This window comes from Helianthus annuus, chromosome 9 (assembly GCF_002127325.2).
Source record: "Helianthus annuus cultivar XRQ/B chromosome 9, HanXRQr2.0-SUNRISE, whole genome shotgun sequence".
Lineage (NCBI taxonomy): Eukaryota > Viridiplantae > Streptophyta > Magnoliopsida > Asterales > Asteraceae > Helianthus > Helianthus annuus.
Window position 1 is genome coordinate 80,721,635 of NC_035441.2, and position 72,089 is coordinate 80,793,723.

Consider the following 72,089-nt stretch of genomic DNA (forward strand, 5'->3'; position numbering starts at 1 on the left):
CGTTCGGGTAAAGAACCTCTCGAAGTTCAAGGCGACAAGAGTGGTGCTGTGGTTGGCATCATCTCTTTCCTGAAGGCTCATAAATGTTTACGAAAGGGTCACACTGCCATTTTGACACTTGTTACAGACGCATCAAAGAAAGAGAAGATATTAGAGGATATTCCAGTTGTACGCGACTTTCCTCAAGTGTTTCCTGAAGACTTACCTGGTCTACCGCCTCATCGCCAGGTCGAATTTCAGATTGAATTAGCTCCTGGAGCAGCACCAATAGCTCGCGCACCGTATCGATTAGCTCCAACCGAACTGGAAGAACTGTCTAAGGAATTGCAAGAGCTCTTGGATAAGGGCTTTATTCGTCCTAGCTCTTCGCCTTGGGGAGCTCCAGTGTTATTCGTGAGAAAGAAGGATGGTGCCTTCAGGATGTGCATAGATTACCGCGAACTCAACAAGGTGACAGTGAAGAACCGTTACCCTCTGCCACGTATTGATGACTTATTCGACCAGTTGCAAGGGTCGAGCTACTACTCCAAGATTGACCTGAGGTCAGGTTACCATCAGTTGAGAGTCCGGGATGAGGACGTCTCTAAGACATCATTCAGAACTCGCTACGGCCACTACGAGTTTCTAGTCATGCCGTTCGGGCTAACGAACGCACCTGCAGTTTTCATGGATCTTATGAACAGAGTGTGCAAGCCTTATCTAGACAAGTTTGTAATTGTTTTCATCAACGGCATCCTGATCTACTCCAAGAGTCAGGAGGAACACGAGCAGCACTTACGGCTTATCTTGGAACTTATTCGAAAGGAGCAACTGTACGCCAAGTTTTCAAAATGCGACTTCTGGCTTCGTGAAGTTCACTTTTTGGGACCTGTGGTAAACAAGGATGGGATTCATGTTGATCCATCCAAGGTAGATTCGATCAGGAACTGGCCTGCACCGCGTACACCAACGGAAATACGCCAATTCTTGGGTTTGGCGGGTTATTATAGACGGTTCATCAAAGACTTCTCAAAGATCGCACAGCCGCTCACATTACTGACACAGAAAGGTGTTACCTATCGTTGGGGTAATACACAGGAAACGGCTTTTCAACACTTAAAGGATAGACTCTGCAGCGCACCTATTCTCTCACTACCAGAGGGCACAGACGATTTTGTGGTCTACTACAATGCGTCGATTCAGGGTCTTGGTTATGTATTGATGCAAAGGGATAAAGTCATTGCTTACGCCTCGCGCCAACTTAAAGTTCACGAGCGGAACTACACTACGCATGATTTAGAACTTGGAGCTGTTGTTTTCGCGCTTAAGATATGGCGACACTACCTGTACGGTACCAAGTGCACTATCTACACCGATCACAGGAGTCTCGAGCATATTTTCAAGCAGAAGGAATTGAACATGTGACAACGTCGATGGGTCGAGCTATTTAATGATTACGAATGCGCTATCAAATACCATCCAGGAAAAGCCAATGTTGTGGCTGACGCCCTCAGATACGAGATGCGAGCATTACAACTTACTATTCAGTCTAATCTTCCTGCACATATACGAGATGCTCAGGTAGAAGCATTGAAACCAGAAAACGTCAGGGCTGAAGCCTTACGCGGCTCACGGCAACGGTTAGAACAAAAAGAAAACGGCGCCTATTACGTAACAGGACGCATTAGGGTTCCACATTATGGCAACTTACGCGAACTGGTAATGGATGAAGCTCATAAGTCTCACTACTCGGTACATCCAGGTTCGGACAAAATGTACCACGATCTCAGAACTACATATTGGTGGCCTAGCATGAAGGCCCACATAGCAACTTACGTCGGCAAGTGTTTGACCTGCGCGAGGGTCAAGACGGAATACCAGAAACCATCAGGCCTACTTCAGCAACCAAAGATACCACAATGGAAATGGGAGGAAATTTCCATGGATTTTGTTACTGGCCTGCCTAGATCCCAGCGTGGGAACGATACTATTTGGGTGATCGTGGATTGACTCAAAAGTCTGCTCACTTTTAGGCTATCAAGGAAACTGACAAGTTCTCTACATTAGCAGACATTTACTTGAAAGAAGTTGTTTCGAGGCATGGAGTGCCAACCTCTATTATCTCAGATCGTGATGCACGATTTACTTCAGAACTATGGCAAGCAATGCACAAATCTTTTGGCTCCCGGTTAGACATGAGCACAGCTTACCACCCTCAGACGGATGGGCAGTCTGAGCGCACTATCCAAACGCTAGAAGACATGCTTCGGGCGTGTGTTATCGATTTCGGCAGCAGCTGGGAAAAACATCTCCCGTTAGTGGAGTTTTCGTACAACAACAGTTACCACACGAGCATACAAGCCGCTCCATTCGAGGCATTATACGAACGTAAATGCCGATCACCTCTTTGTTGGGCAGAGGTGGGTGATAGTCAGATCACAGGTCCAGAAATGGTAGTTGATGCTACTAAACGGATTGCACAGATACGACAACGCATGGCAGCAGCTCGTGACCGTCAGAAAAGCTACGCTGATAAACGCAGAAAACCGCTCGAGTTCCAAGTTGGGGATCGGGTGCTACTCAAAGTCTCACCTTGGAAGGGTGTGGTTCGTTTTGGTAAACGAGGCAAGCTCAATCCGCGGTATGTTGGACCGTTCGAAATCATTGAAAGAATAGGCAAGGTGGCCTACAAACTGAACCTACCAGCAGAACTCGGTGCAGTTCATAACGTTTTCCACGTGTCGAATCTGAAGAAGTGTCTGTCAGATAAGACCCTCATAGTTCCTTTGAAGGAACTCACTATCGACGAACAGTTACATTTCGTCGAGGAGCCTGTTGAAATCACGGACCGGGACGTTAAGGTCCTCAAGAACACTAGAATACCTCTTGTACGAGTTCGTTGGAACTCCCGTCGTGGCCCAGAGTTCACCTGGGAACGAGAAGACCAAATGAAACTCAAGTATCCTCAATTATTCGGAAACCGTGCAACCACTACTGAGGCTGAAGCTACTACAGAATTTCAAGACGAAATTCCAAATCAACGGGGGGATGATGTGACACCGCAGGGAAACTAGTAAACGATACAACCTAACTAGCTTCCTCAGTAACCGCATGCTAAATTTCGGGACGAAATTTCTTTCAAGTTGGGGATAATGTGACAACCCGTAACTTCAGGTTAATGCTTTAACTTAACACAATTAAGTTGGTCACACAATCTTTAGTATTGCATGGAACTATGCATTACTTTATGCATTATTTGACTTACATGAGAACTTTGTGCCTTGACTGTAAATTATATGTGGTGTGTGTGTTTTATGTAAAAGATGATACTTAGGGGTGAGTAGAGTAGTTAGTGAAACCTTAATAACTCCTAACCCTAAAACCTTCCTCACAAATCATTCTACGGCAGTTCAAATCATTCTCTCTACAACCATTTCTCTCATCATTCTTGGCTACACAAGTTCTCTCGCATCAATCTTGATTTCCCAATCCATCTAGAATCAATCTAAGGTAAACGTTTAATGATTATTTGTTGTTAATCATTGGTTATTTGATTCATGCAAACCCTACTTCTCCAAACAATGGTTCTGTGTTTATTGATCACCCTGATTATTGTGAAATGGTTTGTGAATAGTTGTGTAATCACTTATCTGACATTAAGATGCCTGATATGTTAGAGGTGTTTGATTGTTGATTAGATTACAGCATTGCCAATGTATGAAAATTAGGGTTTTTGATCGTAACCTGCAATGTAACTGTTCCATTGAAAAATGTAAATTGGTTTTGGAAATCACGCATGTTGTTAACTCGGAGTTAAGTGTCAGGGTTTTGTGAAGTCACAAGTCCGAATTTTGTAAAGGAAACAAGGTCCGACTTTATTATAAGGACTCCTTGAGTCCGAGTTTTGTAAAAGAAACACATGGTCCGAGTTTTATGGGTGAACACATGGTCCGAGTTTTATGGGTGCACACATGGTCCGAATTTTGATATTTGCTTATAAGGTCCGAGTTTCACTTAGGATGTTTGGTCCGAGTTTTTGATTGTTGTATGGTCCGAGTTTTGTTTGGTTGTTTGGTCCGAGTTTCACCTAAGATGCATGGTCCGAGCTTTTTGATTGATATAAGGTCCGAGTTTCACCCAAGGACTAGATGTCCGAGTTTGATATGTGTGTGTAGTCCGAGTTTGATGTAAATATAAGTGCCCGAGTTTATTGTAAACACAAGTATTAGAGCTTAATGTTAACACTAAGGATCCGAGTTTACTTGTAATGCTAAGTTCAAAACCCTTTTAGTGTTGTATGAAGAACACCTTGCATGCCACTGTGTGTTACTGCATGTATGTGCAGTCTATGTCATGTCAATATGTAAACAATTTTCACATGGAACACAGTTGTTTGGACACCAAGGAATTGTAAACCTTATTTGAACGTAAACACTTACATTGAGTTTATGTGCAATGTACCTTAGGTCGCGTGTAACGGACCTAACCATTAATTAACACTAGAAGCACAATAACAAACCGAGCAAACCAAGGTGAGTTCACACTCTTACTAAGGCATGGGATTCCCGGGGTAGGGAATGGGATTGACTGACTGATTGTACTTACATTGTCATGGGAATTACGCACTACTGACCTCATTTGGGAAAGGTCACTTATAAATACTACTAGACTAGTGATACATGGGGAAGCCCCCACTACTCTTCGCACACATGCCTGTAATGGCCGCGATACTGATACTGATCTTCGCACACATGCCTGTAATGGCCGCGATACTGATACTGATCTTCGCACACATGCCTGGAATGGCCGCGATACTGATACTAATCTTCGCAAACATGCCTGGAGGGCCGCGATGTAATTATAAACGATACATGGGTTACTAAACAAACAAACGTTTTACGATATGAACACTATTACTAAACAACCCACTGTGAACTCGCTTAACTAGTTGTTGACTCTCTGATACATGCCTTGCAGGTCGTTAGGTATACATGGAGCTTGCACTGGGAGGCGCGGTCGTTGTGGACAAGGATCGTGAATGCTTTGATTAAACATTTTGACATTACATATTCATACTTATGTTGGGTTTATTTTTATGCTTCCGCTAAACATTGATATTGCACTTATGTTTTGAACACCTTTCATATTGGTTTGGTTGAATTACATTTACTTTTACTTATTACTTACATGTTCAATCTGATTGGTGGCTTGATCCTGGTCATGTCACGCCTCCAAGCGGTGATACTCCGCGAGTGGATTTGGGGGTGTGACATCGGCGATCTTCGTCAAATACTCAGCCGTCATTTCTTGATTAACGTCAATGATCTCTTCAACATGTTTCTTCTCAGGTTCCTCATTCTTTGAATTACAAGTAGTCGGGAATTTACCTGCATAAGAAGATTTAGGGGTTTTTTTTTAGTAGGATCAACAAGAGGATTCATATTTACATCTAAATAACAACCCCTCTTAACATCATATCTTATAGCATTTTGTGCTTCAACAAAGGCTCTGACTCTTTTCCAACTTTCATGTTCCTCAAGAATTTCTTCTTCACTTAGCTCTTTTTTTTTTTTACTTCAGCCATGCTCTGTATCTCCGGTACTAAACCCTTGATGTAGAGCTCAATGCACTTATAAGCAGGATAGCCATGTTGGGACAAAGTGCTGCCAGGTCATTCGATCTCTTCGTGTAAGCTTCTATCTCAGATCCTAACATCTTCAAATTATAGAACTCCATCTCAAGCTTGTGAATATTGTCTCTGTGGCAATATTCCTCTTTGATTAGATCTTTGAAATCGTTCCAAGGAGTGGCGTTAGCAGCTGCCAATCCTAGCATTTGCACCTGTGCGTTCCACCAGGAGAGCGCACTTCCTTCAAGCGTTCCAGTTGCAAACTTCACCCTATTGTTGACAGGGCATTCACACATCTCAAAGACAGACTCGATCTTCTCAAACCAGTGGAGAAGACCTATGGCTCCTTCAGTACCGCTGAAAGAACTAGGTCGACAATCCATAAAAGTCTTGAACATGCATGCTCGAGGCTGAGCAGGTTGACCCGTCGCGTAGAAAGGAAAGGGGTAAGGTTAGGAATAACGGAATGACACAAGAGTAGGATCTAGACATCCTAGGATGGTTCAGTAAGGTAGGTTTACCTCCTGGTTGGGCTGCTAAAGCTTCCACAACCTGTGCGTTAATCAGGGCCGTCAACTGGTCCTGAGTCATGTTAATACCACCACCACGTCCTCCGCTGCGTCCACTCATGATCTTCACATCCATAAAACACAAAGTGAGGATGATGACACAAGAGTGTGAAAAGAATAACAAAAGAGAGTTTAGACCTAAGCACATAAGGTTTTCAAGTAAATAGTTGGGTGTCAAAAGAGCGTGTTATGGTTGATAGATATCTTGCAACTAAAACCTTAAGAACTAAGCATACCATAATCAACACACCAAGTAACCAACAAGTAGGCATTTAAACATAAATCATACCACCTAAAGTGTTGAGCCTTGCACGTGGAGCGAAGTGTCGTGGTGGATCATTGAGTACTGAGCAGGTTATAGTCTGGTTTTCTCAAAAGATTTTCCCTTTTTAAAACCGAGTTCACTATAACCAATGGCTCTGATACCAACCTGTCACACCCTCAAAATCCACATGCGAAGTATTATCGTGAGGCGTGTGACTGACCAGGATCATGCCACCAATCATATTGAACAATAAGTAAAAGTAAATAAAGTCCATCACAATCAATACGATTAGTGTTTACGAAAACAAATATCCAAAACCAGGTTTAAGTGTCAGCGGAAGCATAAAGTTCAAAATCTAAATCAACAGTTTAAGTTCAAAATGTTCAATAGGAACCAAACAATGGTTTCCTGCCACAACTCCTCCTCCTCCATGCAAGCTCCAGCAAAAGTACCTAACGACCTGCAAAGCATGTAGCAATGTATCAACAAAATGTTGGCGAGTTCACAGTTTATTAGTGTTGTTCCAAAAACGTAGGTTTGTTAAATTACTCTGTTTTTATAAACATGTCATGGGGAGCTACCCCACCTTTTTAAGCTATTAAACCCGTTGCCACACCGAAACTAACTGTGGTTATGTTTAGTGCCCCACGTCAATGTCTATCATCATTGACTAGTGCCCAGGAACACTAGTTCACGCCTGTCCTCTACGGCACAGTGTGAGGTTTGTTAAACCTAATAGCGCTATTCAACTAATATCCCGTTCGCCATTGGCCCGACGATTAATCGGTATAAAATGTGTAGGGACTTTCAGATAGAGTTTCCTTCTAGTTCGCTTAAGACATGTAGTATAAATAGTAGTTTAACATGTTGTCTCACACAAGGAGACAAGGTTACCCATATCCTACCCAAGGAGAATACGTAGTTGTATCCCACACAAGGAGATAGTTGTTGTTTATTCCATTCCCAATTAACCGGGAATACATGCTTTTATAAGAAGTATGAACTCACCTTAGTTTAGCTCGGCAGATAAAAGTCACTTGAGCTAATGTGGTCAACCACGTCCTATTATGTCTACCATACAAGTCAGATTCATATTCATGTAATACACGTGTTATCCTACACGTATTGTAACAAGTTGTAAGCAAACAATGATCATGTCATAACACGTGTTGCATAACAGTCGACACATAAGTTCACGTTGAAGCCCTAACGGTGTACAGTTTAAGTGTACGACCCACTGAAGAGGCCCATTATAAGTGTGAGACCCTTGTTTGAGTGTACGAGCCCAACCGATGAGCGGCCCAAGTTTCTGGCCCACGACTGAGGGTGTCCTACCACCTCTCGGGTGTGCGGCTCACATCCGAATGTGCGACCTCGTGAGAGTGTGGCCCACATCAATGTGTGGCCCTGTTTCAACGATTGGGCCAAAGTGCAACCCATGTCATCTAATAAATCCAATAAAAATGTGCGATCATGCTTTAACAGTTTGTACGACATGCAGTCTAAACATGTACTCTATTGAAGTCACTACGTGAAAAATAGCCTACGGCCACACTTTTTCCAAAACCGGCCTGCCACAGATTTGAAAAAATGTGTGGCTAAAAGTAATTTATTATATTTTAAAACACCTATAGCCACATATTTTATTATTAATGTGACCATTGTATACAATTCAATACTTTTAGCCATACTTTTTGAAAAAATGTACCATTTACTAGCCAATCTAGTCACAACTTGAAAAATGTGGCCAAATGTGACTTACTACCACGGTATTTGTGTAATTTTTTTAATTGATATGATGAAAACACATCTTTTTGAAATCTTTAGTTACATTTTCAATAAAAAATTGTGACAATCACTAGCTACAGTAAAGAGTAAAGAAAAGTGTGACCAAATATTACTAACTACCATAGTAGGTTTTTAATGATATGACCAAAATATAATACATTTGGTCACTTACGAATTTATGTGACAAAAAGCAGTTTTTGTTGGTCACTTGTAAGTTTTTATACGTGGCTAAAAGTCACCAATGGTCTTGATAAAATAAAACATATGACTATTACTCGCATATGGTCACAACTTAATTGCTTCATGTGAGTGATGTGACCATCCACCCTCCACCTCCGTATTGGAACCCTAATCCATATCTGCTGCCATATGTTCCACATATCCAACTTTGAGGATTTTGATAATATCCGATTTCCACAGTTCATCAACATCCATTGAAGGTCGTCTTGGTCTGGTAGGTGATTCACACCAAAATTTTGAGAAAATTAGGTTATAGAAATCTTATAACCGAAATTCCTGGTTATGTATTTATTCTGTTCGTATGTTGGTTTTTCTGAATTTAGTTTGGCCTGGTCGAATTACTTTGAGGTTTGAAAATTAGGGCTTGATTTGGCTCACTGTTGATATGATGTTATTTGTTTAAGTCTGCTGAAAGTTTTTTATTCTATATATACCATGTTGTTTATTAATACTGCCCCTTAAGCCGTTTATGCCATCATTCTCCATTGAGGTGCTCAAGCAGCTTTCCTTTCCCCTTCAACTTTTTCTCTCTGATGAAAATTGAGATATAAAGAAGGCTAAAAGACCATGGGATCGAGATGGTACCTGCTACGTAATTGGGACCCCCTATGCCTTTATTTAAAGAACCGGTATGTAAAACAAATGCCTATTTTGATAATTACATGTGCCATAGTGAGAATTATGCACCTCGGTTACTGTTCTTGTGTGCGTGTGCTATCTTTGTGATGTGCAGAAAGATGAAGAGGTGGAATTCTTTAGGGCAAAGTTTGCTGGCAGTCAAGCTGACCGAGCTATCAAGGCAGAAGCCGAAGCAAATAAAATTGCTGAACAAATGAAGAACTCAAAAGGTGCAAGTTGATGTTTTTCTCTTTGGCAATTTGGCTCCTTTTCATTTGTGTGTGTGTTTGTTGTTTTTACTGGTTCCACTCAGGTTTCGTTTCCTTCATGTGCCCTTCTTCTTGTGCACACTCACTTCAGAAAACAAGCCAATTATTACTGTGTATTCAATATGGGTTCTATGCTTTTATATAAAATCTGAAGCAACTCATATCAGCTAAATTAAACCCTAGTTTATTAAATTTTCAATTTCGTTGTTACCTATGCTATATAAAATCTGAATACTATTATTGTGTTGTGTTTTATTTTCATGCAATCTGAGGATCTTGTTAGACCGACGTCTATGCTTTTGGAGGGATTTGATGGTAAACAACTTACTTTGTAGATAGAGGGATTTTCGGGTGGTTGGTGGCGTGTTGGGTAACAAATCTAAACGGGTCCAGTATAGTATTATACGAGCAATTATTTGATTCAGGACAATCGGTTAGGGCGAGTTGATCCAAAACACTTCTTTTAGGATACTGTATATATAGGTCACTTAAGTATAAGTTTTTTTTTTTTCATCAAGGTCACCAAACTATTATGATTTTTTAGAGGCCATCCAAGTATCAATTTGTTTTCGTTTATTTTACTTTCTATTGCCAAGAAATTATAATTAGACAAAATGTTGTTAGTTAAAGCTTTTGACACATGTAGAGTTCTATAACTGACAAAAATGCTCATGATTGTACTTAAAAGGGTCAAGTTTACATGAATTGACAACGTATATTTCAATAGATTTAGGGACACAACATGTAAGAGATCACCAAGAAAATGAAAAAAAATGCTCATACCGTTACACCTTGTTGGCATGTATATATTTGTCTGGTCTGTATCATAAATATCATTGCTATAAAATATTTTTTTTACTACAAAGGGAAGGATCTGCTTTAGATGTTCACATAACTTATTATATTGCTGAAAACTCGTATGTTTTATATGGTTTTGCAGCTCTTCTCAGATACTGTTCCCAAGACCGTAGTACGGGTAAGATCAGGCCTAGTACGGGTAAGATCAGGCCTGGCCCAAGGGAAGGGCGAGGTGGGCGATCGCTGAAGGCCCACTCTTCCGAGGGGCCGAGATGTTGTAAACAATTTATATATTTTTATATAGTTTATTTAATTCATACATCCGCATACCATACAATAAAATGTTTGTAGTCTAGTTGGAAATACCATCTCGAAACACTGCATAGGTCTTTGCTTCGAGACCCAGCAGTTGCATTTTTAATATTTTATGCATGGTAGATTCCTTATTAAGTGAGGATAGATTCACTAAGATTTGGCCCATAAGTGTAAACTGAAGCATAAAAATATATACATATTCATTATTGGTATGGCCTCTTTTTTTAACTTTATTTAGCATCATGTGTATATATATAATCAATCGCTTTATTTCCTAAAATTTGTTTTTAATGTCTTTCACACTCTATAAATAATAGTTTCATGTCTTATTTCAAGTTCAAATTTGTTGACGAGCCATGCTCTAATTGGCTCGGTTGTGATTAGAGGCCCGTTTTTTTACTCGCCCTAGGCCCGAAAAATTTAAAGATTCTCAGGGACGGCCTTGGGTGAGATGTACACCATAATTGGTACTTATGTGTGGCTGGACATTGTTTATATTATGAACTTATAATACTGGATGCTTGTTTAAACTTTAGGAGAAAAAGGGAATAGTCCAAAACTGGAAGACCACTACACTACAAGGGATCTTTTTTCAATCGCATAATCAAAGGATCTTTGGCTCAGGTATGTTTTTTCAATTACTTCAATAAATTATACATACTTACTTTATTTTCTACCTTGTTTCCAATGGTTAGGTTCAGACACAAACCGTAAACACCCCTAGTGGGTATATGGTCAGTTGTATTTTGTTGCAGGTTGAATGTGCTAATAGGTTGCTAATTGGGGCTGCTATGGGGAGAATAGAGGTCAAGACTACTAGGATGCTGAAGAGAAGATTAATGTCTTGTTTTTATGAGTTCAGTTTATTTTTTATTATTGTTTCTTTGTTTGGTTGCTTACTTGCTTTTAAGAGGTTAATGGTTCAGTTCCACCCCTCTTGTAAGGTGGAAAGAATGTAGCAAATCGACCAATTTTTTATGAATGGGTCGGTTTGGGTTGTTTTTTCCCTAACGGGTCAAATGTATTCTTTGTGTAGCGTGTATTATTTTAAGATCTTAATCAATTCAAAAGGTGTACAACAGTCCAGTTAGTTTTAAAAAGTCAAGAATATTATAACTTTGACAAACTTTGGTGTTACCAGTGTTTAGTGTTGTGATCTGCTCATAATGTTTGTATAAATTTGGTGGTTGGTATCAATTTATAGGTTTATTGACTTTATTAAAAGTCAAATATAATAATTTTGAATATGAAATCAAACATGATATAAGTTAATGATGTTAGATGTCCGCACATGAATTTTCAATCTGTACTAGTTGGGTCAACAGGCTAGAGTAAGGTTGTTTAAAAACCTCAGGCTCGGGGCTTGCTTGAAGTTCGCTCGAAAAAAGCTTGATATTAACACGATTTTAAATGATCTGAACGACTTGGCTCAGTTTGTAAACAAGTCGAGCCCAAGTCAAGGTAAGTTTGGTTCGCGGCTCGCTTGTTTGGCTCGTTTAAAGTAAATCCCATAAAACTCTAATATGCTAATAAGCACCGGTGTTTAATTAGTATTATGGTTATTTTTTTAATCGAATAAAATAGATTGTCAAGCTATAATTTTAATTTGTAATAATCACTTAGAAAAATATAAATTAAGGTCACGTGCTTTCTTCTCTTGATCGTCTTCTTAGTTTGCCCAAAATTAGTTTTCTATCACCTTAAATACTATACCATTAATTGGTTTTAGGTTTTATGTTTATCGTGTGTAAGATAATATAAAAAACATAATTTATTATTAAATAAACGAGCCGGCTTGATGTGCCATGCCCCGCTCAAGCTTTTGTCGAGTCGAGCCCGAGCCCATAAAAAAGCCAGCTCGGATTGAAACGATTATTAAATGAGCCGAGCCTTAGTCCACTCTGATTTGGTTCGATTGGCTGGTCTCTTTTACAGCTCTAAGCCAATGGAGCATATTGGGCCTTAATGGATCAGAATGGCCAATGGTAGATTACACATATGTTAGTAGATCATGTTGGTCCTTGATGGATCACAGTAGACAGTAGTAGATCTTATATTTCTTAGTGAACCATATTTAGTCTTAATGGATCACTATGACCAATAGTAGACCATACATGTCTTAATATGTACCATATTGGGTCTTAATGGGTCACAATGAGCAATAATAGATCATACATGTCTTAATGGATCATGTTGGGCCTTAATGGATCATAATGGACATTAGTATAGCATACATGTCTTAATGAATCACAATGAACAATAGTTGATCAAATATGTCTTGATGAACGATATTGGGCCTTAATGGTTCATAATGGACAATAGTTGGTCATATATGTCTTAATGGACCATATTGAGCCTTAATGGATCACAATGGACAATAGTTGATCATATATGTCTTAATGGACAATATTGTGTCTTAACGAGTCACAATCACCAGTGGTGGATCATACATGTCTTGATGGACCATATTGAGCCTTAATGGATCACAATAGACGCTGGTATATCTTATATCTTACCGAATTTTACTTTCATATAGCGTTGCGGCACGAGTACTGTACAGTACCATACCAAACACTTTTGGTACCGGTACATGTACCCATATTTGATGATTTCTGGTATCGGTATTTTCGGTACCAGTATGTTCGGTACCAGTACTGGTACCGAACTCATCTCTAATCATATAAGTGTTAATAGATCATATTGGGCTTTACTGGGTCACGATGGCCAATAGTGGTCATAGATAAGTTAATGAACCATATTGGGCCTTAATGGATTACAATGGACAATAGTAGATCACACATGTCTTAATGGACTATATTGGAAGAACTTATAACTTATTGACTTATAAAAGTTAATAAGTTATTTTTATAGTGTTTGGGTTAGCTTATTTAAATTCTTTTTGTGTGTTGAGAAGATAAAAATGATAAATTAATATTTGTAACTTATAATTTATGACTTATATAAGTTAATAAGTTGTTTTTTTACATGAAATCCAAAACACTATATTAGTTTTCACATTACCTCCTACCTAAATATTAGATTTTCAAACCCCCACCAAATTCACCCGCCCAATCTTCCCTCTTCCTAAAACCCTTAAATTCTCAAATCTTCCCTTTTCCTAAGAATTCACAAATTCTGTAACTCACTCACACCTTCCTTATCGTTCACATTCCACACCCTTTCTGACCCAACCAATTTCTAGGGTTTTTATGTTTCTGAATTTTTGGGTACCTTGGTCGGCTAATCGGAGACGAATGTACCACCACCGCCGGTGAAGTTGGCTAACTCTCCCTCTCTCTCTCTCTCTCATGTGCAGTTTGGCCATGTTGGATTTGACTCATTTGTGAGATTCGATGGTTACAAGAGGATGATTGGTGGCCATTTTTGCTATAGGGAGAACAAGGGGGCTAGGGTTTGGGCAAAAGTAATATATCTTAAGTATCGAAGTCAGCTCTACAGACCTTGTCATAGCGGTAAGCCCCCTGACCCTCTCACAAACACAAACATAACCATTTGATTTTGGATCTTTCAGTCTATATTAATTGACTCGATTGGAGGTGATACATCGTTATAAATTTGGGGATTTTGTGCAGCAATATTAGTGTATAGATGATTATCGGGGTTAAGAAAGAGAAAGAAAGGGGTGCTTTTTTTGATTGCAAGGGCTGTGGCTAATTTCTACAGCTTGCACTCAGGTACATTTGAGCATGTTAGGGCACCAATTTTGGTGTTTACATGTTTGTATAACAGTTCAATCCTCCATTGTTTGTATATTAGTGTTTACATGTTTGGTATAGCTGTATTGTTCATATGAGGTATACATATACCATCTTAAAAATGTATACCTTTATAACATCATGTGCATGACAGTAAAAGCATATTTGATGTGTATTCCTCAACCTATTAGAGCTTGAACTGATCTAGGATTTTTTTCATTTATTAGGCAGCTGAAGGTTTTTGTCGTAGAAATTATGTACCAGTGGACTCATTGTATAGGAGAACATAAGGTAATACCTTTGTATCTATGGAACGTTTTTATCACTGAACCAATTTCCGAAGTTAACGAAGTTGTAACTTTTTTCTTATTGTTATAGGTAAGACAGAGTATGTCTATGCCCGTGTGATGTAGTCGGCACAACTTGCTGTGGAGGTACAATGGCTATATATATGTGTGTATGTGTTGCATCTCAACTTTTATTAAATGAATTACTATACATTTTTACTGGTAAATATGTTTAAGAAAGAATATAGCTAAAATGATGTTTAGGGTGGATTTTAAAAGAAAATAAGTGATAAAATTTAATTACAGACCCCTTTAATGATTTGATTTATGCTATTATATAGTGTTGATATTGGGCAATGGCAGAGATGAGAGATATAACAACAATAAACGAAACACACTTTGTTTTTAGGATCATGCAATTCTGGACTGCACGAATTCTTATTATTGTTAGTGATGGTTTTCTTCATTCATATTATGATTGTTTATATCAATTTGTAATTTGGTGTTATATATATATTTTTTTTGGGTAAAGGGTTACCCCGGTGATTCTATATATTCACAACCAAAAAAGAACAAGTGGTGTAGAAAGCCTACACCAGTTCAATCATGAGACATGCCCCATGAAAGTAAAGCCAGTAAAACAAAACCAAAAGAAACCGAACGCAACAACCGGACATAAACACCTAGACACTCATCTAGACAGAAACGAAACTACAAATAAACTAACTAATTAGCCTCCGTCATCTTTCGTTTCAGTTGCAACATCCCAATCCCCAAGCAGCTTCCGCACCCTAGCGTTGATCTTCAGCTTAGCTCCCATCAGCTTGTATCTCACAGTTTTCAGAATAGCATCCTTCACCATTTCAGGTGGACGTAATTGGTTTCTGAATAGTCTAGCATTCCGCTCTTGCCAAATCGTATACGCAGCAGCCGCAACTAGAAGCTTCGCGACATAAATCTCCACTTTCTTTGACCGAATGCGAGCACATAGCCACTCGGTGATATCCGCCCATCTCGAACACACAGCCTCCATACCCACTTTACCCCGAATCATATTCCAGACTTCGTCCGAAAATTTGCATTCAAAGAATAAATGCTGATGAGAATCAAAGTTCTCATAGCACAATAGACAGCACATCATATTCATGTTTTTCCGCCTTGAGAAATCCCACTGCAGAATCTTGTCTTGAGTAAGGAGCTTTCTCTTCATAATCAGCCACATCATAAACGCGTGCCTAGGGATACATTGAGCAAACCAAACAATACCACTCCAATCAACCTCTGATTCTCTATGACGAACCGAGTGCCATACGGCTGACGAAGAGAAATCCTGACATTCGTTCCCATCTTTCCATAGCAATCGGTCAGATTTTGACGGGTCTAAACGAAAGTGATCCAGCTGAATAAGAACAGGGAAAAGATCCCTCCATGCGACAGGCCAATTCCAAGTATCGTTAGAGAAAATATTGAAAACAGTGTCATCTAACCGAAAATCAGCATCCGTAATAGTCCTTGGTGACAGAAAATCACCAAGAGGGCCTAAATCACTCCAAAAGTCAAACCAAGCTGATGTATCACGACCATTACCCACATCGGACCAAACATATTTCCGAATAACATGCCTCAACTGAATGATTTTTCTCCATGACCAAGTAGAATTTGAAGTAGCTTTGCAAACCCAGAAATTCTTTCCTTTAAGCCGATAAGAGTGAACCCACTTGACCCAAAGGGAATCCCGCTTCATCACAATACTCCAAATATGAGACGCCATCAGGGCTTTATTCATATCCCCAATCCGTCTAATGCCTAAACCACCTTCATACTTAGGAGTACAAACCACTTTCCACGAAACTTTAGCTTTACCTCTATTGAACGACACATCTTGAGACCATAAGAAAATTCTCATTCTAGCTTCAAGTTCCTTAACAACCCGCACAGGAAGCAAAAACACAGAGGACCAATAAATATGCATTGAAGAGAGAACTGAGATAATCAGTTGAAGCCGCCCCGCAAACGATAACAATTTATTCTTCCAGTGCATAATACGTTTCTCTAATTTTTCCACGAGCACACGGCAATCACTGTACCTAAGCGTAGAGGAAATAAGAGGGACACCCAAATACTTGACCGGTAACGTACCTTCCACAAAAGGCATAATGTCCAGAATCTCCTGTTTAACATGATCTTTCACATTGCAAAAGAAGACTGTACTTTTCTGGTTGTTAGGCACTAGGCCCGACATCTTAGAAAATTTTGAAAGAGAGGTCATAATACAATTGGCCGAGTTCACTTCCCCTCTAGCAAAAAGGAACAGATCATCCGCAAAGCAAAGATTTATAATCTGCTGTTTTTCACATCTGTTATGATATTTGAAGGAGGAATCTATCCGAACAGAGTGCTGAAGAATACCCGTCAACACCTCCATGACAAGAGTGAAAAGATAAGGAGAGATAGGATCCCCTTGCCTTAATCCCCGTTTACCTCTGAAAAACCCATGAACCATGCCGTTAACACAAACCGAAAATGAGGTAGAGGAAACACACATCATGATCCACCTCACCATATTATCGTTAAACCCAAACCCACGAAGCACACTTTTCAGAAACCTCCAGTCCACCGTGTCGTACGCTTTCTGAATATCAACCTTAAATGCACATCTTGGAGGCCCCACATTTCGATGATAGTTGTGCATTAACTCTTGCGTTAATAAGATGTTGTCTGAAATTTTCCTGCCCGGGACAAATGCCGATTGATTAATGCTAACAATCTCATTCAAACCTCCCTTTATCCTATCAGCAATTATCTTGCTGATACACTTGTATAGAACGTTACAACAAGCAATCGGGCGAAAATCAGTAACAACCATAGGCGTTGGCACTTTAGGAATAAGAACTATAAGCGTATGATTCAGCTCCCGAAGCAAATTACCAGTATCAAAAAAATCTTTAATGGCATTAACAATATCATTACCAATTAGCGGCCAAGCATTCTTGAAAAACGCAGCCGTAAAACCATCCGGACCCGGAGCTTTATCATTGCCAATGGAGAACATCGCCTTTTTAACTTCCTCCTCCGTAACCGGCCGCACCATACTCGTAGCAATATTGTGGGGTAAAACTTTCGGAAATAAATCTGGAGTAGGTTGTAAGGAGATATCATCTTTGTTGCCAAAAAATTTCTCATAATGTTGGACAAATGCTTTAAACACATTATCACCTTCATAGAGATTCCCTTGAGTATCTTTAATGATATCGATCCTACTACAATGATTGCGAATTTTCAAAGAGGAATGGAAAAATGCCGTATTCATGTCGCCCGCACTCAGCCAATCTACCTTAGCTTTTTGTTTCAGAAAACACTCTTCATCCAACATAGCAACTTGAAGATCACGGCTAGCCGCATCTTCCTCATTCCGCAAATCAGCATTATGCGGCTCTAAGTCAATCTTTTGCTGAATATCATCTAATTTCAAACGGATAGTTTCAACTTTCTTGTGGAGATTACCCTGTTTAAACAGCAACGACCGAAGCGGGTGTTTAATCGACTTTAACTTCTTGACAACTCGAAATTGGTGAACCCCATCAACATTAATTATCCAATGTTTATTAACAATCTCCAAAAATTCTGGTTTAAAAACCAGAAAATTAGCAAACTTAAACGGCCTTGGTTTGAGTTTCAACGCTTCCGGAATAGACAAGATACACGGGCAATGGTCCGAAAGTCTATATGGCTTGAACATGGCAACCGAGTTCGGGTATTCAGTAAGAAACGGAGTGTTTCCCATTACCCGATCGATTTTCTTTAGTAATCCCACACCGTTTTTAGGTTTTTGGCTCCACGTAAAATGCATACCTGAACGATTAATATCCACAACTTCAATGTCATCAACACATTCCTGAAAATCCCTCATACCAATCGAAATTGATGAAGAACCCATCGAATTATCTTCTATGTTAAGAGCCGAGTTAAAATCACCCATAATACACCATGGCCGATCCGCGACAAAAACCTTATGCATAGACAGAAGATGCCATAACTCCCTCCGCGTAACATAATAATTATCGGCATAAACAATGGAACAAAAAAGCACTCTCTTATCCAATTTAAACACAAGCTGTAAATGCATAACCTGAGGGGATTGAGCAACGATGATAACATCAAAAATAGCTGGGTTCCACCCAATGATTATCCTTGTACCTTTGTTACAGCACCCGCCATTTGAAGTCCAATCCCAAGAACGAAACACAGCTTTACACACATTGCCCAACTTACCGACATCCACATGAGACTCTAGAATAGCACACAAGCTCAAATTGAAATCCTTGACTGCCTGCCGAACCTCTATTTGTTTGAGAGGGCGGTTCAACCCCCTTATGTTCCATGCAGCGATACTAACCATTGGTAACTTTCGGAGAAGGAGTGCTTGCCCCTTTGTGATTCTTTATATTCCGGGTACCATCCATTATAAACCCATCCATTTCATCATAAATTTCCTCCACATCGTCATCATCCGAGTCCCCATCATTCAAGTCCGTTTGCCTTTTACTAGGCCCTGGTTCGTCCTCCACCTCATTAAGAACATCAAACGGATTGGCTGACCGAAAAGAATTATTATTTGAAGTACCATCCATCCCGTTCTGAGACTTAGGTTTAGTAGAATCTCCTTTTGACTTTTGTCCCACCGGACGATATTCAAATTTAGGCTTCTGTGTATTCACGGGTATCCCAGTTTTCTTGGCCGCTTTCTTCCCATACACACCTGTATATCCCTCCTGATCCACAACAGGAGACTTTTTACCTTTCGGGTTCTTTGGACCATTCCGATTTTGCAACTGATGCAAGTTATTAGTCTTTCTCACAGGAAGTTTTGGACAAGTCTCGGACGTGTGGCTAAAGACACAACATGAAGCACATCGATGCGGGTTCCATTCATACTCCACATACATCGTTTCTTTTGTAAAACCCTCTCCATCAAGTTCAGGTATCACCATTGTAATTTCCTCTCGCAATTCTCTATCGGCTGAAACTTCAATCAACGCTCTAGCGTAGCTACTACGTCCCCAAGAGTCCATACACATTGACGTGGTAAACGAGTCCAACATCTTTGGTTCGCCAATAGTTGTTGCAATCAAGCTGAGGCCATCCTCCGTGTATGCCGCAATAGGAACTTCGTGAATTTTAACCCACACTTGCACTTTCGTTACCTCTTTCTTTTCGAGTTTAGTAGTTGGGGTCCAATGATTAAGAAACAAAGGCTGAGAACGTATAATCCATGGCCCATCCTGAAGAACATTCGATATACCAGCCTCATCTCTAAACTTGAAAAAGAAAAAACCATTAGCGTTCATCATAGTCTTTTGTAACCCATATTTCTTCCAATTCATCCGAACAAAGTAGTCAACCACTGGGAAGGCAACTCGATCCCCCAAAAAGTACCCATAAAGGGTGTTAGCCAACTTATCCTGGACCATACGTACTGATTCTCTCGGTAACACAACATCACAACCCTCCTGATTAACAGAACTAGCAAGCGACCGAAAATTCACTTTTTTGCCATTAATTGCATTTACCGACTCAGCATATGACATGGGCTTGACAACAGCCCCAGTAACCTTATTAGCCATCGTGGACGGTTCACCATTGGAGAAATTTTCAACCGGTTTTGAAATATTCATCAGCCCGTCCAAGACCGATACATTAGATGTAGAGAACATACCTCTTCTCGGAATTAAGGGATTGCCTTCAATGTTAGTAACTCTTAACCCGATCCCACGAATAGGTGCTGTTCCAGGTGTCGGCAACTCCTCACCAACAGGTTCATTCATACTATCAGCTCCCTCTACGTTGGTCGGTTTATTAGCAAAAGAAACAAGCGGGTCAGGCGGCTTACCACGATCATGCAGAACACTAGCAGTAGCGTCACCAAACTTAGACTGAACATCCATAACAAATCAATCAACTCTCACGTGAAACAAGAACCTTAAACAACCATGCACTCGATACCCCAAAACCCTAACGCCGCAACAAACGAAAACAGGAACAAGAACGATAAACCCTAATTCCTGGTGTTATATATATTTCCTATAGGCTTTATCAAAGGAGTTTCCTGGTGCAATTGCTAAAGTGTCGTTACCAAAGTCCATGTGTTGGAATTCTGAGGTGCGTCCTGATTCTTGAATATATACAACACTTAATAAACCTAATTATAACTATTTCTCGAATTACAACTTTGTTGATTCAAGTGACAGTTCTTTTAAGTAGTTATCTGCTGTATCAGGGGCGGATCTACAGGTATCCTAGGGGTTGCCTGGGATACCCCTCAACTTTCTTTGCGAAGTGCAAGTTCTTTCTTCTCTGTTTTAGGTTTATGTATCGAATACACTTAAACAAATATTAGGATACCCCTAAACTGTTGAAGATAAGAGTAGACTAGAGATGAAACATAAAAAAAATTCCCACCAGCAGTGGTGGTGGCGGCAATGGTGGCGGCGGCTGCTCTGTTATCAAATTGCAGTAGGGTTTTTTGAGAAGATGAATAGCCAAAAAGATAGAATATTTATTTCCGGTTGATTGAACCATATATAAGTTAAACCAAATATTTAAAAGCCCACCTTAATAAAAAAACTTTTGTGTTTATTTGGGCCTTATCTAACTTATTCGAAACCTACTATTATTATACTTTGTATTATTGTCATTAGATCTGTTTGTTTTTTACGGCATATTGATTTGTTTTTTAATTTAGATATCAATTAATTCAATCTAATAATTAAATATTTTATTTAACTATTTCTCATTCCAATGTGTTAAAAACTAAAAACGCTTGAAATCGATATAAAAATGACATGATGAAAGGTAAACTATTGAATGTGAAATTCTTAGTTGTTTGTCTTTGTTTAAACCAATTAATATTTATCTTATTAATATATCAAAGCAAGTAAGATGACAATAACCCCCTTTGTGTTAAGCATGGAATTAATATCACTACTAATATATGCAAAATATTATATTAGATCACTCTAGCAAAAAAAAAAAAAAAAAAAAAAACTCTTAGTTTCTTCACTTATATTTAGGGGCTCATCTTTTATACTCGCACAGGGTCTCGAAGCCCCACAAATTCTATGGGACAGCCCTGCACAAAAAGGTGTTCTAGCACAAAAAGAACCAAGTAGGATTTGAGTTTAGGGTTTAATTACTAATTATAGTTGTTATTGTGTATTTGATTGTACGAATGTACAGTAAAACTAAATTACAATGTATGAATGTATGGTAAAAAAAAAGTTTGAGATACCCCTGGTTTTTTCTTTTAGATCCGCTGGTTTTTTCTTTTAGATCCGCCACTGTGCTGTATCGAACTTTACACTTTTTAACATGTGAATAATCAGATAATTCTTGTATCATCTAGGTCATCTTTAGCAGACTATTTGTTGGATTTTGGCACTCCATGGGGATGCAGTTGTTCCTTTTGCATTTGCTGGCGTATATTAAGGCAAGCGGTCACTTCATGCATTTCCTTACTTTATATTATTTTATAAATTTCTTTATGAGTCTATTTCAATAAACCTAGTGTATGGTCACATAGCATTATCTTATTTTTTATATCACTCGTCACATCCTTTTTTACTGCAGTGGTAACGTTTCTCACGGTCTACGGAATACAGCATTGGCTACAACCTTGGTATGTGTGATATATTAACTTTACCTAATTCAAAAATAATTGTTTTCATTTCTAATATATGTGGAATTTCATGCAGATCGATAGCGCAGAGTCTTACGCTAATGTAATGCAACAAGCCGGAATTTCTGTCGACACTGAGGTGACTTAAGTGCATATCTTTTCTATTATCAATCACGCGTAAAAAGCTGCATGCTAAAATAACTTTCTTATTGCAGCAACGGAAGAAAATAATTGTAGAACGAGCCAATTATTTAGCAAAAGGTGTTGATGGATGTCTTGTGATGCAAAGTAACTTACTTGATGAGGTAACTAGTTATAGTAAGTTAGTATTATCTTCCTCAATTTTAATTTTTTTTCAATAATGTAACTGATTGTTTGTGGTAATGAACTTAGGTTGTAAACCTTGTCGAAGCACATGTTCCCGTGCTCGGAAAATTCTCAGAGTCGTTCCTAGTGCTCCCGAAAGATCTGTTAGTAATGGTATCGTGTTCCTTTAAACATATATTAGAAATTTGTTACAATCTATTATCTACTATAAAGACGATTATTGTATCTATTGTTGAGTTAAGTTTATCCTGCAGAGTATTATCTTCCTCAATTTTAATTTTTTTTCAATAATGTAACTGATTGTTTGTGGTAATGAACTTAGGTTGTAAACCTTGTCGAAGCACATGTTCTCGTGCTCGGAAAATTCTCAGAGTCGTTCCTAGTGCTCCCGAAAGATCTGTTAGTAATGGTATCGTGTTCCTTTAAACATATATTAGAAATTTGTTACAATCTATTATCTACTATAAAGACGATTATTGTATCTATTGTTGAGTTAAGTTTATCCTGCAGGTTATGCAGAAGCATCAGAAGTACTTTGCGTTGACGGACACGAACGGAAGTTTGTTGACGTATTTCATTGCTGTAAGATATATTATCAGCTCTAAACCGCAATTACTAAATTTGGAGTTATATTTTTTTAACACTGTTAATTTCTTCTCAGGTTGCAAATGGAGCGATTAATGAATCGGTTGTTAAGAAAGGAAATGAAGTTGTACCCAGGTTTGCATTGTCACTTTTCTTTGTTTCGGTTTCTTATCTTTGTGTAGTATAAATGTATAGTTAACTGAAATAGTCGAGTAATTTTCTTTATCATAGAGCTCGTGTAACACCCCAACCCGGAAGGGCTGACGTGTCACAATAACGGTAACATAAACAAAAGTCATAATTCCATTTATTTGATAATGATACAACCACACGACCATTAAAATTAAGATTAATATACAAGCGGAGACATTCATCTTAATTAACTAACATCTTCAGATTTATTCCTAGGCTTTATTCTTCTCTCTTTTCCCCTCCCAAAGTAACCTGTGGACCTGTATATACAAAAAGTTTACGGAATGAGCCGAATGCTCAGTACAGAATTTTAGGCTCAAATAACAAATAATGCTTTATATGAAATCTTATCCGGATGGAACCTTATGCGAAAATGATACGATGCAAGAACATAATTTCATAATCATATCTTACGGATGTACCCATGAGCAAACTTAAAACGTGACAATACACAGGTAGCTACTCCTGCATAATTATCACATGAGATGGCGAATTGGCATACCCGTTATCCACCTCCTTATACTTAAATCCTAGGATCGATCCACACGCCTCCTAATAGCCTTATGTACCACACTTGTACTTAAGAGACGCCGTGAACTGATCTCTACGTCACGGATGGAGCACATGATGTTGATGCCACAACAACATGCTCGTGGGACACTCCACGAGAAGCGATACTCAGGGTATCAGAGTACAAATGGTCTTATTCACATAACTTATAAAACTTATTTTCATAACAAAACGGAACATATATTGGAACATGCGATAATGAGTATAACATAATACTATCGCATGACATGAAAGCTAAATCAAATGATTAGGATAGGAATCGAACGGACTGTCACATGAATCGATAATCAAAGACGTGAGGAGTTTTTAACAGATATAGTAATTTAGTGGTTTTATAACAATTTGAATATGAAGCAATAAAGAGTGGGGTAAGGATCCGTACCTTAATAACTTCAAAGTGAAGCTACCTTGTGCTAATATTTTAGATTTATATGGGCAGAGTTTCGACTACTGATTAATCTTTTCACCTAATAACATGCACACAAACTAGGTTAGTAACTTAATACAGCATTTACGTCAATTCACGAGATCAAACCCTCACAACTATTATCAAGTGCAATACTTAATAATTCAATCGGATTCACAACGAATAACAGAGCATAGTCAGAATGCGAACAACACTCAAATATTCAAGTTGAAATCACGACGAATAATCAAAGTAGAAGCTCAATTTGAGCAGCACTCAGACAATCGTTGGATAGTTATAATCGATCGGACGTTGAATCGTAATAGCGATCGAGTTATTACCCTGATTGCGGCAGCGTTTCGAGGGGTGTGTGTGTTTGGGTAGTGGAAGAAGTATAACTCGACGTCAATTGAGAATTTGAGCGTCGTTTTTGTGCACAGAAGCAAGTCCCAAAGCCTGCTATTTATACACAAATTTGGCACTGCTTACGGACCGTAAGCCTGGTCCCTTACGGTCCGTAAGGGACACCGAAAATTCTTTTGCTTGCTCCTCACGGGACAAGCCTTGATTGGTCAGAAATTTGGTCCAATTATATTTAGACAACGTTTTAAGTAGATAATCGTCAACTAAGGTTTACCCCCCCCCCCTTGAGTTTTAGGGGTCCTGATCCTGATTCTGATTGCTCTGAAATTTTCATGGGTTGTGCAGAATTACTTGGGTGTCTTAATTAGGGTTTTCAAGTGGTCTATTATTCTTTTTATTTCTAGAATAATGATTTTAAATTTATGGGCATTACAACTATTACCCCCTTAAAAGAAATTTCGTCCTCGAAATTTTTCAAATAAGAATATAACCTATCGCATAAGTAACAGAAACGAAATTTCATAGCAGAGTTACTAATTTATATAACCAGAATCTCCTAACCACACATGTGTATCTGAAATTCATAACTAAAGTCATGACTGTACTTGTCAATTACCTTATATATGTGCCCTAATGGTCCTTCTATAACGTATCTTAATAAAATATCTTACGGTACGAAAAGTTTTCAGATACTTAGAGTGGCTATTAGTACTGATATTTTCTACATAGATATGCTTAGTCATAGCTAAAATATATTCACATAAGGTAAAGCATAAATGACCGTAAACAGAAACAAATGAACATATATCAAAGAGCAAGATTTACCGTTACTTAACTAAAATTCTATTGCGAGAATAGATTAGGGTATAGAGAACGAATTGATTCTTCTGATTCCCATGTTGCTTCGTGTTCAGAGTGATTTTTCCAAAGGACTTTAACAAACGGAATTACTTTCCTACGCAAAACCCTTTCTTGTCGATCTAAGATGGATTCTGGTTCCTCTTCGTAGGACAAATCTTCATGAATTGTAAGTAACGGGTAACTAATGACATGGAGTGGATGATAATTATATCCTCTTAAAGAGGATACATGAAAAACATTATGAACGTGAGAGAGTTGAGGCGGTAAAGCCAGTCGATATGACACCTCTCCAATTCTTTCAAGGATTTCAAACGGACCGATGAAACGGGGACTAAGTTTCCCTTTAATTCCAAATCTACGAACGCCACGCCAAGGTGATACCTTTAAGAATACGTGATCACCAATTTTAAATTCGAGGGGTCGTCTATCTTGATCTGCATAGCTCTTTTGTCTACTCTGAGCTTCTTTCAGTTTTTCTCGGGCCATAGTGACTTTTTCATTTGTAATCTGAACTAATTCTGGCCCTTCAATAATCTTTTCTCCGACTTCATCCCAGCATAATGGTGCGCGACATTTCCGACCGTACAAAAGTTCAAAAGGTGCCATGCCAATACTTGCTTGCCAGCTATTGTTGTAAGCGAACTCAACAAGACATAGATATTCATCCCAGTTTCCAGACCATTCAAGTGCGCATGCTCGGAGCATGTCTTCCAAGGTCTGAATCGTGCGTTCTGACTGCCCATCTGTTTGTGGATGGAAAGCCGTACTAAACTTTAGTCGTGTCCCCCAAGCTGCCTGAAAACCTTTCCAAAATCGTGAGGTGAAACGTGGGTCTCTATCGGAAACAATGGAAGATGGTGTGCCATGGAGTCGAATAATTTCTTGAAGAAATATTTCGGATAACTTATTAACCGAAAATCCTTGCTGAATTGGTAGAAAATGTGCTGACTTTGATAATCTATCAACAACAACCCATACAACATCATTCTTCTTGAATGTCTTAGGTAAACCAGTAACAAAATCCATTGTGATCTCATCCCACTTCCATATGGGAATATCCAGTGGCTGCAACAGACCGCTTGCTCGTTTGTGTTCAATTTTCACTTGTTGGCAAGTGAGGCATTTACTTACGTATCGAGCAACGTCTTCCTTCATGCCATTCCACCAGAAGTTCTGTCTTAAATCTCTATACATCTTGGTAGATCCTGGGTGAATCGAAAATGGTGAGCTGTGAGCTTCAGCTAACAATGACTCACGAAGGGTGGAGTCATCTGGTACACAAAGTCTTTTGCCGCACCAAATCACCCCCTGATGGTCTATACTAAATTCAGATTGCTTACCCACCTCGATATTTTGCATAATTGCCCAAAGTTCTCCATCTTGCTTTTGTGCATCTTTGATCCGGGATATGAGGTCGGGTTCAATCTGCATTCTAGCTAGATATCCATCAGATTTACTAACCTGAAGCCAAATGTTCATCCTTTCGAGATCCCTCCTAATACGAGGTTGAATTTGTAGGCAAAATATAGTCCCGGAATTCTTTCGGCTTAATGCGTCAGCTACCACATTGGCTTTGTGACAACCCTCACTAAACCAGGTATCCGTACGATTTAATTAATAATTAATTGCTGCTTAATTATTGTGCTTAACTGAAATTGTGAATGAACTGCTACTTGACTGTTGATACTTGTACATATCTGCATCATACTTTACATACCGTCACTACATTATTTACATACTGAACTCTAGTGACAAACATGATGCACAAAAGCACAGTAGCACCATGAACGGATAACCTATTGAACATGCTGATAAAGCCAGCATCAGGCGGACACTGCCTCTAAGGCCTGTATGAGCCAGAAATATTTTACTACACCCATAGTGAGTGTAGGGATACAAGGATTGTAGAACTGCGTCTCTAGGAATAAGTTACGATGACTGGATGTGCCTAAAACGTACACTAAGCACAAAACACAGCACTTTAAATAACATTTCAGCTTCTGGCTAACTAATGAAGTGCCAAAACATGAGGAAATATTCCCGACACTTGGGGAAATAAGTTGTGTCACTAAAAATATTATTAACGACACTTAAAAGCTTATTTAAGCACTTTAACGGATTTCTATCCAACCGAACAATCGGACTATACCCGGAACATAAAAATATTGACAGTAACAATATTGATCTTTTTCTGAGCCAGTTAGGGTCCCTAAATACCCTAACACCCGCATTAAAGCACAACATGTGACTAACCAAGTTAGTCCCTAAATCTAACCTAGTTAACTTAACTAAACCCTAACTAATGGTTGGATTCTAACCAAATGACCCCCCCCCTTCTAACAAGGCCGTCCCCTAGGGGACATACTTGGTACTAGTTGGATTATTTTAATGAAATATGTTTAATATCTAACCTACATATAATCCAATGGATCAAGAACTTTAGAATTGCCTACAAGTATGGAGCCTAAACACAAGAGATTATTCACTCAACTCATCACCACATCACAACTCTCTCTCTTTCTCTTGGTTCTCGGCCGAAGACACCCCACCCCCATCCATCATTGTTCGATCTTGATCATTCCATTCCAATCATCTACAAGTGTTACGGGTCACGCATTAGGAGTCTTGGAGCAAACGGAAGGCGAAGGACCTCTCTACCTAGCTTTATCCACCTATTTTTCGCATAGATTCTTCCCTAGCCCCGAGCTAGAGGTATAATGCTTAAAACACATACTCGAATCATTCTAAGATGGTTAATAAGTTATGTAACGGTTGAAATGCGGAAACTTATCTTTTGAAGCATAAAAGTCTACTAAAAACATGAATATTGTTGGTTAATAACACATAAGTGGTGTAAAAGTTGTAGTAACTGAAATTTGCGGTTACCTAGACCCGATCTACGTTGTGGTAGCTCGGATCACCAATTAACCCGGTTTGGTTAAGATCATGGATCTTGACATAAGCTTGTTTTAAATGGGACAAGGGTTAAAAGGTGAAACTCTACCACACAAGAAACATGAACTTGTGTAAAAGTATTTTTACTAGTAAAATAGTGTTTGAAACTAGCGGATCTACGTATGTACAAATGGTATTTTCAAGGAACCACATATCAAAGAAATCATGTTTTCTAAAAAGACGGATCTTACACTAACAAGTATAATTTTTATAAACCACAAGTGTGTAGACACTTGTGAAATGAAAGGTTCGACAAAATAACAAACTTTGTAAAAGATGACGAGAAGTTGTAAAGATGGATTTACTTTAAAAATGAGGTTTTTACGAGATCGATCTACTTTATATAAAGATCCACAAAATATAATGGGATTTACACTATAGTTTCGGAAAAATTACAAGTTCATGCGATTATGCGATTTACATACTTGTCGACTAGTTTGATGTGTCGGAAATTGTTTGATTGAATAAAGAGGTTGTTGAAATTGATTTTGCAAAAGAAAATGATACGCTTGAAAGCGTGGCCACCTCCAGTTACAGAGGAAACTCTGGCGAAATTTTTCTAAAAACCTAACACTTAGAATTATTTACACTACAAGTGTTAGAATTATTTTTGACATGTTTTCAAAATATAATTCGCCACGACTTTATTTACAAATATTCGGAGGTGGGATTTTCACAAAAACTAAACGTGATAAATATATATTCGGTAAATATATTTTCACCACACTGTTTATGATTATTTTGTGAGAATACATAAATATTATTTTTAGAGTAAAAATAATATTTACGAACGTTAACAGATCCAAAATCTTACGAACGCCCTTACGATAATTATATAAGTTACACCGGTAATTACTATTACCACACGAATGATAAAACGTAACTTACGCATTATACGGAAATATTCATGAACGCGTATTTTATCGACGTATTATTTTTGGGGAAAATTATGTGAAATGGAAATATAATATTTTTGAGAAAAATATTTATATTTTGGAATTAGAAATAAAAATATATTAAGTGAGACTTAATGATATAATTCGAACGCACATGTATTAAATCCCCCATCCTTGGGAAGGAGATTAACTACCAAGTACATACGAAAAGTAAACCCGAAATAGTTGTCTAACTATTTCCCAAAAACTTAAACTATAAAGCTAAGCACGGCCGTCCGACTAATAGAATTAGCACATGTAGGTCGTTGCACAGCTGACTGATTTGGAGTACTTGGTAGAGACGCACTGACTGTGAGTTCATGTCCCCCTTTTCCTCTTAACTGTTTTCAGTTTTCTAAACTGCGGGGGTGAAATACATGTTACTATGATTATGGGTACTTTTTACATGGTATGGTTAGCGTAAGGAGGGTTACTACTTAGATCATGTGAGTGGGTAGGCGGGAACTGGAGGCCATTAATCCTCATTGTAGGACCGAGGGACGTAAGCGGTAGATCTATCTGGGTGTAGCGAGCCCAACCCCAGGTCCAGCATAACGGACCTCGGGGTGACTTTTTGCCCCGACGCAAAATCGCAAGGGTTGAGTCTTCCTACTTGCACTTCACACATATCAATGGCCTTGCAAACCATTGGTGATCTCTTTTTCCTTATTTGCTACATACCAGGGTTTTGATAAATACAAAGGTTTATTTACTCACTTACACATGAACTCGCTCAACATTATTGTTGATTTTTCAACTTACATGTATTTCAGGGAATTAAAAGATCTGGCACGGTATGGCACGTTTTCCCGCTGCACTAGTTTCCAAGGTCATCCGGGGTTTAGGGAATGTGACTCTTTCCTGGACAAGTCACAGTCCTTAAACTGTGTTTATGTTATGTTTAAGTTGTAATGTTTGTTGAACAATGTTATGGTTATTAGGGTGTTTTCCCGTCAAAACAATGGTACTGTATTTGGTTTTTTTTTTTAAACTTAATGGATGATTCTTGCATGTTTTAATTCATATAGCTTTGTTATGATTAAGCTATGGTATTAAGAAGTCACACCAAATTAACCACGCTTCCGCAAAGCCAGGGTGTGACAGCTTGGTATCAGAGCTCTGATCATAGCGAACTAGGATTCCTTCTCGAGTCTAGACTATGATCACTAGGGCTCTCACGAAAACATTTATACTGCATACCACTTAAGTCCAGATCCAAAACGTTTTTATAAACAAATGTTGAGCACATTTTATTTATTAGTTTTTTAGGCTTAGTCTGGGAGGCTGAGGCTCGGTCTGGGAGGCCGAGGCTCGATCTAATGGATCGAGGTAGTTGTCTAGTGGGACTAGGGAGTCAGTCTGGGAGGCTGGGAGAATTGGCTAGTGGGACTAGGAAGAGCAGTCTGGGAGGCTGGGAGGCTAGTGGGACTAGGAGAATTATGTGATTTCTTACTTGGTGACTTATGTGATTACCTGATTGTATGACTGATTATTTGTGCATATGTGTGATTATGTTACAGACTCATGGACTCGCCCGGTACAGGCGACTCGGACACCACTGGACCCATACCTGTAGTATCTGACGACCTCGTATCCTCAGAGCACGAGGTGCACACTTCTGACTACACCAGCACTGACGATGACGATTTCCAGCCCTTCGCACTACCCGATGGTGCTGATGAGCCTACAGATGGCCCTCCTGCTGAGTACCTACCTCTAGTAGTGATTCCGGCCCCTATACCCTTAGCCGTTTATCCAGCATATGACTTACTTCTTGACGCCGAGGCTGACGGCGATATTGATCTGTTTGAGGATGAGCCTATCGAGGATGAGATCCCGGACGCAGCCCTTCTTCCCGCTGGCGACCTTCTGATGATCGCTTGTGCTCCTGCCGAGGACTCACCCGCGCATTCACCGGTCCCAGACTCCTTTGAGTCTGTGGCATCCGCACCTTCTCACGCGGTGAGCGCACAGCACTTTGCACACGATTCGGATCCTGACCAGGCATCCTCTGTTGCACCTATTCCCAGCTTTGCGTTTGACCATGATGACATAGAGGATTCTGATCCTATCTTTCCCCCGGGATTCGACCCGGATCGTGATATTGAGTTTATCCCGATGGACCAGCCCATGGAGGATCCAGCTGATCCAGTTGATCCCATTGATCCCGAGTTCGATTTCGAGATGGCTTTTGATGACCTTGAGCCTGCCTTGGCTCCTGAGCAGGCAGCTGCTCTAGACCCTATGCCTGAGCATGACCCCGTACATGCTGGCATCCCTGTTGAGCCTGTTCTAGCTGACCCGCCTGTCGATGATCATCTGGAGGGTGATCATGTTATTGCTGCCGATCATGTCGATCCACCTCTTATTGCTGATGTACCTATTGACCATCCTGTCGATCACATTGCACCCGTTCACCCTATTGTTGCTCCCCACCTGATCCCGTTCCACTAAAGCCCGAGCATGCACTGTTCGCGGCACACATGGATCCACCGGATGAGCATGCACAGCACGGTTGGATACCTGCTGATGAGGATGTTCCACCTTTTCCCCCACACCACACTGATACACGACATGTTGATTTCTCTTTTCAGGTTCCTCAGTTTGTACCTCCAGCGAGACCTGGAGAGGGTTCTTCAGCCCATCCTTTTGGGCATGTACCGATGTCTGTTCCTTTCATGCCACAGTTTCCACCTGTTTTACCATCTGCTTCACCGTTTCATGTGGCACCATTCGACCCCACCAGTGAGCCTTTGCTCTGGTCTTCACTGCCTGTCATGCCACCGACTGATCCTTACCATCCGTTCCATGTGGGACACACTATTGAGGACGTTTTGATGTCTTTCGTTTTTCAGCACGAGTCACATACGCAGCGTCTCCAGGAGCTTGAGAGAGCTCAGCTGCCACCATGCCAGTGCCATGGTCAGACACACTATCCTCTGCAGCCATTTCGATCATTACCCCCAGATTATGTTGCCCGTCTCTTTACACTGGAGCAGCAGGTTGCTTCTTTCATCCGTACTCAGAGAGCCATGGAGGAGGACTGGCTCCAGTTACGTCGTTTGTTTTACACTCACTTTTCCCCTCCTCCACCGCCATCTGTATAGAGCTCATCAGTACTGTTTGGGTAGACGTTGGTGAGAGGACCGCGATTGCTTTTGACTGCACAGCCTTTTTGGAGACTACATGATTCTGACTTTTGTTGACATATATTTGATGTATTTGATGTATTTGACACTGACTTGATATAGTTTTTGGACAGGGGTGATGTAGCCCCTAGTTGATTGATGATTGTATGACACAGTGATGTACTGATACACTTACTACGTAGTCTCGATATATAGCAATCGCAGTATTCTCATCATATTTGATTCGCTTGATTGCTTATTTATATTTCTATGACATGGGATGTTATGTGTATAATATTTGTGACATGGGATGTTGTGTGATTGGTATTTGTGATATATTGATAACATGAGATGTTATGTGCTATTACTATTACTATATACGTACGCTTTACTATGGCCTGACCGACGTAAACACATCTTTAGAAGATGCCGCCAAGACGTCAACAACAGCAAATGCCTACCACTCAGGATGAACTACAGCAAGTCATTGCTGCTGCCATTGCTCAATATGCTGCCTCTCAAGGAGGGATGAGTGGAAGCAACTCTGGCAACACTGGCAACAACAACAATCCACCACATGGTAACCCTAAGTCATTAAGACATACCATGACCTAAATGGATTTCCTTAGCAGAAATGCTAATGCCAATCATATGTTATAATGTATGTGCAGGGTGCACCTACAAGCAGTTCTTAGACTGCAAGCCCGTAAACTTCGATGGCACAGGAGGTGTTGTCTCCTTTGTCCGTTGGGCTGAGAAAACTGAATTTGTTCTTCGCATGAGCAAATGCGCGCTGGATCAGCAAGTCACCTATATCTCTGGGCTATTTTTGGATGGAGCCCTATCCTGGTGGAATCTGCAAGTACAGACACTTGGCGAAGCTGCCGCTTAAGCACTGACCTGGACCGAACTGAAGGAACTCATGCGCAACAAGTACTGTTCCCGCGCTGAAATCCAGAGATTGGAGACCGAGTTCTGGCATCTGAAAATGGAAGGTTCGAAGATAGCTGAGTACGTTCAAAGGTTCCACGACTTGTCGCATGTGGTACCCTACATGGTCACTCCTGAGTTCAAAAGAATTGAACGTTTCATTTGGGGATTGGCTCCTCAAATCATAAGCATGGTGACCTCCTCCAAACCCGCGACAATCACTGAAGCCATTGATTTGAGCGTGGCTCTCACCGAGGAGGCAATTCGTTTGAATAAGTTCGATGAAGTAGAGTCTAAGAAGAAGGAGACTCATGTGGAGTCGTCAGGAGGAAACAAGCGGAAGTTTTCAAGCTTCAAGCAGGGCACCGGGGTGGTGGTTAAGAAAGGAGAGCAAAGCGCGCCAGCTCAGGATACAGCTGGTAGTAGGAGGAAAGGTAAAGGATATATGGGTGCACATCCTAAGTGTAACTCTTGCCAACGCCATCACTCTGGTCGATGCGGGCCAAAAGTTTGTGAATCATGTGGAAAGACTGGTCATTCGAAGGATTCTTGTTGGGCTAATGCTGGCCGGGGAGGCCAGGGAGGATTTGGGAATAGAAGTAATCGTGGTGGTATTGGGAATCGGCCACAAGGAAACAATGGAGGTGATGGGAATCGGGTCAATAATGCTAACCAAGCGGGCGCCATAAACCGTAACCAGAGAAACAATCAAGTTGGAAACGATGGTGGAAATGGGCAGAGGCCCGGATGTTTCAACTGCGGCGACACTGGGCACTACAAAAGGAATTGCCCAGAATTGAACCAAGCCCGCGGAAGGGTTTTCAACATAGAAGCAAGGGAAGCGCGCCAGGATCCCAATGTTGTCACTGGTACGTTCCCTGTAAACCAACGCTATGCATCCGTTTTATTTGATACTGGCGCCGATTATAGCTTCGTATCATTAGAATTTAAGAATATGCTTGGTTTAGCCGCTAGTAAATTAGATATTCCGTACTCAATCGAATTGGCGAATGGGAAGTTGGTAGAAGCTAATGAAGTGATTCGAGGCTGCGTGATCGAATTGGGAGAGCGTGAGTTCGCTCTAGATCTACTACCAGTCCAGTTGGGAAGCTTCGACGTGGTAGTAGGAATGGATTGGTTATCGAGTAACAAGGCTGAGATAGTTTGCCATGAGAAGGTCATTCGTATCCCGACTAAGGATGGTGAGAACATTGTTGTTCACGGAGAGAAGCGTGAGACGCCATTAAGAATTATTAGTTGCCTGAAAGCAAGAAAGTGTTTGCAGAAAGGATGTGTTGCTTTTCTGGCACACATTGTGGATAAGAAAGCCGAAGAACCTAAGATCGAAGACATCCCTGTCATGAGGGAATACCCAGAAGTCTTCCCAGAAGATTTGCCTGGCTTGCCGCCTCAGAGGCAAGTGGAGTTCCGCATTGACTTAGTTCCAGGCGCCGCGCCTGTGGCTAAGGAACCTTACAGACTTGCTCCGTCTGAGATGCAAGAACTGTCGACACAACTTCAAGAGTTGTTAGACAAGGGATTTATCCGACCGAGCTTCTCGCCTTGGGGAGCTCCAGTTTTGTTTGTTAAGAAGAAGGACGGTAGTTTTCGGATGTGCATTGACTACAGAGAGTTGAACAAGCTGACGATCAAGAATAGGTATCCTCTGCCAAGGATTGATGATCTGTTCGACCAACTTCAAGGTTCAAGCTTTTACTCAAAGATCGATTTGCGATCTGGATACCATCAGTTAAGGATACAAGAGGAAAGTATCCCGAAGACAGCTTTCAGGACTCGATATGGACACTACGAGTTTCTTGTTATGCCGTTTGGTTTGACAAACGCACCTGCAGTGTTCATGGATTTGATGAATCGAGTTTGTAAGCCGTACTTGGACAAGTTCGTAATTGTATTCATCGATGATATTTTGATTTACTCAAAGACGAAGGCTGAGCACGAGCAGCATTTAAGAGCCATTCTAGAGCTGCTAAAGAAGGAACAGTTGTACGCCAAATTCTCTAAGTGTGAGTTTTGGCTACGAGAAGTGCAATTCCTTGGACACGTGGTGAATGGAGATGGAATCCACGTGGATCCAACCAAGATCGAGGCGATCAAGGATTGGGAAACGCCAAAGACGCCAACCGAGATTCGGCAATTCTTGGGTTTGGCTGGCTATTACCGAAGGTTCATCGAGAACTTTTCAAAGATCGCTCAACCATTGACGCTCCTCACTCAGAAGGACAAGAAGTTGATTGGGGAATCAAACAGGAAGAAGCGTTTCAGGTATTGAAAGATAAGCTTTGTAACGCGCCAATCTTAGCCCTACCAGAGGGTACAGATGATTTTGTGGTATACTGCGATGCATCGCGTCAAGGATTGGGTTGTGTGTTGATGCAACGCCAAAAGGTTATTGCCTACGCGTCATGCCAACTGAAGGTACATGAAAAGAACTATACCACACATGATTTGGAGCTTGGCGCAGTGGTTTTTGCTTTAAAGATCTGGAGGCACTACCTTTATGGTACGAAATGTACAATCTTCACAGATCACATGAGCCTCCAGCATATATTCAACCAGAAGGAGTTGAATATGAGGCAAAGACGATGGGTAGAGCTGTTGAATGACTACGACTGCGAGATAAAGTATCATCCAGGGAAGGCGAATGTGGTCGCCGATGCCCTAAGTCGAAAAGAGAGGATCAAGCCCATAAGGGTTAGGGCTTTGGAAATGGTTGTTCGAACCGATTTTCCTCTGCGCATTAGTGCCGCGCAGAAAGAAGCTCTCAAGGAGAGAAACCTTGAAGAAGAGTATCTCCGTGGGATGGAGAAGTTATTGGTACCAAACAAGGAAGGAACGTTGTGTTTTGAGAAGAGGATTTGGGTTCCTTTGTTTGGAGGTTTAAGAAAGGTTATTTTCGATGAAGCACACAAGTCACGGTACTCTATCCACCCTGGAGCGGATAAGATGTACCAGGATCTTAAAGATTATTATTGGTGGCCTAGGATGAAAGGCGATGTGGCTGTTTATGTGAGCAAATGTTTAACTTGCGCTAAGGTTAAAGCGGAATACCAGAAGCCTTCAGGACTTCTGCAACAACCAGAGATTCCCAAGTGGAAGTGGGAACAAATCTCCATGGATTTTATTACGAAATTGCCAAGAACGCCAAGAGGCCATGACAGTATCTGGGTGATAGTGGATCGGTTAACGAAGTCAGCACACTTCTTACCTACCCGAGAAAAGGATAATACGAGCAAGCTGGCTGAAATTTACATGAGAGAGATTGTTACACGCCATGGAGCACCTCTCTCGATCATCTCTGATAGAGACGGAAGGTTCGTATCAAGGATTTGGCAATACATTGGCTAAACCAAACCCCGGTTACGTGGGTTAACGGGGTTTGGTTTAGCCAATGTATTCCAAGGCATTCTTTTCACCTATGGTTGGTTATCAAGAATAAGCTCAAGACTCAGGATAGGTTAGCAGTTTGGGAGGCGGGGAGTGAAACAAATTTGAGACTTATGTGCTGTCCGCTGTGCATGAGAGACAGGGATTCCAGAGACCATTTGTTTTTTCAGTGTCCCTTTGCCCAGCAAGTATGGATTACGGTCAGGTCTATGGTGAACATGGAAGGCATTGATGGTTCGTGGCACTCTATCATGGGTTGGTTGGATCAAAATGCTAGTTCAAAGAAGACGGAATATATTGTAGGGAAGCTAGTCATTGCGGCTTCTACTTATTTTGTATGGCAAGAGCGGAATAATCGTTTGTTTTCCAACACGAAGGCTAATGTGGAGGTGATTTCCGAGAAGATTATGGGGATTGTTCGGCTACGGCTGATGGGGTTCAAATTCAAAAATGTTGCTGGTAATCAGAGATTGCTGAAGAAGTGGAACATTGTTCCAAGTGAAGCCGAGATCGACCCAGGCTAGATATAGGGTTCGGTTTTTTATAGTTTATGATGTGTTAGGGCCGTGATGTCTGGTTGTTTTTTTGTATGGTTTTGATTGTGGTCGCTGTCTGTTTGGTTTTCCTAGGCTTGGTATGTCAAGCCTAGTTGGTATGTTCACTCTGACATACCCTTGTACTTTTATTGGTTGATTTATAAAATTCACCTGGGGTAACCCTTTACCCAAAAAATCCTTCCAAGAAGCCTTTGGCTCGAAGTTGAATATGAGCACCGCGTTTCACCCGCAGACCGATGGCCAAAGCGAGCGGACGATTCAGACATTGGAGGACATGCTGAGAGCGTGTGTTATGGATTTGGGCGGTAGCTGGGACAAGCATTTACCCCTGGTTGAGTTTTCATACAACAACAGCTACCACACCAGTATTGGTGCCGCGCCATTCGAGGCTTTATATGGGCGCAAGTGCAGATCACCGCTCTGTTGGTCTGACGCCGGTGATAGACAGTTGGTTGGTCCTGAAGTAGTCCAGGAAACCACCGACAAGATTGCAGAGATACGAGATCGCATCAGTGCGGCTCGTGACCGGCAGAAAGCCTACGCGGATCGAAGCAGGAAACCTCTAGAGTTTGAGGTTGGTGATATGGTTTTGTTGAAGGTATCACCCTGGAAGGGTGTGGCACGCTTTGGGAAGCGTGGAAAGTTGAATCCGCGATATATTGGTCCGTTCAGGATTTTGGAAAGAATTGGGACCGTAGCATACAAGCTGGACTTACCTGCTGAACTCCATTTAGTTCACGATACATTTCATGTATCCAACCTGAAGAGAAGTCCAACGCAAGATACCGTTGCCATTCCTACCGACAAAATTCATGTTGACGACACGCTCTACTTCGTGGAAGAACCTGTTAAGGTCACGGATTGGAAAGTGAACAAGACCCGCCGGAGCAGTGTCAAGCTCGTCAAAGTTCGTTGGAATGCTAGACATGGTCCTGAATTCACCTGGGAGCGTGAGGACCAAATGAAAGAGAAATACCCCCACTTATTTCCTAAGAACCCTGCTTCTTCAAGCAGAGCTTAAATTTCGGGACGAAATTTTTCTAACGGGGGGGGGGGGGGGGGAGAATGTGACAACCCTCACTAAACCAGGTATCCGTACGATTTAATTAATAATTAATTGCTGCTTAATTACTGTGCTTAACTGAAATTGTGAATGAACTGCTACTTGACTGTTGATACTTGTACATATCTGCATCATACTTTACATACCGTCACTACATTATTTACATACTGAACTCTAGTGACAAACATGATGCACAAAAGCACAGTAGCACCATGAACGGATAACCTATTGAACATGCTGATAAAGCCAGCATCAGGCGGACACTGCCTCTAAGGCCTGTATGAGCCAGAAATATTTTACTACACCCATAGTGAGTGTAGGGATACAAGGATTGTAGAACTGCGTCTCTAGGAATAAGTTACGATGACTGGATGTGCCTAAAACGTACACTAAGCACAAAACACAGCACTTTAAATAACATTTCAGCTTCTGGCTAACTAATGAAGTGCCAAAACATGAGGAAATATTCCCGACACTTGGGGAAATAAGTTGTGTCACTAAAAATATTATTAACGACACTTAAAAGCTTATTTAAGCACTTTAACGGATTTCTATCCAACCGAACAATCGGACTATACCCGGAACATAAAAATATTGACAGTAACAATATTGATCTTTTTCTGAGCCAGTTAGGGTCCCTAAATACCCTAACACCCGCATTAAAGCACAACATGTGACTAACCAAGTTAGTCCCTAAATCTAACCTAGTTAACTTAACTAAACCCTAACTAATGGTTGGATTCTAACCAAATGACCCCCCCCCCCCCTTCTAACAAGGCCGTCCCCTAGGGGACATACTTGGTACTAGTTGGATTATTTTAATGAAATATGTTTAATATCTAACCTACATATAATCCAATGGATCAAGAACTTTAGAATTGCCTACAAGTATGGAGCCTAAACACAAGAGATTATTCACTCAACTCATCACCACATCACAACTCTCTCTCTTTCTCTTGGTTCTCGGCCGAAGACACCCCACCCCCATCCATCATTGTTCGATCTTGATCATTCCATTCCAATCATCTACAAGTGTTACGGGTCACGCATTAGGAGTCTTGGAGCAAACGGAAGGCGAAGGACCTCTCTACCTAGCTTTTATCCACCTATTTTTCGCATAGATTCTTCCCTAGCCCCGAGCTAGAGGTATAATGCTTAAAACACATACTCGAATCATTCTAAGATGGTTAATAAGTTATGTAACGGTTGAAATGCGGAAACTTATCTTTTGAAGCATAAAAGTCTACTAAAAACATGAATATTGTTGGTTAATAACACATAAGTGGTGTAAAAGTTGTAGTAACTGAAATTTGCGGTTACCTAGACCCGATCTACGTTGTGGTAGCTCGGATCACCATTTAACCCGGTTTGGTTAAGATCATGGATCTTGACATAAGCTTGTTTTAAATGGGACAAGGGTTAAAAGGTGAAACTCTACCACACAAGAAACATGAACTTGTGTAAAAGTATTTTTACTAGTAAAATAGTGTTTGAAACTAGCGGATCTACGTATGTACAAATGGTATTTTCAAGGAACCGCATATCAAAGAAATCATGTTTTCTAAAAAGACGGATCTTACACTAACAAGTATAATTTTTATAAACCACAAGTGTGTAGACACTTGTGAAATGAAAGGTTCGACAAAATAACAAACTTTGTAAAAGATGACGAGAAGTTGTAAAGATGGATTTACTTTAAAAACGAGGTTTTTACGAGATCGATCTACTTTATATAAAGATCCACAAAATATAATGGGATTTACACTATAGTTTCGGAAAAATTACAAGTTCATGCGATTATGCGATTTACATACTTGTCGACTAGTTTGATGTGTCGGAAATTGTTTGATTGAATAAAGAGGTTGTTGAAATTGATTTTGCAAAAGAAAATGATACGCTTGAAAGCGTGGCCACCTCCAGTTACAGAGGAAACTCTGGCGAAATTTTTCTAAAAACCTAACACTTAGAATTATTTACACTACAAGTGTTAGAATTATTTTTGACATGTTTTCAAAATATAATTCGCCACGACTTTATTTACAAATATTCGGAGGTGGGATTTTCACAAAAACTAAACGTGATAAATATATATTCGGTAAATATATTTTCACCACACTGTTTATGATTATTTTGTGAGAATACATAAATATTATTTTTAGAGTAAAAATAATATTTACGAACGTTAACAGATCCAAAATCATACGAACGCCCTTACGATAATTATATAAGTTACACCGGTAATTACTATTACCACACGAATGATAAAACGTAACTTACGCATTATACGGAAATATTCATGAACGCGTATTTTATCGACGTATTATTTTTGGGGAAAATTATGTGAAATGGAAATATAATATTTTTGAGAAAAATATTTATATTTTGGAATTAGAAATAAAAATATATTAAGTGAGACTTAATGATATAATTCGAACGCACATGTATTAAATCCCCCATCCTTGGGAAGGAGATTAACTACCAAGTACATACGAAAAGTAAACCCGAAATAGTTGTCTAACTATTTCCCAAAAACTTAAACTATAAAGCTAAGCACGGCCGTCCGACTAATAGAATTAGCACATGTAGGTCGTTGCACAGCTGACTGATTTGGAGTACTTGGTAGAGACGCACTGACTGGGAGTTCATGTCCCCCTTTTCCTCTTAACTGTTTTCAGTTTTCTAAACTGCGGGGGTGAAATACATGTTACTATGATTATGAGTACTTTTTACATGGTATGGTTAGCGTAAGGAGGGTTACTACTTAGATCATGTGAGTGGGTAGGCGGGAACTGGAGGCCATTAATCCTCATTGTAGGACCGAGGGACGTAAGCGGTAGATCTATCTGGGTGTAGCGAGCCCAACCCCAGGTCCAGCATAACGGACCTCGGGGTGACTTTGTGCCCCGACGCAAAATCGCAAGGGTTGAGTCTTCCTACTTGCACTTCACACATATCAATGGCCTTGCAAACCATTGGTGATCTCTTTTTCCTTATTTGCTACATACCAGGGTTTTGATAAATACAAAGGTTTATTTACTCACTTACACATGAACTCGCTCAACATTATTGTTGATTTTTCAACTTACATGTATTTCAGGGAATTAAAAGATCTGGCACGGTATGGCACGTTTTCCCGCTGCACTAGTTTCCAAGGTCATCCGGGGTTTAGGGAATGTGACTCTTTCCTGGACAAGTTACAGTCCTTAAACTGTGTTTATGTTATGTTTAAGTTGTAATGTTTGTTGAACAATGTTATGGTTATTAGGGTGTTTTCCCGTCAAAACAATGGTACTGTATTTGGTTTTTTTTTTAAAACTTAATGGATGATTCTTGCATGTTTTAATTCATATAGCTTTGTTATGATTAAGCTATGGTATTAAGAAGTCACACCAAATTAACCACGCTTCCGCAAAGCCAGGGTGTGACAGGCTTTGCCTGGATGGTATTGAATATTTGCGTCATAATCTTTTAAAATTTCTAACCACCTCCTTTGCCTCATATTTAGCTCCTTCTGCGTAAATATATACTTGAGGCTCTTGTGGTCGGTAAAGATGTCACAACTTTCACCATACAGATAGTGTCGCCAAATCTTAAGTGCAAAAACGACTGCGGCTAGTTCTAAATCATGTGTAGGATAGTTAACTTCATAAGGCTTCAAATGACGGGAGGCATAAGCGATAACCTTCCCATGTTGCATTAGCACACAACCTAATCCTTTCTTTGAGGCATCACTGTAGACTTGGTAACCTCCTGATCCAGAAGGGAGAGCGAGTATCGGAGAGGATACGAGTCGTTTCTTTAATTCTTCAAAGCTTTTCTCTTGTTCCTCATTCCATGAGTACTTCACCCCTTTCCTTAGGAGTTTTGTGAGTGGTAAAGCAATTAACGAGAATCTTTCAACAAATCTTCGGTAATAGCCAGCAAGACCCAAGAAACTTCGTATTTCGGTAACAGAAGTGGGTCTTGGCCATTTTGTAATAGCTTCAACCTTTGTTGGGTCTACCATAATTCCCTCTGCTGATATGACATGACCTAGAAATGACAGTTGGCTAAGCCAAAAGTCACATTTGGAAAACTTCGCGTACAACTTTTCATGCCGCAAGGTTCCAAGTACTACATGTAGATGTGCTTCATGCTCTTCGCGACTCTTAGAATACACCAGAATGTCATCGATAAAGACAATAACGAATTTGTCTAGGAATTGGTGAAATACGCGATTCATCAAATCCATGAAGACTGCGGGTGCATTAGTTAGCCCAAAGGGCATAACCAAAAATTCGTAATGACCATATCGAGTACGAAAAGCGGTCTTGGGAACATCATCATTCTTGACCTTTAGCTGATGGTACCCAGACCTTAGGTCGATTTTTGAGAAGAACTGAGCCCCTTGAAGTTGATCAAAGAGATCATCAATGCGAGGCAGAGGATACTGATTACGAATAGTAATCTTGTTCAGCTCTCGGTAGTCAATACATAAATGCATACTACCGTCTTTCTTCTTCACAAATAAGACCGGAGCACCCCAAGGTGAAACACTGGGTCTTATGAATCCTAGATCTAACAATTCTTGCAATTGTTCCTTCAACTCCTTCAGTTCCATCGGGGCCATACGGTATGGAGCTTTAGAAATAGGTTCGGCACCAGGGATCAAGTCGATGGTGAATTCTAACTGGCGGTCAGGTGGTAATCCTGGGAGTTCATCCGGAAATACACAGGATATTCATGAACAACGGAGTGGCTATCGATACTCTTAATACTAGCAGAAGTATCCTTAATCGATGCTAGGAATCCAGCACAGCCGTTTGATATGGATTTTCGAGCCTTAAGCGCAGAGATAATTATAAGAGATTTATGAGCATGAGTTCCCTGATATATAATATCAGGATGATGAAGATCACCGAAAATAACACGGCGAGAATGACAATCTATAGTTACGTGGTGTCGAGATAACCAATCTATTCCTAGAATAACATCAAAGTCACACATATGTATTGGAAATAGGTCTGCCTTACACACAATAGGTTCAATACAGATCGGACAATCTTTATATACGTAAGTGATTACGGATGAAGTTCCTATGGGAGTGGAAATGGTTAAAGTATGATCTAAGAGAGTTGGTCTTATCGAAAGATACTTAGTAAACGAGTGGGATACTAAAGAATGGGTCGCTCCTTTATCGAATAACACATAGATACTACGTTCACCAATCTGAAGGGTTCCAAATACAGTACCTGGAATATTAGCAGCGTCAGTAGCAGAAAGTGCGAAAACTCTTCCTCCAACATTGGGTTGATTATTCTTCTTAGTATCTTTCTTAGGACATTCCTTGATCATGTGTCCAGTTTGGCCACATCTAAAGCATGCTCCTGTACTTCGGTGACATACGCCCTGATGTCTTTTACCACAAGTATTACATAGAGGATATGTAATTTGATTCGGGTTTACTTGTTGATTCAGTGGTTGAGCTCTAATAGGTTCTGCATATAACTGAATCTGGTTTTGAGCAGGCCTCGGGTTTTGAAATCTAGGTTGCCATGGACGTGCTTGATTTCCAAAGTTTTGATTTCCTTGCGCTTTACGATCTTGATGCTGTGGCGTAGTGGATGATTGGCCGATTTCTTGCTTAAATTGGCCTTCCCTATTCTCTTCTTATTATCCCCAGTTCGAGATAGGAATTCTTTCCTTTCGAATTCAAAAGTTTTGATTGCATCAGCAACTTCAGTGATATCCTTAAATTTCATGTACATGATCGATTTCCGAATTCGATCATTAATTGCCCACTTGCATTTTTCTGCCTGGACTTCTGCTGATCCTGCAACATCTCCTACAATACTAGCCAACCTTGAAAATCGAGTAATGAACTCAGAGGCTGGTTCATCACTCCCCTGTCGAATTATTGCATACTCCCTGATATAAGCTTCTTTATCAGCGGTCGAAAAATACTTGTCGTAAAAGATATTACGAAAGTCGACCCATGAAAGATTAGCGTCAAAATTATCCCCTCCTTTGACTTGCTTATATCCTTCCCACCAAGTTTGTGCGTCATCTTCCAATTTGTAGGTAGCCAGTCTAACTTTGTATTGCTCCGGAACTCCAAGAACTCCGAAGATCTTTTCAACATGAGCTATCCAGTTTCTTGCTTCGACTGGATTAGTAGCGTGACTAAAGGATTTCGGCTTTTGTTTTTGGAATTTACTAATCCATATGTCTATACTATAAGTAATATTGTTAGTGGTATTCTCACGAGTTTCACCACTAGAGGTTGGATTAGTGTTAGTGCGTTCTGGATGACGAGTTTGTTGAATAACGGCCTCAGCTGTTTGGGCAACAAGGTTTGGAAGCAACCCAGCAACAGCCTGGTTGATAGCATTAATTATGTTTGGATCAACTGGAGTCTCATTCGAAGAAGTGTTGTTACGTTCATGGTTAGTACGAGTATTCCTACGTGGCGGACGACGAGGAGGCATCTATAAGAATAGACATAGGAGTTAAACCAAATAAGAGATTAAGTTGAATCCTATCATAGATATCTACCCATTCCTCACAGGTCTTAATTACTATCTTCAAGTTTTCTACATGAAAGAGCCTTTGCTCTGATACCATAGCTGTAACACCCTAACCCGGAAGGGCTGACGTGTCACAATAACGGTAACATAAACAAAAGTCATAATTCCATTTATTTGATAATGATACAACCACACGACCATTAAAATTAAGATTAATATACAAGCGGAGACATTCATCTTAATTAACTAACATCTTCAGATTTATTCCTAGGCTTTATTCTTCTCTCTTTTCCCCTCCCAAAGTAACCTGTGGACCTGTATATACAAAAAGTTTACGGAATGAGCCGAATGCTCAGTACGGAATTTTAGGCTCAAATAACAAATAATGCTTTATATGAAATCTTATCCGGATGGAACCTTATGCGAAAATGATACGATGCAAGAACATAATTTCATAATCATATCTTACGGATGTACCCATGAGCAAACTTAAAACGTGATAATACACAGGTAGCTACTCCTGCATAATTATCACATGAGATGGCGAATTGGCATACCCGTTATCCACCTCCTTATACTTAAATCCTAGGATCGATCCACACGCCTCCTAATAGCCTTATGTACCACACTTGTACTTAAGAGACGCCGTGAACTGATCTCTCCGTCACGGATGGAGCACATGATGTTGATGCCACAACAACATGCTCGTGGGACACTCCACGAGAAGCGATACTCAGGGTATCAGAGTACAAATGGTCTTATTCACATAACTTATAAAACTTATTTTCATAACAAAACGGAACATATATTGGAACATGCGATAATGAGTATAACATAATACTATCGCATGACATGAAAGCTAAATCAAATGATTAGGATAGGAATCGAACGGACTGTCAAATGAATCGATAATCAAAGACGTGAGGAGTTTTTAACAGATATAGTAATTTAGTGGTTTTATAACAATTTGAATATGAAGCAATAAAGAGTGGGGTAAGGATCCGTACCTTAATAACTTCAAAGTGAAGCTACCTTGTGCTAATATTTTAGATTTATATGGGCAGAGTTTCGACTACTGATTAATGTTTTCACCTAATAACATGCACACAAACTAGGTTAGTAACTTAATACAGCATTTATGTCAATTCACGAGATCAAACCCTCATAACTATTATCAAGTGCAATACTTAATAATTCAATCGGATTCACAACGAATAACAGAGCATAGTCCGAATTCGGACAGCACTCAAATATTCAAGTTGAAATCACAACGGATAATCAAAGTAGAAGCTCAATTTGAGCAGCACTCAGACAATCGTTGGATAGTTATAATCGATCGGACGTTGAATCGTAATAGCGATCGAGTTATTACCCTGATTGCGGCAGCGTTTCGAGGTGTGTGTGTGTGTGTTTGGGTAGTGGAAGAAGTATAACTCGACGTCAATTGAGAATTTGAGCGTCGTTTTTGTGCACAGAAGCACGTCCCAAAGCCTGCTATTTATACACAAATTTGGCACTGCTTACGGACCGTAAGCCTGGTCCCTTACGGTCCGTAAGGGACACCGAAAATTCTTTTGCTTGCTCCTCACGGGACAAGCCTTGATTGGTCAGAAATTTGGTTCAATTATATTTAGACAACGTTTTAAGTAGATAATCGTCAACTAAGGTTTACCCCCCCTTGAGTTTTAGGGGTCCTGATCCTGATTCTGATTGCTCTGAAATTTTCAGGGGTTGTGCAGAATTACTTGGGTGTCTTAATTAGGGTTTTCTAGTGGTCTATTATTCTTTTTATTTCTAGAATAATGATTTTAAATTTATGGGCATTACAGCTCGATACGAAGATGCTAAGTTCTTTTATGAATTGGACACTAGTAAAAGGTTTTCGGAGTTCCGGGGTCAACTGAATTGAATTCTTTTTCATTTTTTCCCTACTCTTCGTATTGACAAAATAACATGTATATGTCTGGTCTCTCTCTCTAAAAAGATGAAATTTACAGGAGAAACTTGGAACGATGGAGGACAAAATGATACGGGTCGAGAGTACCGTTAGTGAACTCGGGTCGGCCCTAGGGCTAAGTGAAGATAAGCTTTAGATTGTTCGTGAAACTGCATCACTCGCTATGTCTGACCTCTCAGCTGCTGTTGTTACGGAATTTACGTCTCCTAGTATTATCTTCCTCAATTTTAATTTTTTTTCAATAATGTAACTGATTGTTTGTGGTAATGAACTTAGGTTGTAAACCTTGTCGAAGCACATGTTCCCGTGCTCGGAAAATTCTCAGAGTCGTTCCTATGCTCCCGAAAGATCTGTTAGTAATGGTATCGTGTTCCTTTAAACATATATTAGAAATTTGTTACAATCTATTATCTACTATAAAGACGATTATTGTATCTATTGTTGAGTTAAGTTTATCCTGCAGGTTATGCAGAAGCATCAGAAGTACTTTGCGTTGACGGACACGAACGGAAGTTTGTTGACGTATTTCATTGCTGTAAGATATATTATCAGCTCTAAACCGCAATTACTAAATTTGGAGTTATATTTTTTTAACACTGTTAATTTCTTCTCAGGTTGCAAATGGAGCGATTAATGAATCAGTTGTTAAGAAAGGAAATGAAGCTGTACCCAGGTTTGCATTGTCACTTTTCTTTGTTTCGGTTTCTTATCTTTGTGTAGTATAAATGTATAGTTAACTGAAATAGTCGAGTAATTTTCTTTATCGTAGAGCTCGATACGAAGATGCTAAGTTCTTTTATGAATTGGACACTAGTAAAAGGTTTTCGGAGTTCCGGGGTCAACTGAATGGAATTCTTTTTCATTTTTTCCCTACTCTTCGTATTGACAAAATAACATGTATATGTCTGGTCTCTCTCTCTAAAAAGATGAAATTTACGGGAGAAACTTGGAACGATGGAGGACAAAATGATACGGGTCGAGAGTACCGTTAGTGAACTCGGGTCGGCCCTAGGGCTAAGTGAAGATAAGCTTTAGATTGTTCGTGAAACTGCATCACTCGCTATGTCTGACCTCTCAGCTGCTGTTGTTACGGAATTTACGTCTTTATCAGGAATAATGGCACGCCACTATGCTCTTCGTGAAGGATACTCGCAACAGGTTTCCGACGCATTGTTTGAGATTACAAGCAGCATGAATAAAACACTTGGAGAATCATACAACATCAGAACCGGCCACCCAGTCACAAATTTTCTCCTCATCACAACAGCAGTAATGTGGCCACGAACCCATGATGCAAATTTGCAGCACTTTTAAGTCTAAAACAGTGAGTATGTGGACTTAAAGAAAACAGTCTTGAAATAGTTATTAGTTTACGTGTAAAGTCGTTTTCCTTTGTAACTTTTGTAGATAGGTTTTGATTAGAAGTTAATATTTATAATTAGTATTACTATTTAAATTAAAAACTTATATATGGATTTTGGGTTATTATTCTTAATAGCATTTGGTTTTTAGTTTTCTCATTTTACATGAAAATAGTCACATAAAACCACATAAAAAGAGTGTGACCAAAGTTTAGACAACAACCACACATAGAATTACAAAATTTCATGTGACTATAAATAAACATTAGCCACACCATAGTCACTTTGTTTCTTGTTTGTGTGACGGAATGATACCAAATGTCATGGAAAAAAGTTATGTTTGATCAAAGATTAGACAATAGTCACACTTAAAATTATAATATTTTGTGTGACTATAAATAACCATTACCCACACCATAATTACTTTGCTTTTTATTGTGTGACAGAATGATACCAAACGTCACGAGAAAAGAAAATTATGTGTGACAAAAGGTTAGACAATAGCCACACTTAAAATTAAAAAATGTAATCGCTATAAACAACCACTAGCCACACTTAGTCACTTTGTTTCTTGTTTGTGTGACGGAATGATACCAAACGTCATGGGAAAAAAGATTATGTGTGACCAAATGTTAGACAATAGCCACACTTAAACTTACAATATTTGGTGTGGCTATAAATAACCACTAGTCACGCCATAGTTACTTTGTTTTTTGTTGTGTGACAGATACCAAACATGATGGGAAAGAAAGTTATATGTGACCAAAGCTTAGACAATAGCCATTGTTATAATTACAAAATTTAATGTGGCTATACATAACCATTAGCCACACTTTCATCACTTTGTTTTTTGTTTGTGTGACGAAATGATATCAAATGTCATGAAAAAAACATATATGTGTGACAAAATGTTAGATAATAGCCATACCATCATTACTTTGTTTTTATTGTGTGACGAACTGATAACAAATGTCATTGGAAAAACATATATATGTGACCAAAAGTTAGAAAATAGCCACACTTACAATAAATTCATGTGACAATGTAATAGAACCGGCCACACTTACAATAAATTCATGTGGTCGTTGCTACCTTTTACCCATACTTAATAGACAAAATATTTGATTACGACTCTTTTTGTCACACTTTTATTCAATTGATGTGGCTAAAACATACTTTTTAGTAAATATATGTGACTATATAATACAAAGAGACACACTTTAATTAAATTTATGTGGCTATTGCAACCCTTTTGCCACACTTAATTAAGGAAATGCTAGATTTTAACCAAAAATGTTGTTACCCTTTAGCCACACCTTTAAGTTCTAAGGCCACTGAAAAGTGTGTGTGGCTGTATCATACCTATAATGACTCGAGCTTTGGTCACACTTGATATGAAAAAAATATATGTGGCGAAACACATATAGTCACACTTTTTTGGTGTGGCCAATAGGGATATAGCCACTAGCTAAGTGTACAATTAGCTAGTGTGCGGTGTGCTTCAAAGGGTTGTACCACATGCTGTCTAGAGTGTACGATGCAAGGGTGTGCGGTCTCACACAAGTGTGCAGCTCCATGAACTGTGCGAGATTCAGTCATGTTTGCCGTAATTTACGTTCATAACCGTCCCTGATTACCCACCCGATCCTATAATTATTTCCATACTTTCATTCATTGATTACATTATTGCTAATAACTTAAATACATTCCTAAACACCACATCATGCGAACAATCATCCAATTTATCATAATCAACAGGACTTCCTTGCATTCAAGATCAAAATTCTAGTCCCTCATGTGTTTATTCATATGAACATGATCCCAGTTACAAAGACTTATAATAATCACGTAAACTCTAGTTTATCAATTCACACCAAACTTATTACTAGATCTAGTTTAACGTTTTGTCAAAAAGAAAGATTATCGAAAACCCTTTTTATCATGCACTTTAATTATTGAATCATTACTCATACCATCAACTCAATAACACCATATACTTTCTAGCAGGAACCTTACATCATCACCAGTATCAATCCCATATACCAATCATCAAGCAAACATCTCCAAGTATAACAGGTAAGGAAGGATAATACACTAACCGATCGATGCGGAATGTGACAGGTGTGCTGGAACGATAGGATGGAGCTTCGAGAGAGCTTCGGGAGAGTTAATGGCTGCCGTCGGTTTGTCGAGAGAGGAAGAAAAGAGAACTAGGGTTTGGTGTTATTCTTGTGTTTTGAAAATTATGGGGATTGCACACAAGTCATGTGTGTGTATACGTTGCATTGTGAGTCGGCCTCTGGGTGTTTTGGCCAAGAATGATCCATCAAGAAAGAAAAAAGGATTTCAACAATTTGCAAAGGAGGTGTGCGATCTGGTTCGGTTCTAGCGTCCGACTAGTTTGAATGAAACCTAAATTCTAATAACTCACACCATTTGATAACAATCAATCAAACATAACTAATCACATTCATTCGTTTCATAGAACTTACAACGTAACATAAAGCGTGAATGAAACTAGTGTATAGAAAAAGGCCTTGCAAATACGAGTTGTCACATCATCCCCAAGTTGAAAGAAATTTCGTCCCGAAATTTAGCACGCAGTCACTGAGGAAGCTAGTTTTGTTGAGCGTTTTCGTGGGATGTCACAGCATCCCCCTATTGGTTTGGAATTTCGTCCCGAAATTCAGTAGTAGCGACGCTTCTTTCTTAAACAACTGAGGATACTTGCGCATCATTTGGTCTTCTCGTTCCCAGGTAAACTCTGGGCCACGACGCGAGTTCCAACGAACTCGAACTATAGGTATCTTGCTTCGTTTAAGAGTTTTGATTTCCCGGTCCATAATCTCCACCGGTTCCTCGATGAAACGCAACTGGTCATCGATCGTAAGTTCCTTGAAAGGAAGAATGAGAGTCTCATCTGACAGACACTTCTTCAGGTTTGTCATGTGGAAAACGTTGTGTACACCACTAAGTTCTTCTGGCAGGTTTAGTCTGTATGCCACTGTGCCCATTTTCTCAGTGATTTCAAAGGGTCCGACATAACGCGGAATAAGTTTGACGCGTTTGCTGAAATGAACCACACCTTTCCAAGGTGAAACTTTTAGCAAAACTCGATCTCAAACTTGGAATTCCAGGGGTTTCCCACGCTTCTTTTCTGACGGTCACGAGCAGCTGCCATTCATTGTCTGATTTGGGCAATCTTTCAGTTGTGTCGAGTACGAGTTCTGGGCCAGTGATTTGGCTGTCGCCAACTTCAGCCCAGCATAGAGGTGATCGGCATTTTAGTCTGTACAAAGCCTCGAACGGAGCAGCCTTAATGCTGGTATGGTAACTATTGTTGTATGAGAACTCCACCAAAGGCAGATATCTTTCCCAGCCGTTACCAAAGTCTATCACACACGTTTGCAGCATGTCTTCCAAGGTTCGGATGCTGCGTTCAGTCTGACCATCCGTCTGCGGGTGGTAAGCAGTACTCATGTCTAGACATGAGGCAAAGGATATGTGCACCGCCTGCCACAAATTAGATGCAAAACACGGGTCATGATCAGAGATGATGGAAGTTGGCACTCCGTGCCTAGCGACTACTTCCTTCGAATAGATATCTGCGAGTGTAGAAAACTTGTCGGTTTCCTTGATTGCTAGAAAGTGTGCAGATTTAATCAGTCGATCCACGATCACCCAGATGGTGTCGTTCCCTCATTGAGATCTAGGTAAACCAGTGACAAAATCCATGGAAATTTGTTCCCATTTCCATGTTGGGATCTCTGGTTGTTGCAGTAACCCTGATGGCTTTTGATATTCGATCTTAACCCTAGCACAAGTCAAGCATTTACTAACATAGGTCGCTATGTTAGCTTTCATGTGGGGCCACCAGTACAAAGTCTTGAGATCCTGGTACATCTTGTTAGAACCAGGATGCACCGAGTAACGAGACTTGTGTGCTTCGTCCATCACACACACACACCTACACACACACCTACACACACTTTCTATCTCTTACACACTCTTCTCTCTCTCTATAAACACCACCACACCACCACCATCCCCACCACTGCCACCACCATCGCACTACTGCCACCTCCAAACACCCACCACCACTGTCTCACCCCCACCATCGTTTCACTTCCACCACCAGTGCCGCCCTACTGCCACCACCATCCCACTACCGCCACCTCCAAACGCCCACCACCACCGTCTCACCCCCATTGTCGAGAACCCTCCACCACCGTCTCATCTCCACCACCACCACCGCCTGATTAACACATCAACTTCAATATCCTACCAAAGATGAAACTCCAAGTTGATAGCTAAATTCGCTACTATTACGGTCTGGTAAGTTACCACTTACCAAAATCAACTGGTGCGACACGCCCAATTGCTGATTCACCAAAATCAGGATCAAGAATATCCTCAAATTCCCCGGGTCTTCCATCAAGAGGCACACTTCGAACTTTAAGCTGGCTGGCATCAACCCTTGCCCCAGGCTGTGGCAATCAACTGTCTTTTCCCAACTCTGTAAACATGGATCAAGTTATATTTATTCTGTAAAAAAGAAGAAGTAATCAAAGAAGCGAATACCTGCAGCTGAAGAGTATGTAGCAAAAAGTTCTTGACAATCCTCCTATGACAACCTTTGAATGGCCGTCTTCCCCAATTCGAACCGGAACCACAAAAACCCTTCTGATTCGAATCTATAAACCCTAACTTTTCACCTCCTCTAAACCCTAGAACTCTGTTGCAACTATGAGATTTCAACGACTTGATTACCCAGGCGGCTTTGATATCTCTTCACCTGTTACAAATCAGAGGTAGGTGGAGATGGGTTCTAAATCATACGGAGGCGTTAGGGTTCCAGATCGAGGGCGGCATTAGGGTTCCAGATCGACGTCGACGTTAGGTCCAAATCAGAGGTGGGGCGAAGTAGGTGATGGTGGTGTGGTGGTGGTGCGATAGTGACGGTGGTGGTGGTATGGTGGCGGTGTGGTTGAGAGAGATAAGGAAGAGAGAGAGAGAGAGAGAGAGATGAGGAAGAGAGGGAGAAAAATTAGTGTTTGAGTTTGTGTTTCTCTCTATATATAATAATAATAATAATAATAATAATAATAATAATAATAATAATAATAATAATAATAATAATAATAATAATAATAATACATGGGCATTTTAGTCTTTTAATGAAAAACTAACAGAAATCTAATAGAGTTAGAAATTTGGACTCAAATGATTAAGAAAAGTGGATGTAGGGACTCAGGTCGTTAAACATTTTGATTTTAGACTCAAGTGGTTAAAGCCACCTAAAACACAGAATCTCAAAAAGTAATTTACCCTTTCAATAATTAAAAACCAAATTATCAAAGAAAAATATAAACGAAATTTGAAAAACTAAAAGACTTACTTAGAAATACTTGAAGCTCCTAAAATTTCTTGAAGATGTTGAATTTAGAGAGTATGGAGGAGAGTTTATTGCTTTGATTTGGTGTCAAAAACAATTGAGAAGGGGCATCTATTTATAGTGGAAAATAAGGCGGTGTAATTATAATAAACTTTGGGATAGAAAGTTGAATAAAAATAGGGATAGGGAGTTAGATTTTTGAAAATTTTGATTACTCTCAAGTTATATGTCCATGCAATCTTTTAGTTATGATACTTTTGCATGGTGATTTTCAACTTGCTTACCAAGTTTGTTACTATTAAAAGTTACAATAATTTTATTCATTTTATTTTGTTAATATCCATAGTTGATATTTTAAATAATACGTTAACGTTTTAAGTCAAATTGTAAGCATGTAACTTATTCGATATGAAATAAGTAATGTGATGTGAATGATCATATGTATTAATTCAAGAATAACGATAAACAATCAAATACGGAAAATCCGAAATGTTACAATATCCCATAGTTAAGGGAATTTCATCTAGAAATTCAACTAGTATAGGGTTTTGAAACAGATGATAGTACTTGAGCTTCATCTGATATCATATTCCTAGATGAACTCTGGTTACATTTACTAACACAGAAGCTAACATGAAATTATTTGAGTCGTGAACATGACTATGTAAACTCAATTTGTATTACTATATAGTTTTTATATAACATGACTAGTATCTAGTTGTAACTTGTAATCATAGACATGATTTAAAGAATAACTTTAGTACTGTTTATAATTATATGTTTCATGCGAGTACATAAATACACAACCAATTAATTTAATATCGGTAGTTTTTTAGATGTGTATATGTATATAAATAAATATATATATATATATATATATATATATATATATATACACATAGTGGAAGGTTCATTGGGAACACTAAAAAAGTGGGGAACAGCGGGGAACCGACTCAAACGAACTCCGATTGGACTCATTCCAACGGTGTTGGAACCGGCTCGTCGAACTCTAACTAAAATCTGTTAACCCTAAACCCTAAATCCTGACTCCTAAACTCTAAACCCTAAAACTAAAAAAATAAGGCTAAAACCTAAGCTAAACCGTAAAATCTAAACTATAAACCCTAAAAGCAAAACCCTAAAGGCTAAACCTAAAGCTAAACCCTAAACCCTAAAGCTAAACCCTAAACCTTAAAGCTAAACCCTAAAGCTAAACCCTAAGGCTAAACCCTAAAGCTAAAACCTAAAAGCCAAACCCTAATATATTTAGGGTTTAGGGGTTACGATTTAGGGTTTAGGGTTAAGAGATCCTAGTTAGGGTTCGACGAGCCGGTTCCAACGCCGCTGAAATGAGTCCAATCGGAGTTCGTTTGAGTCGGTTCCCCACTGTTCCCCACTTTTTTAGTGTTTATCAATAAACCTCACACAATGTACATATAACATATATCATATATGAATATATTATGAAAGATCATAAAATTGCTCATTACACATATAAACCTTGTTATGATAAATAGAAAATGATGTCCACTAATTATTTCTTCAGTTGTAACCAACGAGACATTAAATCCCATTACATAAAAAAACATACAAGATAAGGGTGATGGTAGGGAAACAATGAAAATGAAATTTAAGGCCATCTAGTTGGGTTTGCATCTGATATCGCTGTTCTCGCCTCCTCTTCAACTAGCTAGCAATGAAACTGAAATTTACGGGCATCTAGATTTACCTTTATTATTCTTCTTGTCTTTGTAGCAAGGGCATTCGTGTTTGTTATCGTACATGTTAGTAGGGACACACTTGCACTCTTCGCAACATATCTCGCAATACTTGATGCATTTATCTGGGTACCTCGATTTCGAGCACCTTCCTTTGCACTTGTTTTTACAATACACTATTCAAACATAAATTGTCCCATCAAAAAAAAAAAAAAAAAAAGAATCAACTTAGTATGTATTAAAAGGACATAAACACTTTTTTCACGATGCACATAATTACCTTATATTAATAGATTTCATGCCTATAACATATATAACAACAACATGAATCTAATAGGCATGTATTGATCACTATAAATAATAATATTTATAGAATTAGTTAGTAACTGTTAAGATATGTACCTTGCATATTGGCCATGGAGGGTTGAAGGAACGAAGTGGCAAGAAGAAAAGAAAGGAGAACACCAATGAATAATATTTTTTTCATGTCCTAGAGCAAGAAAGGCAACCAAATGACCAAAAAGCTAAAGAAAAGAGGATGCAGGTGACTTTGGTTGTTTAGAGAGAATACAAGGGTGTAATCCAGCAATATATAAGAGTAGCTGTTAGTTGATGCTGGAAGGGTGTTTTCTAGTGGAGTGGCAAAACAAATGAACAAGGGGTAGGTGAATGTTGCATATGGAGTGAGTGAGTGAGTGAGTGAGTGAGTGAGTAAGGTTGCACACGGATTTTGGGCAGTTCCAACGTTTCTGGATGCATGGATGAATATTAAGGTGTTAATATTATACAAATTCATTGGTGTGGACTTCATTCATAACATCGATCATATAATTCGGTGGAGGTCTTTCTACTTTTTAGAAAACAGTTTTTTACACATAAATATAGTATAGCCTTTGCACTTGCAAGGGTCTATTTAACATTATTATTCTTATTTTTTAATATGTTGCAAAGAGTTTATGTACCATGATTATAATTTTATTGTAATGAATATAATTTTAAACAAACAAAAAGGTCGTAGGTCGTATTTTTTTTAAAGGATTTTACCTCGGTGATTGTATTACTATCAATAAAAAACAAATAGAGAAGCAAAGCGCAACTCTAGTTCTCTCATGTGACATGCCACACAAGAGCCAAAAAACCATAAAGGACATCAACTACCATAACCAACAACCTAAACAATTAAGGTATCTCTAACATCTCATGAAACAAAACACATTAATCTTTTTCAAACATGTCCATGGATGACAGCTTCCATTCTTCCAACACATTCATAACTCGAGCAGTCCTCTTGTATTTATAAGAGTGAAGTTTTAATCGGATCGTCTTAATAATCACCTCCACTAGCTGCTCTGGAGGTCTTAATTGATTTCTGAAACAGCGAGCATTCCTCTCTTGCCATATGAAATAAGCCGCAGCCGCAATCAGAAGCTTCCTAATGATAGAGTTTATTGATCTTGACCGTGCTCTCGGTATCATCCAGTTTGAAATCTCGTCCCACCTTTCTTTGACTCTGTGCATGTTTGCTTTATTTCTAATGGAACTCCAAACTTCTTTTGAGTATTGACATTCGAAAAATAAGTGGCTGTGAGAATCCAGAACTTTGTAACAAAGTAGACAACACATCATGTTCATCGAGCCCGTAACTACACAATTCCAATGTCTGATCTTGCGTCCACAACTTCCGCTTAAAGATCAGCCACCTATTGAAAGCATGTCTAGAAATGTGGAAAGATGACCAGGCTACATAGGTCCACGGATAAATATCTCCTCTACTCCGAATAGCACCCAAACAATTTTCGCCGAGTATTGCTTAGTATTACCATTACTATTCCTCCATATAACAGCATCCGATCTATTACTCACCACCCGTAATGGCTGCAACTGAAACAACACCGGAAAAAGATCTCTCCAAGCATCAGGCCAATCCCATCCGCCTTGTTGACAAACATCAGAAACTTTCGAGCACATTGTCATCCCCTCTCGAGCTATATTCCTTGGCGAAACATATCTACTAAGAGGGCATTCTTCACACCAAGTGTCATGCCAAAGGAACGTTTTTTCTCCATTTCCCACTTTAGTCCACAAGAACTGGCGGAGGAGAGGTCTACTTTGTAACAATTTCCTCCAAGTCCAAGTAGCATTCTGGTGGCAAGTGACTTCCCAGAAACTCCTGTTTTTCAGCCTGTATATTTGGATCCACTCCACCCAAAGCGATCTCCTACTTGTCAAGATACTATACGTGTGAAAAGCCATAAGTGATTTATTAACTTTCGATATCCTTTTAATGCCAAGACCTCCCTCACTCTTTGGGAGGCAAACTTCCTTCCAAGCAACTTTAGATTTCCCACGGACTTCAATCTCATGACTCCACAAGAAGCACTTCATCCTTAGCTCAAGTTCTTTAGTGATAGAAGCAGGAAGCATAAAGATCGAGGCCCAATATGTGTGCATGGATTGCAGCACCGATTGGATCAGTTGAAGCCTACCCACAAAAGACAAGGACTTGTTTTTCTAATCTATGATTCTCTTTTCCAACCTTTCCACTAGGATTTTACAATCCCTGTTATGCAATCTAGAAGCAATCAGAGGAACCCCCAAGTATTTTATCGGTTAAGAACCCTTTTCAAAAGACATAACACTTAGGATTCTGTTTTTTGTTATGCTAGGAACATTGTAAAAGAAGGCAGTACTTTTCTGGGCGCTAGGAACCAGGCCTGACATGTTCTTGAACTTGTTTAAGGAGTTCATTATCAGCTTAGCCGATGCCACATCCCACCTGGCAAACAAGAACAAGTCATCCGCAAAAAAAAAGATTAATAATTTTTTTCTTTTCACATTTATTGTGGAACCGAAAGGATGAATCCATTGACAACTCATGATGCAAAATAGAAGTTAGGACTTCCATGACTAATGTAAACAGGTAGGGCGACATAGGATCCCCTTACCTAAGACCCCGTTTGCCCTTAAAGTATCCATGTATATTTCCATTAACACTTAAAGAAAAGGTAGTGGACGAAACACACGACATAACTGTAACGCCTTGCGTTTCGATACTTTTATTATCACGACAAGTCTCGTCATACTTCCTATCTTATGATGCTTTTACACTCGATACAATCGATCATAATGAGAAATAATGCTATTTAAATCTTAAATTTTGTTAGACTTTTACTCTATGTGATGTTTCTTATATAAACGATGTGAATCTTGAGTCTTGAGATGCTTTATATATGAAAGATGTGAATCTTGATTCTTGAAGATGCTTTATATATGAACAATGCGAATCTTGACTCTTGTGATGCTTTATGTGTGAACGATGTATTTACACTAGATTCTTGACACTATGTGATGCTTTGATACTTACTGAACGAGAAACTAGCTTGAACGCGAACTGGAAATGTCACAACCTCCGATCCTATCCTGGGAGCGGGAGCCGCGAACCAGTCAGATGGTATCGGTGTTTATCAATTTGGCAGCGGAAATTTTCATCAAGACCGTAGTTAGGAAATATTTATCAGAGTTTAAAACACCATATTTTTATAATAAACAAATGGGATAAAACTCATGTATTATTTCCAAAACTTGGAGAATACGGCAAACTTCGGCTGAATTTAATTCCATTGGCCACGTATTCATGCAAAATTTCATTTGTAAGTTTTTGATTTAATATTTTCATTTGTAAGTTTTTGATTCTAATGTTTTCATGCAAAATTCTATTGGCCACGTATACATGCACAATAAGGTTAATTAGTTTATTTTTTTATTATTATTTTATTAATTTATATATTATAATTAATTCAGCTGTTTCATTTATTTGGCGTTCATAACTTTTAAAATATGACGTTTTATAAAACAATGAATATGTCATTAGAACGAGAATAACCTTATCTACATTTTGAACCAAACTTCATTAGAAATGGAGTAGGTTCAAATATAATGTATTTTTATAATTTAATTATTAAACGGTTCCTAGGCCCGTCTAGGTAATTCATATTTCTAACAGTCAACTTACCCATGATCTATCCGTTTAATAACATAGGTTTTTATTTTATAAATAAAATTTTTGGGAATGTTACATCCTCCCCACCTTGTTTTAAATCTCGTCCTCGAGATTCACTGAAATGTGGAGGAATACCTGTAGTTTGTCACTGATCCTAGATCCTAAGTATATTCTTGTCCTTGCTTTTGAATTCCACTTTACTTTGACCCGAACTATTTTCTTTTGAGATTCTTATTTTCTCAAGAGTTTTTAATGAAAGTAAAATTATTATTAGCGTAAGTGTTTTTTTTTATACTTTTGATGGCGTTTAACTTAAAGGGTTTCCGTCATTTATCTGGTCGCACGAGTTATGAGACGGATGATCAAACGAAATAGTGTTTGATACCGGAATTATAGACGTATACGAGAGATTCCTGATAAATAAATCTAAAATTTTCATTAATACCCCTGTTTGTGATTTATCCCTAGTTGTCAATCATTATGGCTTTTGGATTTCCTTATAGATATACGTATCTATATAGTCATGTATTTCACATACTGTAATATACATACCATTCATAAGGTCAATATATTTAACAGATTCACATTTCCAAAAACAGGTCAGACATCAGTCATGGTATTATTTAGGGAATTCCATTAACATAACATATACCCCATCTTACTCGGTCTCACCGGAGAGGTACCCCCATCTTACCCGGATAAGCTGGAGAGTCTACTACACCATATTCAGTCTTGCCGGAGAGGTAGTTATCATTGTATTTCCCTTAGATAGAATTTCTCTCGAGTCTTAATTAAAAGTGCATCATTTATTATGGTTTATATCAAGAAACAAGGAAATTAGTATTTTCATGACGGATCATATTTTAGAACCGAGGAGTACTAATAAACAAGAAATAACAGTGGCCAGGTGTTATTGCGTATTTATCATACTTGCACTGTTATAGTCATCATCCTCACGGCATACCAATATCCATCATACTTTATCTATACAAATAATTAGCTTATCTCAAAGCTTATACTAAGGCATTTTTCTTAGGTTCATGTCTAAATACTATCCTGGGTGTTACTAGTACATATCAATATCCTAGCTCTTTTGTCTAAGCATAGGTATCATTATGGTTGTGACTTTCTGTTGTTTGAAAAATGGAGTTTTGACAAAAATATCATTGTCTCCATTAATACTATGGCTAGGTTTAATGTGATGAGTATGTTTATAGCTAACTTTGTTTATGCTTATTTATTATTAAATTCCGTTGCAAAGAATATTTTATTGAGATCGATGACATTTTAAAACATAATACGTTTCATGATTTTTTCTTATAATGACTTCATGTTTTCATATGAATTACAAGTGATATATATACACACACACACACACACACATATATATATATATATATATATAATACTAGATTACTATATATCTGATGGTACCAATTATCAAGCTTATTCTCCTAACTTTATTTATCCTTTTATAAAAATAGTATATTGAAATAAACTTCTGTTAAATTTATTGAATATAATATTTTGGAATTAAAGGATGGATAAATAAAAGTTTAGGGAAATAAATTACTCAAAATATAAACTTTCTGGATTCATGGGAACAATTTCATTTTTAACTAGTGGGTTAAACCCTATTGGTTTAAAATATTAAAACTTAACTCTTAGTTTATTTTATATTATATTATTTATTCAAAGAAGTATTATAGTAAGTAGTACAAAGTTTGACGTTCTCTAAAATCGATTCTAAATATATTAGGTAATTAAGTAATATACGTGTATTTAGAATATGTATGTATATCTTTTAAACAATAGTAATAGTAATTCGTTTAAAGATATTACAATATTAAAATTGTAATTTGTTTTTTTTAATAAAGCTATATAAAGGACAAACATATTAAACACACATTTGAGTCAATTATTTTTATGTGGGGCATCCATTTTAATTTTAGTTTGAAATTGAAATAATAACTAGAATGTTCAGAGAAATTTTAACGTGCCAGGTAAAATAATTATATAAGTAAATAAACAGAATACTAAATTATTAGTTTAAATCGAGTAAGAAAATGGGTTTTCATTTTGTAATATCTTTTACTTGTAAAAATCAATTATTTACTCTCTTTTATATATATATATATATATATATATATATATATGTATATATACCGATTGTATGAATCATCCGACCCATCTTTTCTGTTCTTTTATAATATATTATAAAATAAAAATTAATACTTCTTTTAAATATAATTTTTTTTTCTTTCTAAGGTGTTACAACTATACCACCGTAAAGTGTATTCAAAATTACTAAATAAAGAAAGAACTTAAAGGAGTACATTGAAAGTTTCAATTTGATTCCACTCAAATATATTGAAAAACCTTTTTAATTGGTTCTTTTTATACAAAATGTTATAACATTAACTATATTCGTTTGTATAGTTTTTTTCAGTTGATATAAAATAATTAATAGTATCTTCGAACATTATATAATAAATATATTTAATATACTAGTAATAATTAACTTTTATTTACTAGTATATTAATTTAAATTATCAGTCAGCTATATATACTAAAATATGTTTTTAAATGGTTAATTTTAACCTTATATAAATTTATGTATATTGACATAAATTTTGTATATTTATGTCACAAAGTGAAAGATTAACGAATCCTTGTCTTTTACAAAACTATGTTTAGATAATTTTTTTTTTCTCATGGGTGACTTAAACATAAAAACATTTTTCTGTTAACCATAGGTAAATTATAGGTAAAATTTACTCCTAGTACTTTAATATAATAAAGTACTTATAAATATAGGAATATAAATAAAATCACACTACTTTCTCTAGTATATAGGAATATACTAATTGGGCTCCGGTAGAAATATTTAACTTACATTAAAATAACATAATTGATTTTATTATTATTATTATTATTATTATTATTATTATTATTTATTTATTTATTTATTTATTTATTTTTCTTATAATCATTCAATATAATCTCAAAAGTTTAGTCAGTTCCAAAAAAATATATAGCAGTTATGTAATTAAAGTTAAATTTTGAAGTGTATTTATTTACGGAACGTACTTGTATATATATAAACTATATTTGTATATATATAGTGTAGTATTATATATAACAAGTACATAAAGCCATTAAAAACGATAGGATGACTTTATGGTTAAAATGACCATATATAATTGTATCAACAAAATATAGTAAGGTAGCATTTTTATTAATAACCACGTAGACTTGTATAATATTGTGATCTATAGGGATTTTTATTTATTTATTTATTATTATTATTATTATTATTATTATTATTATTATTATTATTATTATTATTATTATTATTATTATTCCTTGAGGGGGGGGGGGGGGGGGCGGGGGAGTACAAATAGTAAAAATAGAAATAATGGAGGTACCTTTAGCAACACCCTTTTTCGAATGTTTACTTAAAAGTTTTTAAAACCATTTTGCACTTCATATATATTGTCACACCCCGACCACGTAAAACAACAAATCGTGACAGAATCATCGGGGAGTGTTGTAACAGAATTATTGTTTCATAACACATGGAAATTTAAATGTTGTTTTATTGATTAAAAGAAATTACAATGTCTTAACAACAAGGAAGCATAACATAATTAACTAGTCTTGCATCTTTTATTGTCACTAAGGCCCAAGTCCGCCTAAGTGTATCTTGATTAATCCTATGCATCATTTCCTGAAACACATGTGAAAATAGGTACGTCAGCATAAAAATGCTTGTGAGATACATAGGTTTTATTGATTTAGGATTCATGACTTATAAGTTTAAAGAAATGTCTAACAAAAGTTAGTCATGATCCTTGTAAAATGTTTTTGTTTTATAAATCATATAAAAATCGATGAGGATATAGATGATATAAAAGAAATATGTATGTGGTTAGATAAATAAGTAAAATGAATAATGAAATGAATAACCAAGTAAAAATGAGTTTATATTAAAATATGTTGTTTGTAAAACAATGTTTCATGAAAATGTGATATAAGTGTAAAAATATAATATGTCAAAATTGAAATGGTTTAAATAACGCTACGATATGTAATATCATAAAAGCACTTATATATAGGAAGTACCAGCGGCGTATCCACCATGCTTTTATCATATTACACACGCCTCGTTACTTAAATAACTCACCAAACAAACCACCAATGTAAAAATGTTTATGTATAATCAAATGTCAAAATGTTTATGTGAAAACCATGTCTAATGTCAAATGTAAAACATGTAATGTGTAAACAATGTCATGTATGATAAGCAAAAAGTGACTACTTAACCATCTGTAAAAGTGTACAAAACAAAGTGTTTGAATAAATCAAAAGTCACGCTTTGTGAAATAATGCATGCTTTACTGATACAAACATCTATGCGGTATTGTGAAAATGCATACATTCAAGCCTTGTGACTGTGGCGATAAGCCCCTAAACGAGTTTAAAGGTTTATCTGTGTTATGTTTATCAAATTCGGTCATTCCTTCCATCCAAACATACCTAGGATGTCAGGAACGGGAGTTGTCAATTCCTATGGTACCACTACCTACTAACGAACAGCGTGATCAATGTTAATGAATGTATTTTGGTCCCATTTAAACAAACCAAATGTCATACCAAAATGTAAGCATGTGATGAAAATAAATGTACTAAATATGATGAACATATGTAGCATGTGATGTAAAACAAATGTACTAAGTATGATGAACATACATAGCATGAAAAGGTAATGTAAAACAATGCACTAGGTATGCACTAAATGGACATACATAGCGTGAAATGTAATGTAAATCAGAAGTACTAAGTATGCAACAAAAGACATACATAGCAAAAACACAATGAAATCATGTACTATAAATGTACTAATGAACATAACAAGCATATGATATGAAAAACATGGAAAGCATGAAAGTAACAAGTAGGCACATGTGTTTCACCCCAAAATGTTTGAAAAACAGTAAAAGAGGGGACTATGTACTCACTTGAGGGTGCTTAGAAGTCTTGAACAACAACGAAGCAAAGCTAGAGGGATCACGAAATCAAACGGCACCTAATATAGGTAACTATGTAAATAAACGGACCTAAATCGGAAGATCGGATAAAATGAGGTTTTGTAACCAAATGAGTATAGGAACTCATGTAACATGGTTTAACAAAGCCTACATACTAAAACAAAGCCTATCCTAAGTGCTTATGACCCATTACGACCCGTTTAGGTAGCATACGCTACTTTAATGCGTCGTTCGCGTAAAACGCGTTCGGACCGCCTAACTAGTCCTATGACAAGTATTATATGCCTTAGCATGTCTAATAATGTTTCCTAATCAGTTTAGATGTCAAAATTTAGGTTACAAGTGCTTAAAATGAATTTTGGCGTAAAAAGGGCATTTTGGTCATTTACCTAAGGCATATTAACTACCTATCATACAACTATTTAAACGAAGTGACCATAAGGTATAACCTCGGAAGGTTATTCCCTATACAACTAAGGTCACCTAATGTGCTTGGTCGGATCCTAATGATCGACCAAACGGGTCGGGTTCGAAAGTATAAGCGATTGTTTAGACTGCTTACCCTACGACCCTACATAAGCACTAAACCTAAAGTGACGAGCTAAACATGTTAAAACATGCTTAACGAGGTTTGAAAACAGGTTTGGTATAAAAAAAACGGTTTTGATACCTAAAAGTAGTTTGGTTACAAAATACACAAGAATACGCATTTTGGCCGAAACTACGACTCGCCACTATGCCTAGATAACGTGGTAATCAGGAGGTATAGTGTGACATCTGTGCTTGTGATATCATTTTACAAACTCTGAACAATACAATATTAATAAAACAGTGTGTTTTGATCCCAATGTTTGTCATTTATGTTTGGTTTTGTGCCCATGTTGATTTTTGATCGATTTTGAACTCTATATCGTTTTCTGGAAAGTTATACGCAAACTGATGCGTAAACACGATCAGTTTAACGCGACAAACACTCCGGAACATCATCATAAACTTAACATACCTTAAATAACCTTTACATAACTTAGAAATAAGTTTTAAAGGCTTTGGTATGGCAAAAACAAGTTTATTCGCTCTCAGGGACTATTTGCGTCAACTTGCGAAAGTCTGCCGTTTCGTATGGCAACGTACAGTCCGGAACTTGATCATAAGTTAAACATACCATAAATAACCTAAACATGGCTTAGAAATAAGCTTTGATAGGTTCGGTGTGCGAAAACATGCTTATATGATCTTACAGGGACTAAAAGTGTCAAAAACGGAGTAAGTTTGCATTTTCGCGCGTATCTTACGTTCTGGACACATCTGGACATCCAAAATTTTTGTACACACTAAAATATTTTTATTTTAGTGATCGGCATGCAAAAATTCCATTCGTCGCTTAATTTGGATCGGTTTTGCGTTCGTTACCACTTCCGTCGTAATTAACCGAACAACGCAATTTTACGATCAAACGAACCGACATCCGAGATGTTTTTGAGCATATTTTAAGTCCCCTATACTTTAACTTCATTTTAGAGCCTTGAAATGAGGATAACGGGGTTTAAACGCATCGAAAAAGGCTTTAAACACGTGCAGGGACCATTTCTGCCATTTTTGAAACTTTGCTGAACCTGATACATGGTAGCGTAGCGCGAGCACCTACTGCCTATGCCGTCGCGCTACGCGAGCATCACATCTGGGCAGAAAGTGTGTTTTCAGCAACAGTTTATAAATTCAGGGGCCAATCTTGCAATTTCTTTGTGTGGTAACCAAGTTACCACCTCTCCAAGGCTTTGCACCTGCTCCTAACAAATGTATGGTTGTGATTTCATGCTTAATGACTAAGAAAAACACTTGGAGTGATCTTGTTCTTCATGTCCAACTATAAATACCATGCTCCATCAACTCATTTCTTTGCTCATTCACTCATTCCTCTCTTCACATCTGCTTTGGAGCTCTCTCTCAAGCATTTGGGACTTTGTGTTCTTGTAGAAAAGATAGCAAGGACCTTAAGTGAGCTTCTTTCATTCTTTTTATTTCCTTTTTCCTTTTGTAGTGCAGAAAGTCAAACGTTTGGCCAACAGTTTGACTTTCGGTTTTGACCATCAATTGGTCAAATCAAAGTTCAATTGAACTTTGAAACGTGATTGTAATCACGATAGTTATAATCCTTCGTGATTATAGCCGCTGATTACCACGTTAGCTAGTTCTAGTGTCGAGTCAAAGTTTCGGTCAAAATGCGTTTTAGCACGCATTTTGCAACGGAACTACTTTAGGGTATCAAAACACTTTGTTTTGATACCAAATCAGTAGGTTAGACATGTTTTGACATGTCTAACTCGACACTATTAGTTTGTGCTTGTTTAGGGTCGTAAGGTTAGCGGTCTAAACAACCGCTTAGACTTTCGAACCCGACCCGTTTGGTCGATCTTTAGGATCCGACCAAGCTTAGTTAGTGATCATAGTTTCTTAGGGAATAACCACTGAGGTTATACCTTATGATCACATAGGATTGGTTAGTCATTTGCTAGTTAGCTTGTATGCCCATAGGAAATGACCAAAATGCCCTTTTGAAGCATAAATCCGTATTTTGATTATGTAAACATAATTTTGACATATAATCTGATTTAGTAACATGTTTAGGCATAATTGGGCATGTAAGACTTGACATAGCACATAGTTAACCATCCGAACATAGTTTTACGCAAACGACGCCTTATAGTGACTTATGTTACCATAATGTGTCGAAACGGGTCAAAAGCACTTAGGTAGGCCTTCCAATCAGAATGTTGGGACTAATAAATCATACCATATGAGTTCAATTACTCATTTGATTTATAGAACCTCATTCTATCATATCTCCCGATTTAGGAGCCGATTATTAACATAGTTACCTATACTAGGTGCCGGTTGATTCCGTAACCCTTGGAGCTTAAATTGGTCTTATTCTCAAGACTAATTAGCAATCCCAAGTGAGTACATAGTTCCCCTCTTTTACGGTTTTCAAATATTTTGGGGTGATACACATGTACATACATGTTACTTTTGTGCATTTCATGCTTTTATGACATAAACATGCTAGTTTCACCTAGTACATATATAGTACATGCTTTCCATTGTGTTTTGCTATGTATGTCAAGCATGCTAGCACATTGATTTGTTACACATTTGTTGCATATGTTTACTTAGCATATGTAGCACATTGTTTTACATGACGTTTCTGCTATGTATGTTTACTGAGCATGCTAGCACATTGTTTTACATGAACATTTCTACTAGGCATGTTTACTTAGCATTCCTAGTACATGGTTTTCACATGCTACATTGGTTATGACATTTGGTATGTTCAATCGGGACAATAATACATTCATTAACATTAGCTACGCCGCTCGGACTTATGTAATGGTACCATAGGAATTGACAACTCCCGTTTCCGACTTCCTGGGTTTGTTTGGAAGTTGGAGATGACAGAATCCGACAACATAATTTAGATAAACCTTTAATTCGTTTAAGGGTTTGTCGCCACAGTCGCAAGGCTTGAATGTATGCGATTAACATTACTGCATAAATGTTTGTAATCATAAAGCATTGTTTTTCTGCAAAGCATAACATTTGATTTAAACTTAGGTTTTTTTCAAAAACATGTTTTGTACATTTTCTATGGGGTTGAGTAACTTCTAGTTATTCACCACACATGACATTTGTTTTCACATTAGACATCATTACATAGTTAAGTAGATGATTTCCTACTTGCTATGCATTTCATTGGTTATACATGATACACATGATATTGTACACGGTTTACACATACGCATTTTGACATGGAACAAGACATTTTGGTTGGTTATTGATAAGTGACTTATGTAACAAGGCTATGTGTTATATGATAAAATCATGGTGGATACGCCGCTGGTACTTCCTATATATAAGTGCTTTTATCGTATTATACATCGTTGCGTTATATAAACCACTTGGGCAACACATGAAACATTTCATACATAAACATGACATTGTTTTACAAATTACATATTTTATACAAATTCACTTTTACTTGGTTATTCATTTAACCATGCATTATCATTTCATCATCATTTGATTTTCACTGATTTTCACATGGTTTTACAAAGGAAAACATTTTACAAGGTTCATGACTACATTTTATTAAACTCTCCTTTCAAATACAAGTCATGAATCTGCATAAACAAAACCTATGTATCTCACAGGCATTTTTATGCTGACGTACCTATTTTTACATGTGTTTCAGGTGCTAATGCATGATGATGCTTGTGCTTCACTTAGGCGGACTCGGGCCTTAGTGACTTAAAAGACAGTTATTATGTTAGTTTAGTTTGAACTCAAAGACAATGTAACTTTAAATTTTAATAATACATAACTTTATTTGCCATGGTTGTTGAAACAATAATTCTGTCGCCACTCACCTCCCCGGCGTTTCCGCCGCGGTTTGTTGTTTTACGCGGCCGGGGTGTGACAGAAGAGTTGGTATCAGAGCCAATGGTTATAGGGAACTAGGTTATTAGTAATGCTTTGACCTAGACTATAACTTTCTAGGACCCTAACACAAGTTTACTTGTGTTTAGATTTTAAAACAATACCCGTCACCTATCCTTAGGTGATTACCAAAACTTGAACACAATTTCCAAAATGATTTTGGGATCAATCATCTATCCTTAGATGATTTCTTTTTGGCCTCGTGCCTTCCAATTTTTCAAAATCTCGTCAAAGTTTTGGGTCTAAATAATGTGAACACGTGCAAACTGGAAGAGTGAATGCCTGTACCCTGAGTTTTCTGTCTAAGGCTAGAGTGTTCGTACAAATCCGCAGTATCGGACCAGTCACTCTTACCTGGGAACTCTTGGGGTGAGTGTTCACTTATAGGCGAGCATGTCTTCGCGATACATTATTATGACTCATTTACTTTGATTTGTCACTGTGTGTTGTTTGTTTGCTTTGTGGTAACAAACAAATGACCACCTTCCTTGCTTTTTGTCAATTTTATTGTTATCTCATTTTCATCACATCATCTCACTCGTTTTCTCTCATGTTTCCTCTTTTAGAATGCCCCCTTGACGTAACGTTCCCCAACCTGATGCCGAACTGGCAGCTATTATAGCACAGCAGATGGCTGCTATGCTACCCGGTCTCATAACTCAAATAAACCAAGCCACCAATAACAATGTTAATGCACCTGCTCCGTGCAACTTTAAACAATTTAACTCGGCTAAACCGCTCAAGTTTAGTGGTACTGAAGGAGCAACTGGGCTTCTCCAGTGGTTTGAGAGTCTTGAGAGCACGTTTCGCCATGTTCAGTGTCCGAACAACCGTAAGGTCGAGTTTGCTTCGAGTGTATTCCAGAAGAGGGCTCTTACCTGGTGGAATGGGGTAATGAGAGATAGAGGTGCTGATGTTGCTTTGGGTCAGACTTAGGAAGAACTCAGGACTCTCATGATGAGAGAATTTTGTCCTCGACATGAGCAGAGGGCACTCGAAGATGAGTTCAATGATCTGAAGCAAGTCAGTGGTGAACACCGGGCTTACACTGACAGATATGAGGAGTTAAGCTTGCTCTGTCCGACTATGGTCATGCCTTTGGATAAGGCTATTGAGAGGTACATAAACGGTTTGCCAGATCCTGTTCAGGATATTGTAACTGGCAGTCACCCTACTACCGTCCGACAGGCCATTGAGCTAGCTGCTACCCTTACTGAATCCCAAATTAAGAAGGGTAAACTCCACAGGAAGGGTGACAAGAAGCAGAAACAGTCTGATAGCGCCAAGGAGAGTAAGGGCAAGAAGGGTGCTGAGTCTTCAAAGAAATCTAGGAAGCGTAAGGCTTCCAAGAATTTCGCGGTCACTGCTCAGACTAACCAGGCTGCTACCAATCAGGCAGCACAGAATCAGGCTGCACAACCTGCTGCCAAGAGGCAGTATGCGGGAAATGCACCTCTGTGCAACAGATGTAACAGCCACCACCAGCCACAGATGCAATGCCGTATCTGCACAAATTGTGGCAAGTCCGGTCATCTTGCGAACACCTGCCGTTTTGTTCCTAATCTGAACCCAGCTGCACAGAACCCAGCCCAGAATCCTGCACGACCTCACTTTCCGCCTGGTTCATGTTTCAACTGTGGGGATCTGACCCACTATAGGAACAATTGCCCGAGGTTGGCAAATGCAAATCAGGCACCAGCTCGTGGTAGAGTTTTTAATCTGAATGCAAATGAGGCGTGTGTGGATAACGAAGTGGTGAACGGTACGTTCCTTGTTAACAACCATCCTGCTTCTGTTCTATTTGATTCGGGTGCCGATAAGAGTTTTGTGTCCTTAGCATTTGAGCCTTTGCTTGCGATGACTAGAACAAAACTAGGAAAGCCCTTGACAGTAGAAGTAGCTAGTGGTGAACCTGTTGTCCTTGACTCTGTTCTTCGAAGTTGCCAGTTGAATCTCAATGACCATCTTTTCCCTATCGACCTCACACCGATGCAACTCGGGAGCTTTGATGTTATAGTTGGAATGGATTGGTTATCCAAGTACCATGCAGAGGTGGTATGTTTTGAGAAGTTGGTTCGTATACCGCTTTCGACTAGTGAGATCTTAGAAGTTCATGGGGAGAAACCCGTTAAACTCATGTCATGTACCCAAGCCCGCAAATATCTACGCAAGAAATATGTTGCTTTCTTAGCACATGTCGTAGAGGATAAAGGCAAGGGTAAGACAATCCAAGATATCCCTGTTGTTCGGGATTATCCAGAGGTATTTCCTGAAGAATTACCTGGTTTACCCCCTGTGCGCCAAGTTGAGTTTCGCATCGATCTCGTACCTGGTGCAAATCCCATTGCTAAATCACCTTATCGTCTTGCACCGTCTGAGATGCAAGAGTTGTCTAAGCAGCTTCAGGAGCTATCTGACAAAGGATTCATCCGTCCAAGCTTTTCACCTTGGGGTGCTCCTGTCCTATTTGTGAAAAAGAAAGATGGATCTTTTAGGATGTGTATCGATTACCGTGAGCTTAACAAGCTTACCATCAAGAATCGATATCCCCTACCTCGCATTGATGATCTCTTTGATCAGCTACAGGGTGCTACTTGCTTTTCAAAGATTGATCTACGTTCTGGGTATCATCAACTTCGAGTTCTCGAAGAAGATATTCCCAAGACAGCTTTTCGTACCCGTTATGGTCATTATGAGTTTACTGTTATGCCTTTCGGTTTAACTAATGATCCTGCTGTTTTCATGGACTTGATGAATAGGGTTTGTAAGCCTTATTTGGACAAGTTCATCATCGTTTTCATTGATGATATTTTAATCTATTCTAAGACTCGAGCTGATCATGAACAGCATCTTCGTCTTACAATGGAGCTCTTAAAGAAAGAACAACTTTTCGCCAAATTCTCCAAGTGCGAATTCTGGCTTAAGGAAGTTCAATTTTTGGGGCACATTGTCAACGAACAAGGTATTCATGTAGATCCCGCCAAAATCAGTGCGATTAAGGATTGGGATACTCCTACTACTCCTACCGAGGTTCGTTCATTTCTTGGTCTAGCGGGTTATTACCGCCGTTTCATTGAAAACTTCTCCAAGATTGCGGTTCCTCTCACTGCTTTAACTCAGAAAAGCAAACCTTTTGAGTGGGGACCTAAACAGGAAGAAGCTTTCCAGACCTTGAAACAGAAACT

General features: G+C 38.6%; 4 protein-coding genes across 10 annotated transcripts; 2 read left to right on the forward strand and 2 right to left on the reverse strand.

Annotated features, from left to right (window-relative positions):
* The first annotated feature begins 8,497 nt into the window (after nt 1–8,497).
* On the forward strand, nt 8,498–11,556 carry LOC110878018 (probable methionine--tRNA ligase). 7 transcript variants are annotated; one of them, XM_022126270.2, is made up of 5 exons: nt 8,498–9,099; nt 9,204–9,318; nt 10,298–10,333; nt 11,007–11,094; nt 11,195–11,556. In XM_022126270.2, exons 1-4 carry the CDS (start codon nt 9,079–9,081, stop codon nt 11,072–11,074), a joined length of 240 nt encoding a protein of 79 aa, XP_021981962.1. In that variant the 5' UTR covers nt 8,498–9,078; the 3' UTR covers nt 11,075–11,094; nt 11,195–11,556. The 7 variants fall into 7 exon arrangements, 2 of the variants coding, with proteins under 2 accessions (XP_021981962.1, XP_021981961.1); XM_022126269.2 differs by having other exon boundaries at nt 11,007–11,556; XR_002557531.2 differs by having other exon boundaries at nt 8,501–8,684; nt 8,973–9,099; nt 10,298–11,556.
* Nucleotides 11,557–15,203: 3,647 nt separating this feature from the next.
* Nucleotides 15,204–20,418, reverse strand: LOC118481742. Its single transcript, XM_035976960.1, has 2 exons — nt 18,870–20,418; nt 15,204–18,763 (listed from the first exon to the last, which is right to left on the reverse strand). Exons 1-2 carry the CDS (start codon nt 20,416–20,418, stop codon nt 15,204–15,206), a joined length of 5,109 nt encoding a protein of 1,702 aa, XP_035832853.1.
* Nucleotides 20,419–47,065: 26,647 nt separating this feature from the next.
* LOC110878017 (glycine--tRNA ligase, chloroplastic/mitochondrial 2) lies at nt 47,066–48,359 on the forward strand. Its single transcript, XM_035976968.1, has 5 exons — nt 47,066–47,072; nt 47,165–47,250; nt 47,352–47,423; nt 47,503–47,561; nt 47,658–48,359. The coding sequence occupies exons 2-5, from the start codon at nt 47,224–47,226 to the stop codon at nt 47,878–47,880; spliced, it is 381 nt and encodes a 126-aa protein (XP_035832861.1). The 5' UTR covers nt 47,066–47,072; nt 47,165–47,223; the 3' UTR covers nt 47,881–48,359.
* Nucleotides 48,360–57,102: 8,743 nt separating this feature from the next.
* On the reverse strand, nt 57,103–57,813 carry LOC110875984 (uncharacterized mitochondrial protein AtMg00310-like). The gene has a single exon (XM_022124171.1). It carries the CDS (start codon nt 57,811–57,813, stop codon nt 57,103–57,105), a length of 711 nt encoding a protein of 236 aa, XP_021979863.1.
* Nucleotides 57,814–72,089: the final 14,276 nt, after the last annotated feature.

Bases quoted from the DNA above. Each gene is read 5' to 3' on its own strand.
- LOC118481742 (XM_035976960.1), bottom strand. From the start codon at position 20,418: ATGGATGTTCAGTCTAAGTTTGGTGACGCTACTGCTAGTGTTCTGCAT. The intron at 18,764-18,869 runs GTTAGTATCGCT...GTGCTATTCTAG, and splicing joins TTCTCCGAAAGTTACCAATG to AGTCTCATGTGGATGTCGGT.
- LOC110878018 (XM_022126269.2), top strand. From the start codon at position 9,079: ATGCCTTTATTTAAAGAACCG. The intron at 9,100-9,203 runs GTATGTAAAACA...TGTGATGTGCAG, and splicing joins TGCCTTTATTTAAAGAACCG to AAAGATGAAGAGGTGGAATT. The intron at 9,319-10,297 runs GTGCAAGTTGAT...ATGGTTTTGCAG, and splicing joins ACAAATGAAGAACTCAAAAG to CTCTTCTCAGATACTGTTCC.
- LOC110878017 (XM_035976968.1), top strand. From the start codon at position 47,224: ATGCTCCCGAAAGATCTGTTAGTAATG. The intron at 47,251-47,351 runs GTATCGTGTTCC...TTTATCCTGCAG, and splicing joins CGAAAGATCTGTTAGTAATG to GTTATGCAGAAGCATCAGAA. The intron at 47,562-47,657 runs GTTTGCATTGTC...TCTTTATCGTAG, and splicing joins GGAAATGAAGCTGTACCCAG to AGCTCGATACGAAGATGCTA.
- LOC110875984 (XM_022124171.1), bottom strand. From the start codon at position 57,813: ATGCACACATATTGGGCCTCGATCTTTATGCTTCCTGCTTCTATCACT.